General features: G+C 43.6%; 1 protein-coding gene and 1 long non-coding RNA gene across 5 annotated transcripts; one reads left to right on the top strand and one right to left on the bottom strand.

The window, feature by feature from the left end:
• Positions 1–4327: 4327 nt before the first annotated feature.
• On the bottom strand, positions 4328–33380 carry ZNF674 (zinc finger protein 674). Of its 4 annotated transcripts, none has more exons than XM_032842913.1 (6): positions 33151–33380; positions 32539–32642; positions 30462–30506; positions 26571–26697; positions 26177–26269; positions 4328–5972 (listed from the first exon to the last, which is right to left on the bottom strand). In XM_032842913.1, the coding sequence occupies exons 3-6, from the start codon at positions 30474–30476 to the stop codon at positions 4480–4482; spliced, it is 1728 nt and encodes a 575-aa protein (XP_032698804.1). In that variant the 5' UTR covers positions 30477–30506; positions 32539–32642; positions 33151–33380; the 3' UTR covers positions 4328–4479. The 4 variants fall into 4 exon arrangements, with proteins under 4 accessions (XP_032698804.1, XP_032698805.1, XP_032698806.1 ...); XM_032842914.1 differs by having other exon boundaries at positions 33225–33380; XM_032842915.1 differs by lacking the exons at positions 32539–32642; positions 33151–33380 and adding an exon at positions 31655–31688.
• A 5332-nt stretch (positions 33381–38712) lies between these two features.
• On the top strand, positions 38713–40378 carry LOC116858238. Its single transcript, XR_004380882.1, has 2 exons — positions 38713–39903; positions 40221–40378. It is a non-coding gene; the product is annotated as an uncharacterized LOC116858238 (long non-coding RNA).
• The last annotated feature ends 21778 nt before the right edge of the window (positions 40379–62156 follow it).

Raw genomic sequence — 62156 nt, 5'->3', positions numbered from 1 at the left:
ATTTAAGACCTGGAACAAATTGGAGAGTTGTCCGTGTCCCTCGAAGGAAGGACCCTACAGCGCTGTTGCAGGTGTCTATTGCTCACCCATCTCCCCACACCCAAACCTATCGCCATTTATTTGGGTGACTATACACTGAGAAAAGGGGAGTTCCCAGATATTTTTAGGACTGCTGAACATAGCTTTCTGAGTTCATGTTAATACCCAGACACAAAGCATCGTCATGGCCCTCCTGTTGGAATGGGGGCTGAGTGCTAACCGAAGTCTGACTCAGTGCCCACTGCAACTGCAGACACACCCAGTGGTCGTTTCCCAGTCTTAGCCATTGGATTAACGTCCATGCTGGGTCTTTGGCCTGTGTACCAAGATCCTTCATAGTGGGGAGAACAAAATGGTTCTTTCATTTCACCCTCCCCCACCAACCAAGATGGTAAACTGAAACCAATATTGTACTCTAGGGGATGATGGAGATCAGTGCCACTAGTAAAGGCTTAAAGGGATTAGTGATCCTTAATCATATTTCTGTTTAATTCTTCATTCTGACCCTTGGAGAAAGCAGTTAGAAGAATGGGACAATGAAATAATGTGTTTAAACTACCACAAGTTCAAACACACAAACTTCACAATAGGGAAATACAGGCCTCTTTGGGATCTGTAGGGAACGTATTCCACACCTAGAAGTACGTCTCTGGCCCATGTACCAAGTACAGAAGGCTGCCAGCTTTGAGGGGGGCCCAAAGCAGGAAAGACTGTAGCCAGCCCAGGTTGTAGCACAAGCAGACTTGTTGCTTGGACCCTGTGATCTGGCCGACTCTGTGGCATCAAGGGTGTCAGTGGTGGGGAAAGTTGCAGTGTGAGTCTCAGGTCCTTAACAATTGGGAGGGAGGCCATGGAATCCGCAACAGAGAATACTACTTTTGAGGAACCACTGCTGGACTGTTAGACACTTCTGTCATGCTGTGCTAGATCATTTACTGCATAACACAAAACTGCCAATTTTTAGTGTGGCCCAAAGCAAGAATGTACTTAAAAAAAAAAAAGATTTTATTTATTTATTTGATACAGAAAGAGAGATCACAGCAGGCAGACAGGCAGAGGGGGGGTGGGAAGCAGGCTTCCTGCTGAGCAGAGAGCCCAATGCAGGGCTCGATCCCAGGACCCTGAGATCATGACCTGAGCGGAAGGCAGAGGCTTAACCCACTGAGCCACCCAGGTGCCCCAAGAATGTACTTTGAAATAGGTCTGGCCTACCACATGCAGTGTCTCCTCGGCTACATGACCTAGCGTTATCAAGGTGTTGGAAGTGGCTGTGGCAGATGGAAATGATGGATAGAGCCTTTGGAAGGTCCCTGTATGAGAGTCACAGTACTGTCCATGAGGATCTAGGAGTATAGCAACACTATAACAACACTTCTGCAGATAACTATTCTTTGGAGAAGTTTCTAGCTTGCTTTGAGGCTCCTCCCTCTGCCCTTTCTCAGCCATCCCCCTCAGTCAATAACTACCTTAAATTCTAATACCAGAGGGAGGGAGAGCCTCCATAGATTGGATGGTAAGTTTGTGACCCTGGGAAAATGAAAAAAAAAAGGGGGGGGAGGACCATTTAGAAACGCCAAGAAAATAAAGCACTAGGCAAAAAAGTAAATAATTATTAGAAATAATTTGCATTTTCCCAAGAATTTCATCTTGTATTTTCTTGTTTGTATTATTCAGTTATTTTAAAGACCATGACTTGGGGCACCTGCGTGGCTCAGTCAGTGGGTGTCTGCCTTTGGCTTGGGTCATGATCCCAGAGTCCTGGGATCAAGCCCCAAATCAGGCTCCCTGCTCAGCCGAGAGCCTGCCTCTCCCTCTCCCTGCCACTCTGCCTGCTTGTGCTCTCTCTCTGTCAAATAATTAGATAAGATCTTAAAAAAACAAACAAACCATGACTTGTGTTTCCTGTCTGAATTACTTGGGGGGGGGTCTGTTTCTACTGTCTACTTTTTTCTTGACTCTGGATGTACCTGGCAATTTTCCGCCAAATACCACGGTGTGTGAGAAATCATATAAACTCTAGATGAGCTCTAGTTCCTGATGGGCGGTTATATAAATTACCTTGATTCAGTTAGCTAGTGAGCTAATTCAGGTTGGATTATCAATCTTTTAAAGCTCTGGTTGATATTTACCTCTTCCTAATTCCTCAAGTCCTTCAGAGATTCCGGCTGGGGGTCTTGTGGTATTTACCAGGGCCCTTCACCACTGGTGGGATCTGAAGTCCACGTTAGATCGTCTTGGTACATGGTTCTGCTGAAAGCTCTCCTCGGTACCTCAGGCACGTGGCTGTTGTGCATCTCTCTCATAATTTATCTTATGCCATTTACTGGTCTGCTCCTTGTGGGAAACAAAGCTCTACTGGGCTTACTTTTCTTCACTTCTCTTGTCTCCAAAGTTTTGCCATTCAGGTCCTACTGTCTTAGCTCAGAGTTCCCTCAGGTCCTAGAAGCTAGCTGCCGTTCTTTGGCCTATGGGTTTCCTCAACATGGCTGCTTACCTCATCAGACCAGCAAAGAAAGTTTCTTTCCAGTCTGCTAAGATGGAGTCTTATATGACACACTCACAGGAGCGACATCACATCACTTTTGCCATAATCTATTGTCTAGAAGCAAGTCTCAGTTCTGCCCACACAAGGGGAGAGGATTCCATACAGCACAATTCACTGGAGTCACCTGGAAAGTGCCTGATAACAGGACAAGAAGGAAATAATGTGAGCAAGTAACATTCACAGATATCACAGTGAAATAAGCTTTATATTTGTTTGGTGTCAGTGGTCCGTTTTGTCTCATTACTTGTGCTATCTTTGACCATTCACTACATCTCATCTGTAAAAATCTGTTAGCTGATAACTTACGTCACAGGATTTGATGAACTATGGAGGTATTTTTTTTATTTAAAAATCACATATAGATATTAAAATCACAGGATACCCATTCTCAACATGCAAATATCTTCTCAAAACCAAAGGCAAAGCTGAAAGGGAAAATGGATGGGAAGAATCAAGTATGCACAGGATTACTTACTGTAAACAATTTATTGGTAGTTTCTGGAGACTGTGCTCAAAACATTTAAAAACCGATTTCCCAACACCCAAATGATAATTTGCTTAATAATTTGGTATATTTCCTTCCTAGCTTTTTGTTCTATGTGTCTACTACCTACATACACACATCTAAATAGATATAAATACAAATAATATATTTGCATATAATTTTACTCATCATAAAGTTGCCATATTTCTACCACTCAGAATCACTGATACAATAGTGCATATCCTTCCTCTATGTATTTTTTTTATACATTAACCATATATTGTTTTATAATCCATTTTTTTCATTTAACAGATTACCACAACCATTTCCCCAAATCCTCAAACATAATAAAGAAAAGATGATTCTTAATTGGTCCATATTATCAATTGGCCATTATAGGATATTCATTTGTTTTTCAACTTAAATAATATTGCTGTTACAGGAGATACTCTGAAAATTAAAAATCTCTTATTGTGTCACCATAAAGTGATTACTCTTTCTTAAAAGACAAAGAATATTAAATTCTAAGCACTGTTTCTAAGCAAGGTGAGCCTTCTCTGTAAGGGATGTGCATTTTTGCACTTAAGATGACGAGTAACATGTATAAGATCTCTTCAAGCCCCTTTGTTTCAGGGATCCTGATGACTCATCCTCTCTCATGCTATTTAAGGGAGCAATTTTTCTATTTAAGAAGTAACATGGGGAAGTTTGCCCCAGCTGGGATTAATGGTTTATGCTCTGTACTGTTCTTTCAAAAATGTCATACTCTATTCCACGGTGAACCTCACTTTTTATATTTAAGTGCTTGTTTGCAACCTCTGCACCTTTCCCACAAAATGTTTGGTGTAGAATATGGAACATGGGGGTGCCTGGGTGGCTCAGTTGGTTGGGTGACTGGCTTGGTTTTGGCTCGGAGCATGATCTCTGGGTCCAGGCTCGGCAGGGAGTCTGCTTGTTCCTCTGCCCCTCCCCCCACTCATGCTCATGCTATCTCAAGTAAATAAATAAAATCTTTTTAAAAATTATGGAACATGTTTCTTTCAAAATTGCTAACACGGTTTTCTAAACTCATTCAATTCTTAGTTCTTCCTCAGCATAAATACCCTGACAGGCAATGACATTTAAATTCTTTCTCAAGGTAATCTCATGTCAATACACTCACAATTTTGCCACCTTGGAATTCTCTGATACATAATTTTCCACTCACGGGTAAGAATTCTGGGTAAAAATCTGATCACATTTACTGCATGCTCCTGGAATTATGCTTTTGTACCATTTATTATATTAAAGGAACATTAAATAATATCTTAAGAGTTTCTGACATTCTTGACATTTATAAGGTTACTGACCGGGATGAACGGATACATAATGAGATATAACAAATAGTGACATTATCTCATGCTCAAGTGTCTTAATAGATTTTATCTCCTGTGTGGCTTCTCTGATGTTTAATGAGAGTTGACTTCCCACTGAAGGCTTTTCCACAGTCCCTGCATTCATAGGGTTTTTCTCCCGTATGAGTTCTGTGATGTACAATGAGAGTTGATTTCACACTAAAGGCTTTCCCACATTCACTGCATTCGTAGGGTTTTTCCCCTGTGTGGATTCTCTGATGTTTAATGAGAGTTGACTTCCTACTGAAAGACTTCCCACAGTTACTGCATTCATAGGGCCTTTCTCCTGTATGAATTCTCTGATGTTTTATCAGCGGTGACTTCTCGCTGAAGGCTTTCCCACATTCATTGCATTTATAGGGTTTCTCTCCTGTGTGAGTTCTGTGATGTACGATGAGGGTTGACTTTTCACCAAACGCTTTCCCACATCTTCTGCATTCATAAGGCTTCTCTCCTGTATGAGTTCTATGATGGACAGAGAGGTGTGATTTCCCACTGAAAGTCTTCCCGCATATGCTGCATTTGTAAGGCTTCTCTCCTGTATGAATCCTCTGATGAACGGAGAGGTGTGACTTTCCCCTGAAGCTTTTTCCGCATTTACTGCATTCATAAGGTTTCTCTTTTGTGTGAGACCTCTGGTGTTTAATGGGGTTGGCTTTCTCGTCAAAGATTTTCCTGTGTTTATTGCACTCAGGTTTCTCACCCTTGTGAGTCCTTGGGTGCGTAAGGCTGGACTTGCCACAGTGAATTCCTTCATAAAATGCTTGTCTGATGTGTGTTTTCTCATGTCTAACGAGGTGATATGAACTCTTAAAGGCTTTTGCACATTCACCACATACAAATGGTTTCTCTGCTGTGTGAGTTCGCTTGTGTTTAATCAGAGTCGACTTCTGGATGAAGGTTTTCCCACATTCACTGCATTCATAGGGCTTCTCCCCTGTGTGAGTTCTCTGGTGAGCAATGAGGGTTGACTTCTGGCTGAAGGCTTTTGCACATTCAAAGCATTCATAAGGCTTCTCTCCTGTGTGAGTTCTCTGATGTACTACAAGGTTTGCTTTCTGGATAAACACTTTACTGCATTCAGAACACTCATAGAGTTTCTCCCTAGTTTGAAATCTTTGAGCTTTATTAAGTGCTTGCTTCTGGTGGAGGGTTCTTCTATGTTGATGAGGCTCAAAAAATTTCTCTGCAGGTTGAGCATTATTGAGATTAGAATGGAAGCATAATTTCCAATGCGCCTGATGTTCACCATCTTTCTTTCTTACATAGCTTCTATTTTGACAAAGAAAGTTTAAATTGTGTTTTGAACACCTTCCCCAGGAACAATATTTAGGGAGTCTTTGTCTTATAAAAATAAAGTCTGTGTTTGGATAAACGATTTTCCTCAAGGTTGTGAATTCGTGGCCACTTTGATCCTTCTGTGCTTCCTTGTCTGCTAATGCAGCTTGCCACTGAGGTTGGTCTCGGCTTTCCTTGTGGTCGTCTATCTGGTCATCAACTTGCCAGAATTCTAGAAAAAAATGCAAGGAACTCTTCAAACTTGTAAACATTTCTACTACAATGTTATGGGATAAAATTAGTTCATAAATGTCTTGCTGTGACTTCCTATCAACAGGCTATGAGCTGATGTGGGTGGGCTCCCTCAGTGCCTCACTAGCGCCACCTCCTCTGACTGTAAACACAAGGAAATGCTGGCCCACGTTTAACAAAAGTAATTTAATACACAGTCAAGCTCAAAACCAAGAAAAGCATTAGGTGTCAAAAGTGAAGCAGAAATTCAAAGCGATGAGGTGAAGAGAAACTGAAGCTTGAGGATGTGTAGTAAAATCCAGACCAAAATGCTCAGGAAACTGGTATGTAATTCCCACTTACAGCTGGAATTACAAGGGGCTTCCATGTTTGCTAATGGGGAGTTAGAAAGACTCTCCACTGGTCAAGGAAACTGGAAAGAAAGGTATTATATATACGAAAGCAAAAGCCTAGTAATGTAACTCAATCTGAAAACATCATAGTTATAGTACAGAGGCCCACAAGCTGAAAAACCAACATAAAAATTGGTCCTATTATTTACTGATTCCTAGCAGTAGCAAACTTGAAAGATATATTCTTATGTTTTTATAGCTAAGGACTCACAGAACTTCTATGGAAAACCAATTCTCACTGAAGAGTTCACAGTAAAATAATTTAGATGAACCATCTTGAGAGATACTCAGCAGATACATTTAAAGATGCCCCATTCCTAGAACTGTAGCTGACAGAACAATCTAGAGTTTATAATTTCAAATACTCAAAGAAATAGCGTAAGATCTACATTATGGGGTTAAAAAAAAGGAATATTTGAGAAAAGAAACATGTAAATGGAAAATAAAGGCATTATTGAAACTCTAAATAGAGAGGTTGAACGGTAGAATAGGTCACAGATTAAGACAGACTTAATGAATCAAATGACAGATCTTAGGAAATCACCCAGAATGTAACATACAGAGCTAAAAAAATGGAAATATGGCAAGACAAATAGAAAAACGTAAGTTCCAACACAGATTTTAATATAAAATCCAAATGGAAAGAAGAGAGAGAAAGGGCCAGGGGCAATATGCCAAGGAAAGGATTAATAGAGCAGCCCTGAGACTACCATACTTAGGCTAGCCTGGGGTGCTTGGGTGGCTCAGTTGGTTAAGCAACTGCCTTCAGCACGGGTCATAATCCTGGAGTCCCAGGATCGTATCCCACATTGGGCTCCCTGCTCAGCAGGTCCCTCTGACCTTCTCCCCTCTCATGCTCTCTCTCTCACATAAATAAATAAAATGTTTAAAAAAAATAAGAGAAAGAAAGGCTAGCCTGCAAGGTTGGGCCTGGCTGACATCTGGGAATTTGGGAGTTTGGGAATGTCTCCACCATTCCCTAACGGATAACGCTGCTTGTACAAACAATACGATTTATGCTGAACATTTCCTTTCCTTCTGTGAGTCTGGAGTTTTGGTATGTGCCACGCAGAGTAACTGAGGTGCTGAGTTTCTAATGGGCTTCCGTGCACACACACGTTATTGCATTTTCTCTGCTGGGAGAAGTGTGCCCTGTGTGACCCTAGATGGGAGGGAGGGAGCACAAGGAATCCTGTACATGGATTCATTCAGACTCTGCTGGTGTCTTTTCCCCTTGTGATCTAGTAGACTATCTTTACTACATTGCTGTAATGAAGCATAGCTGTAGACACAATGATATGTGGAGTCCTAAGAGTCCTTCTCAAAAATTTCTAAATTTGGTAGTGGTCACGGGGATGCCTGAATTGGGCAATATTTGAAGAGACAATGACTGATAGTTTTCTAGATGGAAGAAAGGTACATCCTACCACTGAATGTCCAGAGTCCTGAGTGTGGTAAATAAAAGGAAAACTGAACCTGGGCATAGTTTAGTGGAACCACAAGAGTTTTAAGTCATAAAATAAGTATGGAAAGCTACCATGGAGACATTTCTTAAATCACCTATAGAGAAACAATGAGATCAACATTAGATTTCATCAGCAAGACACCAAAAGATTAAACAATGTATTCAAAGTCCTGAGAGAAGCTTGATGTCATCTTAGAACTCTATCCCCAGATAAGGTATCTCAAAGAAAGATGATAAAACAAAAGTGTTTTTGGACAAGAAAAGGTAGGGAACTTACCACACCACAAAGCCTGGCTAACAATAATGTTTGATACTTAAATTTTTCAAGAGGAATATAACCAAAGGGAAAAAGTTAGGTAGGGGGTTAAAAATGCAATAGGGCAGGAAAAAAGAGGTAAAGAGAGGGCACCTAGGTGGCTCAGTAGGTTGGGTATCCGACTCTTGATTTTGGCTTGGGTCACGGGGAGCCCCGTATTGGGCTCCGTACTCAGCATGGAGTCTGCTTGGGATTCACTCCCTCTCCCTCTGCCCCTACCCTTGCTTGCTCTCTCGCTCTGTCTAAAAAAGTCTTCTAAAAAAAGAGGTAAAGAAAAAGTAGGATATGTAGAAAATACAAGAAGAAATACTAACACAGTAATGGCACAATATATATTAACCCCATTCATTAAAGGGCAACTGTATCAAATTAAACTTTTCTTTTTTTAAAAGATTTTATCTATTTATTTAACAGAGAGAGACACAGCAAGAGAGGGAACACAAGCAGGGGGAGTGGGAGAAAGAGAGCAGGCTTCACGCTGAGCAGGGAGCCCAACATAGGGCTCGAGCGCAGAACCCTGAGATCATGACCTGAGCTGAAGGCAGACGCATAATGACTAGAGCCACCCAGGCACCCCAAATTGTATTTTTCAAAATCAGCTTTATGTTTTCCAAAGACAATTAGAGCAAAATGAGAGAGAAATGTTGAAAATAAAATTATGGAAAGAGATGTACTGGTACTTAATAACCAAAACACAGGTGGTAAAACAATGCTTATGTTACATAAAACAGATTGACCTTGATGCCAAAAGCAAATAAGGACAGAATAGGAGAATATTTTAAAGCAATTTCGCTTAAATAGATGCAAAACTTTTTTAGAAGATTTTATTTGCAACACGGGGCTCAAACCTACAACCCTGAGATCAAGAGTCACACGCTCCACTGACTGGGCCGGGCAGGTCCCCAAACAGATGAAGAACTCTTAAATATACAAGGCAAATTGATTCTATGGAATAACATCCAGTAATGTTGAAAAGGTACATACCCTACTATGTATTCCACTTGCAGTTCTACCACAGAGGAAATTCTGCAGGTGTGAGCCAGGGTACATGTACAAGAATGGCAATAATTCTAAGGAACAGTGAAGTTCTCAGTAATGGAGGTATGGACTGATGGACTCCAACAGTCAGATGGTGGAATGTTATACCAGAGTTAAAATGAATGAACTACATGTAATGTATCAGTATAGGTAAGACTCAAAGGGCAATGCTGAATACAGAAAGAAAGTTTTAGAAAGAACCTTATAGTTCAAGTCCGCTAATCTGACTACAGATACAAATATATGTTCTGCAAGTATAAAAACATGGATGAGAAGGATACTCACCAAATTCATAATACTGTTTGCCTGGGGAGTGAATAAGGGCAACAGGCCTCAGGAGAGGAAAAGAGCCTTCACCTTTATTTGTAAACCTCTATTTCTACAATTAAAAAAAAAATACCACCACCAAGTATCAAAATATTGACATTTGCTAATTCTGGGAGGTAAGTACAAGGGTGTTAGTTACAATGATGATTTTCTGTACTTTCCTGTAGTTTTAAGAGAAATGCCCTAAGGCAGGACTCCTGGAAAGGCAGTGAGGATCTCAGGAAATCTCCCCCATGAAAGCAATGGAAATACTGGCAAAATAATCAATATCCATCCTTTCAAGACTTCGGAAATTGACCAAAAGCATACAACAAATTAAGAAGCATTTACTCAAGAAGAACCAGTGAACCTGCGTGAGAACAGCCAAATCTGTGGTGTTTCACTTGGCGCCACTCATCTCTTCTCACCCAAGCCACTAGCTCCCCAGGTCTGGCCCATAAGCAGTGAAAACTGGTGGCCTCACAGCAGCCTGAGGGGCTGACCTGTTCTGGATCTCCACCAAGGCCCCATCCGCACATCTGCTGTGCCATTTGACTTAACTTGGAGCTCAGCTCTAAGAAGGAAAGGACATGATATGGAAACGCAAAGCCACATGAAGAAACGAAGAGCACCAGTAAAGGTAGCAGGCAAGCGAGTGCTCACACAGCAGTCCTGGCTCCTGGCTCAAGTCCAGGAATTCAGCTTTTGGAATGTTCCCTATATTGATGACTATTTTGCCTGCTTGAGGGCACCAGACACCTGTTGCTCTTCTGGGAGCCTAGATGCCTGACCATTAGAGGCTGATTTGAAGATGATTATTTTCTGACCTGAGGTGCCTGTTTTTACTGGGTCACCTTGGAATCTTCCACAAAGTGAAAAGGGCTTTAAAAACAAAAAACAAAAAACCAGGCTAGCCACTTAGACCTGAAATGTAGCCATCTAGCTCTTCAGCATCTTGGCTCTGCACTAGAAAGGAGCCTGTGCCTGTGGGGATTTATCTCCTACCCCAATGCCCAGCAATACTGGTGAAAAGGATCCCATATCAGGGCACATGGAGAAATGTCAGAGGGCATGAGATAAAGGGTGAAGGGAGAAGTGTACAGACAGAAAAAAAAATTGATACCAGGTATCAATAATCAGAATATATTCAGAGCCCTCAAAAGGAACACTGAAAATCAGAAGACAATGGTGCAATGCCTTTAAAAGTCTACGGGAAAGAAATGTCCATCCTAGAACTCTACCCCAAGCTCAGCTCTCCATCTAGGACAAGGATAACAAACATGTCTAGATATTAAAAAAAAAATCTCAAAAAATTTACCTCCCCTGGACCTACATTCTTTCTTAGCTAGGTACTGGAAGAATGCTCCAGTGGCATGTGGAAGAAGGCATGGCATAAAGCAAATGGGGAAATCCAACAATGCAGAAAGTAGAGGAAATCCCCAGAAAAATGGTGAGGGATGTGAGGATGGCAGCTGCCTGAGCAGGAGTAAGGAGAAGTCACCCAGAAGGGAGAGGGTCAAATGGCTCCGGACAAACTTGGGGGAGTGACACTGATGGAACACCTGCTAGCTGGGGAGCCACTCAGAGTCACTCTAGACAGCTGGATAAGGGAGTATTAGAGTTGAACTGGCGGTAAGGACATAGAGAAAGAAGCAAATGGAAGAAACAAAACAATTATTAACCAAAAGAAACAAAAAGTTATGCAGTAAAGCTAAATGAATCCTACATTACTGCATGGCTCAACTGTGTCCAGTGTTTACATAGTCATAATGCCATAAACAACAGTACTGTTGGAAACTGTATTTGTGGTATAATCATACTGGGAATATTGGGGGAACCAAAAGTCTCTGTGTGTGAGTATATGTGTGAGAGGCAGGAGCAATGAGGTGAGTTAAGTCTCAATCTTCTGCAGCAGAAAATTCTGTATAATTATTTGAAGATACAGTAAATTATAGTGATACAAAAAAAAAAAAACCCAACACCTGCATATCCTCCACTCGTTAAAAAACAAATTATCACGGGGTGCCTGGTTGACTGTCATTAGAACGTGTGACTCTTGAGCTCAGGGTCGTGAGTTCAAGCCCCATGAGTTGGGTGTGGAGCCTACTTAAACAACAAAAAAAACAAATTATTGTTACCTTTGAAGTTGATGTGTCCATTGCATTTTCTTTCTTCTCAGGTAATCACTATCCTGAATTTTATGTTTATATTCCTTTGACTTTCCTTATAGTTTTATCACACTTATTTTATTCTTTAAACCTTGGCCATGATTTACTTTGATAAAATCAAATCTATTTTTCTTTTCATCAAGGAAATCCTGCCTTAAGTCAGTAAATTAGAAATCTCAAACAAAACATAATTGGCTAAAAAAAATGACTAGAACTGGCAGAAGAGGTACAAAACATGAATAAATCAGCAATTATTTTTAAAATGATAAAATACACTCTGTGATCAAAAGTCTTGCCCTAAAAAAGGGCATCCTATCTAGGTATTTCTGTAGATGATATCACCTCACAAGTATAGGTATATATCAGTCAATACAGTTTCATGAAGTAGAAAAAGAAGGAAAAGTACCCAGTATGTTTTATGCAGCCCATATAACCGTGTATAGCAGAGTAAGAGGACAGCACAAGGAAAGGAACTCTAAGCTCCTTTTCCTTTCTAAACATTAATGCAAAACTTTTAAATATGAGACCAACTTCAATGAATTAAAAAAAAATCCTTCACAACTAATTAGAGTTTAGCATAGGAATGCAAGAACAGTTCAGTATCAGAAACTCTAGTAATATAATCCACCACATTAACAGATCAAAGGAGAAAAAATTATCTTCTCAATAGATGCGGAAAAGAAGCATTTGAGAAAATACAACATCCATTCATGATTTCTTTAAAGATTTTATTTATTTATTTGAGAGAGAGGGAGAGCAAGCGATCACATGAGCAGGAGAGGAGCAGAAGGAGAGGGACAAGCAGACTCTGCACTGAGCACAGACCCCGATTTGGAGCTTGATCTCACGACCTCGAGATCATGACCTGAGCCGAAATCAAGAGTCAGATGCTTAACCAACTGAGCCACCCAGGCGCCCCTCACAATTTTTGAGAAAGTCTTAGCAAACTAGGAATATAAAAGAAGCTTTTGGTGAAAGGGAGCTTTCAAAATACCAAAGCAAATATACTTAATGGGGAGTTGGAGAAGCTCTCTCATCTCTCTGTGCCTCAGTTTTCTCATCTATAAAATGAGAATAACAACTAGCCTAGTTAATAGAGTTGATCAGAGGATTAAGTATGTACAATGTATCCAGAACACAGGAAGCATTCAGATACTGCCTATCATTATATTACTGTCACCGTCCCATTATTTTCATTAAAATCAGAAACAAATAAGGAATTCACTGTCACTGCATCTATTAAACACTACACTACAGGCCCTGACTAACATAAGAAAAAGAAAGAAAATGTGTAATTGTTTTTCTTAAGTTTTTATTTAAATCATAGTTAACATGTAGTGTAATATTAGTTTCAGGAGAATTCAGTGGTTCATCACTTACATACAACACCCAGTGCTCATCCCAACAAATGCCCTCCTTAAACCCCAGCAACCATCTAGCCCATCGCCCCTCTCACATCCCCTCCAGTAACTCTCAGTTAGTTCTCTATAGTTAAGAGTCTCATATGGTTCGCCTTCCCCTCTTTTTCTTTCCCTTCCCCTGTGTTCATCTGTTTTGTTTCTTAAGTTCCATATATAAGTGAAATCATATGGTATCTCTCTTTCTCCGACTGACTTGTTTCACTCAGCATAATATACTCTAGCTCCATCCATGTCATTGCAAATGGCAAGAGTTCATTCTTTTTGATGGCTGAGTAGGATTCCATTGTACATATATATACCACCTTTTCTTTATCCACTCATCAGTTGATGGGAAAATATATAATTGGAAAGGAAAGGACAAGATTGTTTTTATGAAGACAAGTGTTTACACAGAAGACTCAAGAGAATCTAAAACTACAACTATTAAGAAAAACATCTAGAAAGGTTTCTGTTCACAAGCTGAATATATAAACATCACTAGCATTCTCATGTACCAGTATTTACCAGTTAGAAACTGTTACAGGGAAAAAAAGATCCCAGTCACAACTGCTATAATAACTAAGAGATATCTAACAAAAGATGTGCAAGCACTTCCTGAAGACAAATTCAAAACACTACTGAATGGCAGAAAAGAGAAGCTGAGTTAAGAGTTCGCTGATGGGAAAATTCAATAGTGTCAAGATGTCAATCCCCAGCCCACTCCCAGCTCATCTCTAAACACAGTGCAATTGCATTAGGGATCCCGAACAGGGTTTTCCATAAACTTGAGAAACTAATCCTAAAATTCCTATATGGATGACCAATGAGTCAAGGAGATAAGGGGGAGTCATCCGACCAGCTACTACCAACATCACTAATGGTAAGAATGACGGAGCAGCTGACATTTATATCACATTCACTAAGTGCCAAGCAGTTTTCAGGGCTTCCCATTTTTTTTTAACTCATTAGAATAATGATAGTGGTAGAGGGACAAACAGACCAATGGAACAAAATAGAGAGCCCGGGCACAGACCCACGCCTCTGAGGAATTTGACCTCTGATGAGGCATCACATACCATGGTGGAAAGAGTTCCATATGTGGCATGATACGAGTGGGTGTCCATGTGGTGGAAAAAGTTGAACTAAGGGCTCCTTCCTCATGAGTTACATAGAAACAAATTCCAGGCAGATTGTAAGAAAGTAAAAAAGCAAAATTTTCCAGTGTTAGAAGAGTACTATGTGACAATATCTTTATGACCACAACCAAAAAAAACAAAAATTATTTCAATTTACACAAAAAGCACCAACTAATGAAAAACTGATAAATCTGATTACATTATAATGAAAACTTCTCAAAAAACACCATCAATAACCCAAACTAAGATACTGACTATACACAAAATTGGAATCTAGAATATATAAAGTCACTTAAATCAATAAAAAAAGACAAACACCCCAACAAAAACACCAAGGATATGAAGAGCGAAGCCACAGAGAAGGAAATCCAAACAGCCAATGCCATTTAAATGATAAATATCTTTACTAGAATGGAAAATGGAAATTACAATAAGATACCAAATCACACTTAACAGATTACTAAAATGGAAAGAGTGTGCCTGCACTACAATTTTATATATAGAATGGAAACACTGCCATCAGTGCAAAAAGCTCTACTGGGCGGCACTTGTCTCAATCAGGCCCTGTCTGTACTTACAGTTCAGCCACATAAAGTTACAGAGCTTTGTATTTTAACATCGATGCTTCCTGTTCGAAACCTCAAGTTGCAGACATTTCAGGAAGCTCTGTCTGCCCACTCAGCTGCAACCCATGCTCTTAGGGAATTGGTTTAACATGGTATTAAAACCCATGTAAAGCAACGTGACTATAATTAATAATACTGTATCATGTCTTTGAAAGCTGCTAAGAGAGTAAATCTTAAAAATTCTCATCACAAGAAAAAAAAAGCTCACTCTTTTTATTTCAAAGGCTGGTAATACAATTCTACCAAGCGCTTCTCCAGTCCAGAGCCCCTTGTAGGACCTAACAGGAGCAGGTCAAAACCACTTCATGTCCCTCAGCACTAACACATACCTCGAGAGGTTAAGGTCAAAGAAGCTGAGGAAGAAGACTGCTTCCGGGAGAGCTGTGGCAAAACCATAGCATTTTCTCTCTCCAACATTATGGGTGGGAGGAGTATGTTCATCTGACCCTGAGTCTAGTAAGGATTTCAAGTAGACAATGTGCTTGACACATGTCGGCTAGAGTTTGGGGGACACAGAGGACTTGGCACCTAGTTTGCTCCTAGAAAACCTATAAGTGTTGGTGGGCTCAGGCAGTCCGTGGCAGCAAAGAGGTTGCATTGGGACTAAAGAGATCAAGGTGCTGGACACATATGGATGGACAGACACACAGACACACACTACAGGGCTGATGTGGCCCCTTAGGATGTGAACAGGGCCGGGTTACCCTGGAAAGAGGGCTTCCTGCTAGCATCAAGGTGACCTCAGCAAAGAGAGACCGGAGGTGTGCCATGGGGCTGGAGGTTTGCTAAACGGGGAGGAGATATGCTAAATACCCTGCTGGAGTAGAGACACTGCCTATAAGGAGAAAATTGCAATCAGGGCCCTAGCCAAGGCATCTCCAAGGAAACCACAAAAGTGCCAAGGACGGGAAGAAGAACTGCTCTTTGGAATGTGCCGTGTGCAGAGGGCACCAATACTGGATCACATCTTTATCAGTCAGGTCAAACTATTTTTGTCCTTTGTACCTCCTTCCTTCCTCACTTGCTTCAGCCAGGGAGCCAGGGAGCCAGAGATGGCCTAGTTGTGGAGTGGGGGATGAGGAGAAGGGAGAAGAGCTAGTGAGGAGAGTAAAGAAAGAAAAAGCTGAGCATGCTTCTTTTGCCACGAAAACTGCTCACCCAAAGCAGTGAAGCAGGCATGGGCTGGGGGAGAGATTTCCCTTTCAGTGAAGTTTACAGTTTTCACTATTACATGTCATTGGACCTTTAAAATGAGAAAGAGGCTACCAGGGACCCTCAGACATTAAAAGGAGAGTAAAAGAATATTATGAACACCTTTATGCTAAGAAATTTGACAACTTAGGTGAAACAGACAAACCCCTTGAAAGACACAAATGACCAAAGCTCATTCAGGAAGAAATAGTATGAATAAACCAATATCCATTAAATAAATTGAAACTATAGTTTAAAGCCTTTCCACAGAGAAAACTCCAGGCCCAGATGACTTCACTGGGGAATTCTATTGAGCATTTAAGGAAAAAATAATACCAACTTCTATTCAAATTCTTCTGAAGAACTGAAGAGGGAAGAAATCCTTCCCAGCTCATCCTATGACTTCATCATCTTTTTTAAAAAAGATTTTATTTATTTATTTGAGAGACAGAGAGCAAGCAAGCATGAGAGGGGTAAGGTCAGAGGGAGAAGCAAAATCTTCCCCTGATGTGGGACTCGATCCTAGGACTCCAGGATCATGACCTGAGCTGAAGGTGATTGCTCAACCAACTGAGCCACCCAGGCACCCATGACTTTATTATCTTGATTGTGGTAATGGATTCATGTGTGCACACGTCAAAACTGACCAGGTTGTACAACATAAAGATGTGCAATTTCTTGTATGTCAGTTATACCACAGTAAAGGGGTGAAAACAGCTAAAGCAGTACTCAGAGACAGTCAAAGGTTTCCCAATGCTTACATTAGAAAAGGAAGCTGTCAAAGCAATGACCTAAGCTTCTACCATATGAAACCAGGAAAGGAAAAATTTCAATCCAAACTAGCAGAAGGACAAAAATAACAAAGATAAAAGCAAGAAGGAATAAAACCCAGGTTTCCATTACTGGCCACAATGGAGGAGATCTACCACAGCCTGCCTCTCCTATTGATTCTTGCAATGAATAACTCTGGACAAAATATATAAAGCAACTTCTTGAGGATTCTGAAAAAATAAACAACGCCGGCACTCTGAGGGGGAGTCAAAAGGTAGAGAAGCAGCTCATACAGTGGGTTTTCTTTTTGTCCCCCCTCATATTTTTGCAAGATTCTGTCCCCATGGCATATGAGCTCATCCAAGGGTTATATGTGCAGGGGTAAGGAAAGCCTTACACCAAAGCTTTAAGAACTGAACTAAACTAAGATTTAAACAGCTCCAGGGGGGTGCCTGGGTGGCTCAGTGGGTTGAGCCTCTGCCTTTGGCTCAGGTCATGCTCTCAGAGTCCTGGGATCAAGTCCCGCATCGGGCTCTCTGCTCGGCAGGGAGCCTGCTTCCTCCCTCTCTCTGCCTGCCTCTCTACTTACTTGTGATCTCTGTCAAATAAATAAATAAAATCTTAAAAAAAAAAATAAACAGCTCCAGGGACGCCTGGGTGGCTCAGTCGGTTAAGCATCTGCCTTCGGCTCAGGTCATGATCCCAGGGTGTTGGGATCAAGTCCCACATTGGACTCCTTGCTTGGCGGGGAGCCTGCTTCTCCCTCTGCCTGCCGCCCCCCTGCTCATGCTCTCTCTCTGATAAATAAATGAGTAAAGTCTCTAAAAATAATAATAATAATTATTACTTTATTATAATAAAACCCACAGCTCAAGTCTGAGAGTAACACCAGAGTAACAAATGCATAAGACAGACCCAACGCAGGACAGCAAAGTCTTTGATAATTGCACAAAGACTTAAATCACCACTCAAGTCTCAAACTAACCCCTGAATGGTGCAAACACAGGAAAGATCCAAACAAGCATGGCAAAGTCTTTGAAAACTGAACTGAATGGAATTAACACCCACAGAAGGTGAGACAAAATTGGTGGTCTGAATCTAACCAGGTGTATTATGTAGTAAGCAAAGGTTAAAAACAACAAAACCATCTCCATTATTCAAGACAGAATCCAAAATTATTCAATGTAACAACCAACCAGCAAAGTCTGACCAATTCTTAAGGGAAAACACAATCCACTGACACCAATCCTGAGATCACTCAGGTGCTAGAATTATCAAAGACATTTAAGCAACAATTACAACTAAGTTCTATAAGATAAAGGTAAATACACTTGAAATAAATGGATAAATAGAAATTCTCAAGATTACAGAAACTGTAAAGAAGAAATTGAAAATTTAGAACTAAAAGACACAAGTATCTGAAATTAGAAAACCAACTCATGGGATGGACTTAGGAGAATGACAATGACAGAGGCAAGAATCAATGAACTTGGAGTTAAGCTGACAAAGATGATCCAACCTGCCAACCAGCAGAACAGTGAGGAAAAAGACTGGGAAAAACAAAAGAAAGGAAAAACAGTATCAGATACCTACAGAACAATATCAAAAGGTCCAATATTCATGTCATTAGAGTTCTCAAACAAAAAGAAACTAGTGTAGAAAAAAAAAAAAAGATTGGAAGAAGTAATGGCCAAAAAATTTCCAAATTTGGGGGTACCTCGGTGGCTCAGTTGGTTAGGCATCTGCCTTCAGCTCAGGCCATGATCCTAGGGTCCTGGGATCAAGCCCCACATCAGGCTCCCTGCTCAGCAGGAAGTCTGCTTGTCCCTCTCCCTCTCCAGCCCCCCCATCCCCACTTGTGCTCTCTTTTTAGCTTTCTTACTCTCTCTCAAATAAATAAAATCTTTTAAAAAAATACTTAAAAATTAAAAAAAATGTTAAAGTCTCCAAATTTGAAGAAAGACATTTGAAGACATTTGAAGAAATTTACAGATTCAAGAAGCTCAGCACAGGGGCGCGTGGGTGGCTCAGTCGGTTGGGTGTCTGACTCTTGGTTTTGGCTCAGGTGATGATCTCTGGGTCATGGGATCCAGCTCCACACTGGGCCCTCTGCTCAGCCAGAGTCTGCTTGTCCCTCTCCCTCTGCTCCCCCTGCTCTCTCTCTCTAATGAATAAATAAAATCTTACAAAAAAAAAAAAAAAGAAGCTCAGCACCCCAGAAAAAAATATAATCAAATTGCTGGAAAGGAAAGTTGAAAAAAAAAAAAAAACAACAACAAAACCTTGAACTGCATATGAGGAAACAATGATCCAAATGACTGTGAAGTTATCATCAGAAACAATGGAGGCCAGAAGATAATGGAACATCTTTTTTTGTTGTTTTCAGAACTTTTTTAAGAGAGGGAGGGTGGGAAAGGGCAGAGGGAGAGGGAGAATCTAAAGCAGGCTCCATGCCCAGCATGGAGTGCCATGTGGGGCTTGATCTCACAACCCCAAGATCATGACCTCAGCCGAAATCAAAAGTCAGATGCTTAACTGAGCCATTGAGGCACACTGATAAAGGAACATCTTAAAAATACTATAGGTGAAGAAATGTCAACAGAATTCTATATCCAGCAAAAATATCCTTCAAGAATGAAGATAAAATTTAAAAATTCACACAAGGAAAGTGAAGAGATATTGTCACCAGTAGATCTGTTTTAAGAGGAATGATGGCTTCAGAGTGAAGGGAAATAGTATCAGAGGGAAGCACAGAACTTCGGGAATAAATAAAGAGCAGCAGAAAGCATAAAATATCTGCATAAGCATAACAGATTATTTTTCTCCTTTTGAAGTCTTTAAGATACGTACGGTAGTTGGAAGCAAAAATTTTAACATTGTCTGGGGGGCTTAAAATGTATGTAGATATAATGCATTTGAAAACTATAACAAAGAGGAGATAAGGTAAAGGGACCTACATTAAAACTTCCACATATTGTTTGAAATGTTAAAACATAAGCCTGAGTAGCCAGGAGGAACTGCACTGTGTGTGATCCCGAAGCCTCCATTAATTCTAACCCTGGGGCAAGGACCATCTCCAAGCCTGGTGGGGGCTGCTTTCCTGCCCCCTCGAAAACCTCCCCCAGGCTGCTTCCCAGGAGGAGGAGGCATGGCCCAGGCTTCTCTGAGGTGCTGGCTGCTGCTAAGCCTGCCAGAATCTGTTGCCATGGCAACCTGCTAGGTTATCAAGGCTCCCCAGTGGGACACCCTTGGAGCAGCTGGTGACATTTGAATACAGACAGTGTGTTAGATACCAGTACTGTATCAATGTGAAAGTTCCCAATTGTGGGAATCCTGGTTTTTAGAAAATATACAGTGATGTGTTATGGATGAAGGGACATTGGACCTCCAGTCTTCAATGGTTCAGAAAAGTGTATTTAAATATATGCCTATAGATAACAGACAGACATGGACACAGGACACAGCAAAGCAAATGGGGCAAAATGCAACCCGCTGGTGAATCTGGGCAGAATCAACAGGAGTCTTTGGTATTGATTTTGAACTTTTCTGTAAATTTTAAACTATATCAAAACTGAAAGTTATGAAAATAACAAAGCAAACTAAAAGACATGTCTAAGTAGACTATAAAAGGTTAACTATGTATCTTAATCCCTAGAGCAACTATTGAACTAAAACAATGAGATATTGACAAAAAGTAAATATATTAAAAAGAGAATAAATTACAAGTGTACTTCCCATACAAAACTACAATATCACTGAGATAGATTTTAAAAGACCTAAATAAATAGATACATCATGTTCATAAATTGGAAGGCTCAATATTGTTAGCATTTCAATGATCCAGATTTAGTGCAATCCCAAACAAAATCCCCGGAGGTTATTATGCAGGAACTGACAAGCTGATTCTAGAATTTATATGAAACTCTCAAGGATCTAAAATAGCCAAAATGTTAATGAAAAGGAAGAACAAAGCTGGAGGAGTCACACCACTTGATCTGAACACTTAATGTAAGGCTACAGTAATTAAGAAGTGTAAAAAAAAAAAAGAAGTGTGGTATAGGCACACAGACCAACACATATGTGTTCAACTGTTTTCAACAAGTGGACCAAGGTAAACCGATAAAGGAAATACAGTATTTTCAAAAATGCTGCTGGAGTAATTGAATACGTTTAGGCAAAAAGAAAGAACATTGATCTTTACCTCACACCAGGTAAAACATACTTCCCTCATTATGTCCACTGGCCTAAATATAAGAGCTAAAATTGTAAATCTTCTGAATTAAATCACATGAGAAACTCTGTTACCATGGATTAGAATGAGAATTGTTTAATAGGGCACAAAAGGCATGGATCATAAAAGCAAAGCTTGACAAACTGGGCATTATCAAAATAAAGCGTGTCTTTTTTTGAAAGATCATATTAAGATAAAAACAAGCCACAGCCTGGGAGTAAATGCACAGAAAACACACAGGTGCTACAGGACCTGCATGCAGAATATATAAAGAACTCTGAACCATTTGATAGTAACAAAAATGGCAAAATGTTACCACAGACAGTTAGCCCAAGACATAGAGATGGCAAATAAGCACTTGAAAAGATGATGAGAACATTAAAGAGAGCATTAGTTAGAAAGACTAACAGTACTCATAACACCAAGTGCTAGCAATGATGCAAAACACCTAGAACTCTTGCACTGTTGATGGTCGACACGAACGGTACAGCCATGCTGGGAAATGGTATGGTGAGGTCCTGTGAAGTGAGACATATGTTCACCATATGACTGAGTAATCCCAGTCTGGGTATTTACCCAACAAGATAAATACATGTCCATACAAACATCTGGACATGAAATTTCATACCAGTTTCTTTCATGATAACGAAAAATTCAAAAAATTCAAATATGCATGAACTGCTTAGTGAATAAACAAATACAACATAATTTACCTTCGAAAAGGAACAAAATGCTAATATATCTCAAACATGGATGAACCTAAAAAAGCATCAAGTGAAAGAAGCAAGACACATGAAGTTTTTTACTATAAAATGCATTTATATGGTAGTGTAGAAAGAATAAAACTAGAAGAATAGAAACGAGAAGAATCCAAACCCAAATCCCAGATATGGGAGTGAGAAAGAATTTTTAATTACAAAGGGGCACAAGGTGATGCTTTAGGGGAATGAAGAGGTCCAATATGTTGATGGTGTTGGTGGTTACATGATTAAATCTTTGTCAAATCTACAGAACTATACACCTAACGAAGGTGAAGTTCAGGATATATAAATCACACCTCAATAAACCTCACTTAAAAAAGGAACAGTCACTATCTGCATAAATATATAATGAAAATATGTGTAAGATATGTATATTATATTAAAACATTATTGTATGTAACCAAATACCATATGCTATTTATGAATTTTCTTTTATTAAAATATCTATTAAGCATTAAGACTAAACAACACTAAAAAGTTGTGACCTCTTGTTAATGATTTGCCTGTGGAAGTATTTAGGGGTGAAGCGTACCGATCCCTGAAACTTACTATGAAAGTTGTCACAAAAAGAAAGTACTGATGAAAGCACAGAGGAATTAGTACTTAGAAGACAAAGCAAATACAGCAAAATGGTCACTGTAGAATCTAGGGGGAATTCTGTGGGTGTTCAAGCTATAATTCTTTCACTTGTCCGCTGTGAAAATTTTTGTAATAGAATGTTGGGGGGAAAGGCTAGATAAAGAATAGCAAAGTAAGGGGCCCATGGGAGACTCAGTCATTAAGTGTCTGCCTTTGGCTCAGGTCATGATCCCAGGGTCCTGGGATCAAGCCCCACATCCGGCTCCCTGCTCAGCGGGAAGCCTGCTTCTCCCTCTCCCACTCCCCTGCTTGTATTCCCTCTCTCACTATGTCTTTCTCTGTCAAGTAAATAAATAAGTAAAATCTTAAAAAAAAAAAAAAGAATAGCAAAGTAAACCCAAAATATGTAGAAAAAAAGAAATAAAGGTAAAAGGAGAAGTGAGCAAAACAGAAAACAGAAGACAGGGAAAATTCAGAAAGGCAAAGACTTTTCTGTGAAAAGCTCAACATTTTGATGGACTTCAGACTTCGCAGTACATGTGAAGTACTGTGAATCTCACTACATGGGATTAGACAAATCGGATTACTACAGTGAGGCCACTCTTGGGACAAATTGTTCCTAGAAGATTTATCTTATTTCAGAAGAACCAGAGAATTTTTTAAAAGATCTATTGAGAGAAAGAGAGAGGGAGAGACAGAGAGACAGAGAGACGGAGAGGGAGCAGAGGGTAGTGCAGAGTGAGACGAGCAGACTCCCCGCTGAGTGGAGAGCCCAATGCAGGGCTCGAGCCCTGGACACCCAGATCACCACCTGAGCCAAAATCAAGAGTCACACACCCAACCAGATGAGCCACTCATAAGTCCCATCAGAACAACCAGAGAATTCCTGGGACCTGCCAGAAATTTCTTCCAGGGCCCAGGGGAATAGGCAGTCTGAGGTAGCTTAAAGTCTGGAGGAATGAAAGAAGAGAAAAAGCTTTCCAGTAGTGAGTCCACCTGCTCCCATCGTCTCATCCCACCTGACCCCATGCTCCTGGGTGAGGCCTGGCTGTGTCTCCTGAGCCTTTGAACCCTTCCCAGGGGATATTTAAACCAGTGGATCCTACGTGGCCATGGGCGTCAGACTATCTGCAGTGTGACTCACAGTGCACAGAACCAGAACCACCCTGGGCTTTCTGGAACAATTACCACAGGATGGGGCCTAACCGTGAGGATCCTGAGAGGTCCACAGGTCACTACATGAATGCCTTGGGTTAACAAAGATGGTGGTAAGACCTATTTTATCATCAACAATAGAAACAGTGGTAACATCTCCGGAAAGCTCCTGGGGGCCAGGCACCCTTTTTTTGGTGCTTTACTTCATCCCCTCATTAAATTCTGGCAGTCCCGTAAATTCTAGCATGAGCCCCATTCTACAAACAGGCAAAGGGGCTCTGAGGTGAGTGTGCAGAGGGACAGCTAGCGAGTGAAGATGCCAGAAATACAATCTGGGCTGTGGCTCCAAAGCCAGAGCTAGTGACCGCCAGCTGTGGATGAACGCTGAGCCTCCTCGCTCGGCCCTCCTCCAGAAGGGAAGATTATCTATCGAATGTCCCACCAGAGCCACGTAGGTAAGAAGATGCAGGCGTTCTCTCTAGGGTTTTGTGTTCTAGGCAGAGAATAAGCCACAGTCACTTAGGTACGTTTAAAAATAGTTACCAGGGGCACCTGGGTGGCTTGGTCATTAAGTGTCTGCCTTCAGCTCAGGTCATGATCCTGGGGTCCTGGGATGGAGCCCCGTGTCGGGGTCTCTGCCGAGCAGGAAGCCTGCTTCTCCCTCTCCCACTCCCCCTACTTGTGTTTCTTCTCTCGCTGTGTCTCTCTCTGTCAAATAAATGGCTCAGTCGTTGGGCATCTGCCTTAGGTTCAGGTCAAGACCCTGGCGACCTAGGACTGGGCCCTGCGTCAGGTCCGATGAGAAGCCTGCTTCTCTGTCTCCCACTTCCCCTGCTTGTGTGCCCTCCCTCGCTGTCTCTCTCTTTTTTAAAAGATTTAATTTATTCATTCATTTGTCAGAGAGAAAGAGAGAGAGAGAGAGAGCACACAAGCAGGCAGAGGGGCAGGCAGAGGCAGAGAGAAAAGCAGGCTCCCTGCCGAGCAAGGAGCCTGAAGCGGAACTCAATCCCAGGACCCTGGGATCATGACCTGAGCCGAAGGCAGTGGCTTAACCGACTGAGCCACTCAGGCGTCCCAAATAAAATCTTTTAAAAATAATAAAAAACAATTAAAAAATTTAAAGTTACCAAATGGAATGCAGAAATAGAAGCTTAGCTCTGTTACTTCCACATTAAAGTAACCAACAGAGAAACTACAAATAACTTAACAAGCATTGTGAAGAGCTGAGGAGAAGGCCAAGGTGTACTTGAGATAAATCCTGACTTTTCATAGAGGGAGATAAACTAGCAATCTCCAGAAATGTAGGTGTGAAGGAATTCCCGGGACCCAGGAGGTGGCCATCTGCAGAATGACAAAGAGAAACCCCGAGAAGAGGCAGAACTTGGAGGTGGGGCTGGGAATGTGCTGACAGGACACCAAACGAGGGGACAGCTCCTTCCGACACGTGCGGTTACTGGACTCGAGGACTGTGCCTCTGACTTGGTGCTTCCTCCTTCCAGGCCACCATTGAACCGAGAAGGAGACTCAGCCACTTCGATTCCTGAAAACCCTGGAGGTAGGAAAAGGCAGGCCACGAGCAGAGCAGCAATGCTGACAAATCTGAACAAGGCAGCGGATATGGGGTTGATGGAGCATGAAGAGGACACTGTTCCCCCAAACAATCATGGGAGAGGCCGGTGCAGGCAAGCCCAGGTAAGCCCCAAGAGAAATAGGGTACATGGTCCAGCGAAGGCAGGCTCTAGGGAAGCCCTCCAGGGTGGGCGCCCAGAGTGGCCGCCGTAACGATGCCAGAAGACGAGGAGGACAGATGTGTGAGGGTGTGTGGATCCCCACAAGGGGCCCAGAGCCAAACCAACCAAACCCACGAATAAGGAACGAGTTGCAGTGCCCAGGACAGAGGCGGCACTCGCTGGAGCAGGCCGCCTGGGAGGAATGTCCTCTCTGGATCCCTTGTGTTCTGAGTAAGGACAGAGATGACATGGAAGACAGAACAGGTGAGTGGGAGGGAGGCGGTGTGGTAAGAGCAGGAAGCTGACGACAGGTGGAGTGGAGCTACAGTTACAAGAGACGGAGGGACTGAGACGCGGGGACTCGATCCCATGAAGGCTGATGCTGTGGAGCACGACAGGAGCGCAGAGAGAGCATGGGGGCTGCCCGGCCCCACCAAGCTGGAGGCCGCCAGCAAAGCTTTTGGTCCCCACCAGCTCCAGCAAGCCAGGCAAGATGACTTCCCGAGCCTGAAGAGGAACCCCAGCGTCAGCTGTAAAGGGCCCACAGGATGGCACATAAAGAGGACTGTCACACTGACACCGCATCTCTTCCGAGGAAAAGGCAAATGCCCAAGGAAGGGAAACACCCTCAAGGCTTCCAGAAAGAAGGGGGAGCAGGAAAGTAACACTGGGATTTGGAAATGGGATCTGAACAGCAGCGGTGGCCGTGCAGTTGGAACCCCAAGAAGGACAAGGGGGCTGCAGAAGGCACTGGGCGGGGGCATCATGTGGATACCATGGTGGCTGGTTTCTGTGAACCCAAGTCATGTCCCCGAGCCTAGGGGCTTTGAGAAGCACTCCCAGGCCTGCCCCTGACACCCAGCTCTCGCTGACCTTCTAGGTCCCCGGCCCTGGCCCAATGGGCCCCGTTCGTGCTCACCTGGATTCCGGGCCGGCGGCTCTCCCTCTGCCCCCATGGCCTCTTCTACTTGTCCCGGTCTCAAGACCTCATCTGGTTTGGCAATAAGGTATCCTGAAGAAGGAAAAGGACACAGGATGTCATTAGTAATGCTGGAGGTGTTCCGGGACCGAGACCCAGCCTTGCCAACCAAGACAGTCTGGCCTCGGTGCGGCTCCAAGAGGACAGCTCTGTGCCCCTCAGTGCAGAACATTTGCCAAGAGGACGAGAGCAAGACACCCTGGGTGGGACTGTAACTTCCTAGTGGCGAACCCGAGGCCCCGGCTCATTCTGGGCTTCAGAGGCCCCAGAGCGAGTAGCAGCTGAGGTGAGCCGAATGCGTGTGTCCCAGTCACCGTGCGCAGCCATCCCTCACCCACGGACACCAGGTGGCTGTAGTTCTCCAGCGTGACATCTCTGTAGAGGTTCCTCTGAGCCGAGTCCAGTTGCTGCCACTCCTCCAGGGTAAAGTCCACGAATACGTCCCTGAAGGTCAAGGATTCCTGCAACGGCACATTCTGTATGAGTCCAGAGTGCTGGGCTCGGGGAGCGGGACACTGTGTCCCATCCACAGTCTTCCACACATGGCAGAGATTCAATCTGGCGCCCGCCCCAGGAGACCCCAGACAGTGGAGGACAGACTGGCTTACCGCGGAGCAGAAGGTCACTTGCCCAGGGTCACAAAGCAAGGAAAGAGGGATGAAAATGCATGTGTTCTGCATTCTACACCCACGTTTCTCAACACGACACTGCACTGCCTTTCTCGACACAACTGCTCCCTGCTCTTCCCTGCCCAATTTGAGACCATGTAGTGTATGGAATGCTTCTGTCATCTACATTATTTTAAACTTTATAAAGAAACAGAAGAGGTGGTAAAGATATCTTCCTCCAGAAATGCAATCTCAGCTCACTGACTGAACACCGACCAAGCCGCTAAGTCCAGAGAATATCAAGATTGACAAAAACAGACACCCTTTCTGAAGGCGTGTCCGTCTGGTAGAGAAACACCATGTTTAGAAATGCACACAGGAAAGGGACAGAGGGCAGGAGGGCCGGCTGCCTGTCCTCCAAGGGCAACAGGAGGGGCAGTATAGGGAAAAGAGAATAGAAAGAAGTCAGTTTTGCTCGGGGCGGGCAGAGAAGGCCTTGCAGAAGACAGAGAGCTAGGACAACAGTTATAAACACAGCTCCTCAGTCAGGACTGTGAGGTGACAGAAAATATATCCTAGTCTTGGCTCTAGGTCCCCATTGCAGAGCCCCCAAAACCCTTACAAGTCCCCACGTGAGAAGAATACAAGGAGCATCTCATGTTCTTATGAGGAAAGAGGTGCACGGCGGGGACTGGGGACCAGAAAGGCCAAGCCATGACTAGAAGCTCTGGATTTTCAGCCCCACCACCTTCTCCAGAGATGGAAGAGGGGCTGGAAATGGAGTTGACAACCGATCATCGTTGCGTTATGAAGCCGCCATAAAATCCCCATAGCATGGGTTTCGGGGAGCCTCCAGGTGCGGGAACGCATCCACATCTGGGAGGACGATGCTTGCCGAGTCCACACAGACAGAAGCTCTTGTGCTCAGGGTCCTCCCAGGCCCTACCCCATGTGTATGTTCTTCTGGCTGTTCATGTGTATCCTTCCTCATATCCTTTAATAAACCGGAAATGTAAGTCAGCATGTCCCCGAGTCCTACAAGATGCTCTAGCAAACAGTCGAATCTAAGGAGGGTGCCATGGGACCTCTGACCTATGGCCAGTGGGTCAAAAGCCTGCAACTGGGGGCTGGCATCTGCCGGGAGGTGTGGGGGGCGGCAGTCTGGTAAGGATGGAACCCTTAACCGGCGGGATCTGATTCTATCTCTGAGGACACAGTATTCCAACTGAGTTATGTGTAGGACACCCAGCAGGTGCGGCAGTGTCTGGTGTGGGGGAACCTTCCACACATCAGTGACCAGAAGTGTCAGAGATAAAGTGTTCTCCGTGAGACCAGAGGAGACACGCTGGAGAAAGACACAGAAGAGAAGGGCTGGGCTGTTTCCATATAGAAGCAGGCCACACAGTCACCCGACCGCTAATTGTGGCTAATCAGCCTGAGAGGTAACCGGAAGCAGGAGGGTGGGAGTCTGCATGGGCAGCAGATGGAGGTGAAAAAGGGAAGTTCTGTGTTTGGTCTTGGCAGCATCAAATAAATGCTCACTTTTCGGAGGGCCCATCATCCTGTCAGAGAGAGAGCAAGACCCCCCCGCTGACACCCTGCCTGTTCCCCCTGCACTGACTGGTTTTTAGTCGGGGTGGCCCGGGTGGCACCCATGAGGCCCCAACCGGCCACATGGGGCAGCCGGTTTCCCAGCGCTGCAGATGGAGACAAGCCAGGACACACTTTGTGTGGCAGGACAGTGACAGGCAGGTGTCGCCAGCAGGAGGAGTGCTCAGAGCAGCCCACCCCTCCTGTCACCTTCCCAGGGGACAGCGCAGGTGTCAGGGACCATGACCACACTGGTGAGCAGAGGGGAACCATGGGCTCAGAGGCCCTCAACTGTCAAAATTCATGATACACAGAGCCTCTGACCTAGAAGCCTCACCCCCAGAAAGCTATCCTGCAGAGGAGACCCGCTCACAAGGAAGCAACAGAACCATACACGGCTAAGTACCACTGCATCCTCAATGTACGCCCCTGGCAGAAAGCAAATATATAATATGGTAGTTCCGGCCAGTGGAATGTCACAGAGCCGTTTGTGCCAATGGCATACCACCTGGGGATGATATAGCCCTTCAGGGTAGTTGGCAAGGTCTGTAGAAATTCTTTGTTGTCACCACAAGGGGCAAGGGGCGGGGACACTGGCATCAGGGGAGTCCCTGGCAGGGTCAGTTAGATATCCTCCAACGCACACAACCGCCCTCCACAACACGGCACTGCCTGGCCCCAAATGTCAAGCGCGCCCAGGTGGGAAAACGGGTTGTTCAGACACACAGTGAAATACAATGATTGTAGAAAAGTCCAGAATGTGTTGTACTATACGAAGAAGGAAGAGATCCAAAGTAAACGGCACTCTTACGTGGAAAGAGATGTACATATATGATCTCTCCAAGGTCGTATGAAACAAGGAAGGAGACGGGGCATGGGGTGACAGGGAGAATTCATTTTCACCTTTTGTTAAGCAAGCTTTTAATGTTTTACCATATACACCAATCATTTTTCACAGTGCTCAATTCAACATATTAACCCTGTGTTCAGAGTATGTGTTTAGGATCTTGACATCCAGGGTCTCAAGTCAATCAGGTGTATCATTTATTTTCTGTAGCATCTTTATCAAATCCAAGGTTAAAGGGCTCCATAAAACCAACTAGTTTCCTTTTCAACTTTCAACAGCCCGGAAAAGCTGAACGCAGAAATGATCTGGTCTTTAACATTTTGTGACAGTCATAATTAGTCTAGGATCTGGGACAGCCAATTCAAGTATGAATACCTTTGACCCCCAAATCCAACTTCCCAATGTAGCCTCCATAAAGACCTGCACTACTGAACACACGCATAACAAGTCATCCAGGAGCCACCATGTAGAACAGAAAAAGAAAATTCAAAAGCTGAGTATGTACAAACAGAGCAACAGGTGAATGACACTCCCAGAGCACTGCACAAAATGGAAATCTTTCTGCGCTGGGGAGGACCACCACCCAGAAGAGAACCAGGCAGGAAAAGGAAGATGGCAGTGGGACTCGGATGGCACTTGTGCAAACACTCATCCAACAAAGCCTACAGACCTGTTTTCAGCTCACGAAACTGACGGAAACACAGCCACCCCACCCCATCCGCATACTGTACCAGCGGGCACTCTGAGGAGAAGCATGGCACTGGGCACAGAAGAAACGGAGACGCTGGGACTCTTCCTAGTGCACAGAATGTCAACCACGGATTTACTTTCATTATTTGAATAGAATAAAAAAGTAAACAGTGAGGTGGAAGCGAAGACACAGAAAAAGTGGGTCTCTGGGCTTCAGTGAGCTTCCCTGAGAAGCAGAAGAACAAAGAGGAGGTGCATTTCCCAGAGGAAGAAGCAGATGGGACCCATCACTTTCCTTCCGTCTTTTCTCGTTTTAGATTGTTGTTTTTTGTGGCGAGGGGAAGGACTGGAGAAACTGGAGCTGGATTACAGCTGGAATGGAAAACAGCCGCAGCAGAGAGGAGGGACAGGTCTGTCGAGCTTACAATCCAGATGTCCCAAAGCTGCCTCAAGTTCCCTGAAAACTAGAGGGAGGAGATAAGGAACTTACCTGGGCTGTGGCCATCCTGTTCTGCCCTGGACAAAGGGCGGAGATCTAGGAAGACAGAATGAGGGGGTCGAGATCAGTGCGCTCAGCCATGAGACCATCCCCCCCAGCCTGAGGGCAATCACCCGTGCACCTGGGGAGAATAATGTGCAGTGAGCCTGGAAGCTCCAGCCTGGTCCCTGGGATGTGGATAAGCTCGTGTGGGCTTTGCACAGGACCTGTGTCTATGGGCTTCCAAAATGCCCAATGTGAATCTAGTTTCTCTTCCTAACATATATAAAAGCAGATTACAAAAACGCAGGTGCAGCACAAGCTCATTTGTTCCCCAATTATGTACACACTGAGGAACGGCAGTGGTTACTAAAATATTGACACTAGTTTTCTCTGACTGGCGATTTCAGTTCTCTTTTGTTTACTTGCATTTTGGAATGTGGATATTATCACTCATGAAACGGGTAAACTGAGCCCCAGAGGTGACAGAGCCTGGGCAGAGTCTGGAGGACAGGGACCCCTGCCTGTGGTTTGCAGGAGGGAGACAAACCAGGGCTGGAGAAGGGGCAGGGAATGGGGGGGGGGGCAGGAGGCAGAGAGGGAGGTGAAGAGCCCAGCACCGGTCATTCCCCGAGGAGCTGGAAGCCACTGACCCTGGCCGCCTGTGAACACTGCCCTTCACTGCCCTCCTCCACCCTGTTCCCGGCTGGTGACGTCCTCCTTTCCTGCTCTCCCCTGCTCGGCAGTTTTCTTTCTTTCTCCCCCCTGGCCCCCCCCCTTTTTTTTTTTTTTTTACAGATTTCACTTATCTATTTGGCATACAGAGAGTAAGAGAGAGAGAGAGAGTGCAGGCGCACAAGCAGGAGATGTTGCTAGCAGAAGAAGGAAAAGCGGGGCACCTGGGTGGCTCAGTGGGTTAAGCCTCTGCCTTTGGCCCGGGTCATAATCCCAGGGTCCTGGGATCGAGCCCCGCATCGGGTTCTCTGCTTAGCAGGGAGCCGCTTCCCCCTCTCTCTCTGCCTCTCTGCCTACTTGTGGTCTCTGTCTGTCAAATAAATAAATAAAATCTTTAAAAAAAGAAGAAGAAGAAGGAAAAGCAGGCTCCCCACCCAGCAGAAAGCTCCAATGGGGCTCAATGCCAGAACCCTGGGATCATGACCTGAGCCAAAGGCAGATGCTTACCCACCTCAGCCACCCAGGCACGCCTGCTTGGCAGTTCTCAAAACAAAGTCTCCGCAAGGAGTTTCTGCACAGAGTAGCTGCTGTCATTGCAGAACCCCTGGGGCAGCCTCAGGACACAGGATATCAGCTGCAGGCAGCTTAACGTCTCATGCTCTGAGACCCAGTCACAGCAGCACCAAAACGAGGCAGCAGAACTAGAAGACGGCGGATCTCTGACTACTTGCAAATTTTACCAAGGAGAAAAGAAAACCATACAAAAGTGTTCTGCACTGTACTCAGATCAGGAGGAGTGTCAAGATTTGTGTAGAGGTGGGTGTCAGAAACAGCGAATTGGAAAAAAGGAGGCTGTTATTGCTGTGCACACAGGCATGTCAGCAGAGGAGACAGTCCTGCGAGGCTGGCAGTGTCACTCGTCACCCTGATCCTGCCCTTGCAGGACGGGGGCAGGCCCCCGGCCTCATGGCACCGTCCCTCCATCCACCTGAACATTTCATCTCTCTCCTCCGATGGGGTCCAACTGCCCACCGTCACAAGGCGGGCATGCTCTCCCTCAGCTGGAGGAGGGACAGAGGCCACTGCAGGTCCAGCTCTTCTGGACCTGCTCATCCTCTAAGCCTCCACCCCCTGCCCTAGGTCCCCGGTCTGTCCCGGAAGCCTACACCCCCTGCACTGGGTTCTGGCTCTGTCTTGAGTCCCCGCCATTCGGCCCTGAGCTCTGGGATTGTGCTCTGAGGCTCCTCCCTCTGCCCTGGGCTCTGGGTCTGGGCTGAGGCTCCTCCTCTCAGGCCCCTCAGAAGAGCTCTCTTGTTCCTAAGGATGCAGGACCTAAGGATTCAGAGACAAACGCGTTTCAGCTGGGACCATCCCTGCCGCACCACATCTGTGCCTCTGACCCAGGGGGACTCACCTTCTGAGGCCTCAGACTGGCTCTTCTGTAGACTCGGAAGCCCAGGTGCAGGTGAGCTGGGACCCGCAGTCCGTGAGCCGTGGTCCCAGTGACGCACCCCGCTCCTGGAAAGAAGGACCACAGAGGAGATGCAATCGGCAACCCCTGGGATGGACTGAAGCTGAGGAAAACTCCGGTGTTTTACTTTATGCGAGGAAGCCCAAGGCCTCATCTGAGTTTGAAGAGCGATGTTTAGTAGGACCCTATTAACACCAGACAAGGAGCTGAGCACTGCCTCTGCAATCAACTCACTGCCTGCTCTGTCGCTTTTATTCGTCCAGTGAAAATGGGGAGGGCCCGCTATGTGCCTAAACTACGCGCTGCAGATCCACCAGGGAACAAACTCGTCAGAGGTCCCCGACCTTGTGGAGCTCTCTTCGAGCAGGGGAGGCAGACAGCAACCACAAACTTGGTCAATTTCGGAAACGTTAGTCAGAAAGGCCAAGCGCTAGGCGGGGGGGGGGGGGGGGGCAGAAGGATTCCCCCGGGGTTGCGTAGCTGTGTGACTTGGGACAGGTGTCTGAGCCTTTCTGTTCTTGCTTCCTCGCACTAAAACGAAGATAATCGTAGCACCTGCTCACAGGCCGTCAGGAAGATGAGTGGGGACCGCAAAGGTGCCTCGCACTTTAGGCACTCAGCAAACTCACTGACTGTATCACTCGCCTCCGCCCGCAACCCGATGCCCGCACTCGGCCCGTCGCCCAGTGCCGCGAGCCCGCAGAGGCGCGAACCCACCAACCCCCGCCCTCCCCTGCAGCCCGTGTCCGCTCCGCCTTCCCGTACTTGACTTCCACAACCCGACGGTCGCGGCGGAGAACAACAACCGGCGCGACGGCGCGCCGCCCTCGCGTCACCCGAGCACTTCCGCTCTTGTCGCCCCGCAGCCCGGGGTCGAAACGCGCGCGGCGCACGCGCACGGAGACGGGGCGAGGGGGCCGGGTCCGCAGTGTCGATGGGCAAGATGGGCCGTGTCGCGGACAGTGATTCTGTCGGGGTTCCTCTGCGGCGCGAAGCGGCGACCAGAGCGTGCGAACATTTTCCGCGACGAGTCGCACATTCAGGCGCGAGACGGGCGGGGACGGGGAGGGAATGGCGCCTCTGGGCGGCGAGGCGCCTGCGGAGGGGTTCAGGGGCTCCACTCCCGCTGCCTCGGAGGCCGAGGCGCTGTGTCCCGCGCCGTTCTGCTGCGCACCGGCCACCCCGCAAAGCCACGCTCTCCGCTTCCTTCAGCTCGTCGGAATAAGAAACGGTAGCGGCTCCCGCGGCCGTCGTCAGCGGCACAGGGGCGCGGCCATCTTGGGGGCGGGGCCGTTCCCCGGGAGCAGTGCGGGTCCCGGGTCCGAAGGAGTTAGAGGGCCGGGGGCAGGCGCTGTCGGGGGAAGAGTCCCGGAGGAGAGCCTGGGCGCGGGGCTGGAGGGCAGCCACACCCACAGACGCGGACGCCTCTGCCCGATTCTCCTGAAAGAAATCGTGCTGCTCCAGTTTCAGGGACCTGTTTCAGGGACCTCCAGTTTCGGGCGTCTTGGGAGAGTGTGGTTTTGCTGACAGCACCGCCTAAAGAAGCAGAGAGTTTTGGTCTCTGGCAGTGGCAGCCACTGGTAGCGTGGCCGCTAATAAGGCCTGTCAGTGCCGTTGAGGAAAGTTTGCTGTTTCCGTCAGGGTGTGGGGAAAAGAGGCCAAGTGTGGGGCGCCCTTGTAGCTGCCTGGGCCCCGAGCAGAACCCTGGGCCGTGCGTGGTCGGGTCTCAGGTCAGATGTGCCCGATTCCTTGTGAGCTCGAGCCACAGGTGCCACGCACTGTGAGGGAAGGCTGTGGCAAAAACCGTCACGCAGTCCCGCGTGCACGTAGGTAAGCTTCCACGGGAACATACTGCTTTCTCCCGGTCTTTCCTTTTGCCTTCGAGGAGCGAACTAAGGTTCCCCGGTGGTTTGGGGGATTCCTAGCCCGGATCTACAGCGCAGAGTTCTGGGAAGTGACGGCCCAAGCCTTTAGGATCCCAGGGGAAGAGCCCGCTGTCCCTGAGGCGCGTGAGTGGGTACTGCTGCCCGCTGTGAGTGCATTCCGTGTGCGTTTGTAAGTGACGGCCGGGCTTGGAGACGCCGCCTGTTTATTTCTAGAGAAGAGACCTGCTGTCCTTCTTTTGGGCCGTCACCGTGGGGAGGCAGGAAAGGTTTAGCAGAGTTGGTATGCTAGTGCCCCGAGCACAGCTGAGAAAGCCCCAGCTGCAGAAGTCCCTGGTGCTGGGCCCTGGTCAGACTCTCCCGGATCCTCGTAAGACACGGGCAGGTGCTCGCACAGAAAGACTAGACCGAGCGGTTGGCGGGGGGCCTGGGGAAGGACACGTGTGTGTTACTCAGGCAACGGTAGCATTTCTAGTGTGGCTTCGCCATTTCAGACCCGGGAAGCATGCAAGGTGTTCCTCCGGTGGGGCCTCTGCCCGGGATATTCGGATAGATCAGTCCATAGGGGAATAGGCTCGTCTCCAGCACTTTCTGGCCCCTTGGGTCACAGCTGAGGACCACCTGCCTCAAGGGCTGTTGTGACTGACGTAGGGCGCATCTTAGAGCCCCAAGCCCAGGATTGAGCCCACGTCAGGCTCCTGGTTTGTGCTGGCGGTTTACGTCCTCTCGCACACACTCGGTAGCCTGTTGGTGCCGTTGCTGTACCTTCCCATAGCGTGGGCTTCCCCTTTGCTGCCTTCTTGCACAGTCGTGCCCGTGCCCGGTTCCATCCTTACCCAGGGTCACCACTCATACTCACCTGAAAACATTTTTTCCTGTCGGCCACTAGACTTCTAATGAAGTGAAAATTAATTGTAAGGGGTAAACCCAGGAGGCCCGGATTGCTCGAGGCCCGTACATTCCACAGAAAATCCTGTTGCAGGAGCACTGGTCGTTGTCTGGCTCCTGGGAGACCACCGCTAAGCCCCTGTCACATTCTGCCTAGTGAGACTGTAGTGTGAGCATCGCCGTTCCATGGTGGCCCGAGAGCGTTTGCAGACAGTGTGACTCAGGCTGAGGGTCTGGGTTTGCCTGCGTGAGGCCCTGGGCCGTGCTGTATTAGTTTGGCCTCTGGAGGGCGGTAGCCTGAGTAGCTACCCTCAGTCACAGGAATGCCGCCTGCCAGCACAACCTCCTGGCAAGGCTCCGGCCCCCAAGGCTGGAGCGAGCTTCCCTGGCTGGCCGTGCGTGGCAGGTTTTGTCACACACATCGTTCCTGGGAGAATGAATCGGTGACCTTGGGACTCCTTTGGGGGGCAATCACTGCCATGTCATGCCTGGCTGCTAATGGGCCTCACCCCTACCCCTTTTCCCTTTGCTCTTCTACTCCGCACGCTTCCCCTGCAGTAAGTTCTAACCACGCATCAAACAGCTCAGGAGGCCTTGCAGGCTTCTGAGAAGCAGAACAGCGTTTCTGAGTCCCGAGTTCTAGGGCATCATGGGGCCTGAGGGGGGCCTTGGAGACCCGTGTCACACCGTTGCTGCAAATGTTCGGATGGGTACTCTTTAGTGTGTTTTTGCCATCCCAGGACGTGGACCTTCTGAACCCAGTTTGAGTCTGCCCTCAGCAACACGCGGGTCACAGCAGCGGCATCTGGAAGGCCTGGAAGGCGCAGCAGTGCTTTTCCATGGCTGAGGAGCAGAGGGCCTGGTGCATGCCCTGCGTGGGAGCTGAGCAAGTCTGCTTTCCTGCAGTTTTAATTCTACTTGTATAGTTACCCTGGAGCTTATGACAGACATCACTGATTTATTAATCTCTTGTAGATGAATGCCATTACTTCCTCCCGAATTCAGTGAAGTAAAAAATTGTTGCTCAGTTCCATCCTTTTGTTCTGTTGTCAACCTGGATTTTACCTCTACGTATATTTTATTCCTCTCGATGTGATACTATAATTGTTTAAGACCGTCAGTGTCTATATAGATTTACCTACTTATTTTCTCTTTACAGTCCTCTCCATTCCTTTTTGCCCTTTTATTTTTTTAAGGATCACTATTTTCTAACTTTAAGGCATATCTTGAGTATTTTAGCGTAGGTTGCTGAAAATTAATTTGATCAGTTTTGGTTTTTCTGAAACCAACTTTATTCCATCCTTACTTTAAAAGGGTGTTTTCTCAGGGTGCCTGGGTGGCAAAGTTAGTTAAGTGTCAGACTCTTGGTTTTGGCCCTGGCCGTAATCTTCTGGTTATGAGATCAAGCCCTGCCTGGGGCTCCATGATTGGCTCAGAGTCTGAGTTTCTCCCTCCCTCTCCCACTGTCTTTCCCCACCGTGTGCTGGGTCTCACTCTGTCTCTCTCTCACTCTCTCAAATAAATAAATCAATCTTATAAAATCTGGGAATAGAATTCCAAGTTAGCAGTACTTGCATTTCAGCCCTTTAAAGATACCATTTCATTCAGTCAGTTGAGTGTCCAACTCTTGATTTCTGCTCTGGTCATGATTTCAGGTTTGTGGGATAGAGGAGCTCCTCACTGGGCTCCGCACTGAGTGTGGACCCTGCTTGAGATTCTCTCTATGGGGCGCCTGGGTGGCTCTGTTTGCTAAGCCTCTGCCTTCGGCTCAGGTCATGATCTCAGGGTCCTGGGTTCAAGCCAGTACATGGCGTTCAGTGCTCAGTGGGCAGTCTGCTTCTCTTTCTCCCTCTGATTCCCTCCACCACCACCCCCTGCTCATGTTCTCTCCCTTTCTCTCAAATAAATAAATAAAATCTTTTAAGAAAAAGAGATTCTCTCCTTTTGCCTCTCCCCCCTGCTCACACACACAGGCTCTCTCAGAAAAAAAAAAAAGGGAAAATAAAGATAGCATTTCATTGTATTCTGGTTTTCACTGAATTTGTTGAAAAGGCAGCTGCCATTTTTATTGTTTCTCCTGAGAAGGTGACGCGCCTTTTTTCTCTGGCAGCAATTCGATTTTTCCTTTTTCTCTTTTGTTTTCAGCAGTTTCACTATGATTTGCCTAGCTCTGATTTCCTTTGTATTCATTCTGCTTTGCATGAGTAGAGAGCTTTTTGAATCGATGGCTCATTATCTTTTGTGAATTTTGATCTCTCTTCAAATTGGTATCCCTTCCAGTTAAACATATATTGGATCTTTCTACTGTGTTCCATGTCTCTTATATTCTTTCCATTGTTTTTCTTTTTTTTTTTCCCCCACAGTGCTTCAGCCTGGACATTCTCTACTAACTCTCTTCCAATTCACCAAGTTGCTATTATGCTACATCTAACATCTATTTAGTGCTTAATTTAAGCTATGTTTTCAGTTCTAGAATTTCCATTCCATTCTTTGTAATAGATATCAATCATTTTGTCACCTAATTTCTTGACATAGTAATCATAGTGTCTTTTTTTTTAAGTTTGTGTCTGATAATGCAAATATTTGGATTGCTGTTGGGTTTATTTGTATCATCTGTTTTATTTTGGTTTCCTTCATCTAACTCATGGCAGCCTGTGATTTTTTTTTTTCCGAACACCAGAAATTGTATATGCAAAGTTTTAAAAGATTCTCTGGGGCGCCTGGGTGGCTCATTGGGTTGGAGCCTCTGTGTTCAGCTCAGGTCATGATCCCAGGGTCCTGGGGTCGAGCCCTGCATTGGGCTCTGCTTGGCGGGGAGTCTGCTTCCCCCCCGTCTCTCTGCCTGCCTCTGCCTACTTGTGATCTCTGTCAAATAAATAAATAAATAAATAAATAAAATCTTTCTAAAAAAATTAAAAAAAAGATTTCTCTGGATGATACTATCTTCCAGAAACAGTTTCCTTTTTTTCTGGGAGCCCAATAGAGTAGAAACCAATAACCTTGATCCTATCAAGGAATAAGATAATTTGAGGCCCTATTTCATGTTTATGAGACCTCATCTTTATCTGCTTTGCCCCTCCTAGGTCAAAGCCATTCGGGATTTTTACCTGAAACCCTGACAGACCTTGACAGATCTCTGATTTTTGTCTCTCTGTCACTATGAGATTTCTAAAAGCTCTCCTTAAGTTTTTGGCCACTTACTTGCTGCTTTCTTTTTCTTTTTTTTTTTTTTAAACCTTATTTATTTATTTATTTGACAGAGAGATCACAAGTAGGCAGAGAGGCAGGCTGGGGGGGGGGAGTAGGCCCCCCGCCAAGCAGAGAACCCGATATGGGGCTCGATCCCAGGACCCTGAGATCATGACCCAAGCCAAAGGCAGAGGCTTTAACCCACTGAGTCACCCAGGCGCCCCTACTTCTGCTTTCTGCTTGATTTCATGACATCTTGTCTTGTGTAGTTTAGAAATTGAACTGTGCCCACTATTTGGAGTTCCATTTTCTGTGGTGCCTTTTTTTTTTTTTTTTTTTTTTTTTTGGTCTTGACCTTCAAGTTCTGGTTACCTTAGCAGGAAGCAGTAAAACAGTTTTTATGCCCTACTTCATGAGACTTCTCAAAGCTCTGAATTACCATTTCTGCTCTTAAGCTTGGCTTCATACAGCTTCAGGATTAACAGATGCATCAAGGGAAAAAGAAGCAGCTCACTTCAGTGTGTTTCTCTTAATTTAATCATCTAGACCACTCTAAAGACGTTTCCTGGGTTTATATCTGACACCTTTAAAAAAGCTAAGCTTTGGGGGGTATTTTATCTAGTTTTTATGGTTTCTATCAGCCAAAGAATTAGTATGAGACGAGATAACCTGTCCTATTTGGAAGAAGAATCCTTTCTATATAATTTCTGTAGCTACCAGTTACCGGTTTAAGAAAGTTCCCTTCTATCCTTGGTTCACAGAGAGGATTTAAAATGAATGGATGTTGCATTTTTAAAATGTCTTTTCTGTATCTGGTGAGATGTGAATTTTCTCCTTTATTCTATCGGTGTAACATATTCATTGATTTACAAATATTGCATTTCCAGAATAAACCCAGTTTTTTAATGATGCATTATTTGTTAATGTATTTATGGAGTCAGTGTACTAACATTTCATTTAGAATATATTGAAAAAGATTGAACTGAATTTTCCATTCTTGTAACGTTCTTGTCAGCTCTTGGATCAAAGTAATGCTGATCTCAAAGAACAAGATGGGAAAGGTTCCTTCTTTGGAAGAGTTCTTTTTCTTTGGAAGAGTTTGTGAAACATCAGTGTTCTTCCTTAGCCACCTGATAAAATTCATCAGGCAAGCCATGTGAACCTTGAGTTTTCCTTGTGGAAAAGTTTTTAATTACAGATTAAATGTATATAATAGATACAGGACAATTTAGATTTTCTAATCGTGTGTCCTCTCCCTGACAGGATCATTGAACCATTGCATCAGTCACAGACTAGCTATCACCAGACTCCTTATTAGATGAACAAACTAAACATCTTGCTTTTCCAGGTGATTATGAGCCACCTTCCTGTCATTTATAGCTGGAAATATTTCTAACTGATAGAGAATAATGTTCAGTAGAACTTGATTGTAATCTGATGTGACCATAGTGAAATATCTGTATAAAAATAAATTATATTTCTGTATACCAGCAAAAGACATTTAGAAAGTGAAATTAAAAGAACAGTTTACTCCTAGTACCCAGATCTTGATTTTTAGTACCATTCCCTCTAAAAGGAAACAGAGTTTTAGAGGAATGTCTGATTCTGGGGCTAGGAGACTACATGGTGAGCATGGGTAACTTACACGCTGATCTTACGCTCTAGAAAGCAAAGATGGACTGAAAGCCCAATGGGACATGTCTAAAGGACACAAGAAGCATCATGAAGGACCTTCGCTGGCCACATCTGAGATCATTTGAACACCAAAAAGTAATGGCTACAATTTATTATAATACATTAAATAAATAGATAAAAATCCATGAGTTCATCGTGATACTCAAAAAAGGAACAAAAAAGATAAAAGAAGAAAAGGACAAAGCTCTTTGTCTTATTCTTAGAATGAGTTCCAACTTAATAGCGAGGGAACTGCATACAGATTTATTGGGGAAAAACATCTGCAAGAGGGTGAAAAAGATAGGATTGGACAGAGGGAGGATTTGCCCAGAATGTAATTGCAACCAAGGCCTCATACAACCCTACGGGGAGTTCCAGAGCTGAGATGGCCCTTCAGAGTTGTCCCAAGTTGAGGAGATTGGGCTGGATTTTTGTATTCCTACATCAGACACTCATTGACTACTGCCTGCTCCCTGGGTAGTGGTGGGGGGTGAAGGTATAACTTCAAGTGAGGCAGTTCTCTGTGGCTGAGAGCAGTTTCCAGTAAGAGATAGCTGTGAGGTCAGAAGCTGATTCTCCCAGGAGCTGGGAGCACGATGTATTGGCCCTCAACAGGAGCTCTGAGTGAGTACTACAGTATTCACTACAGCAAATCTTTCTCTGTTTCTATTAAGAAGCAAGACACCAAAGAGGGCGTATTGTCTGACCCTTTTTTAAAAAGATAAAGGAAGATGTGGTCCGTATATACAATGGAATATTACTCAGCCACCAGAAAGGATGAATACCCAACATGGGTTTTCATCAACATGGATGGTACTGGAGGAGATTATGCTGAGTGAAATAAGTCAAGCAGAAAGTCAATTATCATATGGTTTCACTTAATTGTGGAACATAAGGAATAACATGGAGGACATTAGAAGGAAGGGAAGATGAAGGTGGGGGGATTGGAGTGGGAGATGACCCATGAGAGACTATGGACTCCGGGAAACAAACTGAGGGTTTTAGAAGGGAAGGGGGTGGGGGGATGGGTGACCCAGATGATGGGTATCTATTACATGGAGCACTGGGTGTTATATGCAAGCAATGAATCTTGGAACACTACATCAAAAACTAATGATGTACTGTGTGGTGACTAATATAATAAATGAAAAAAAAAGATTTATTTATTTGAGTGCGAGAGAAAGCACAAGAAGGGGAGGGTCAGAGGGAGAAGCAGACTCCCCACTGAGCAGGGACCCTGATGTGGGGCTCAATCCTGGGACTCTGAGATCATGGCCTGAGCTGAAAGCAGATGCTTAAGCGACGGAGCCACCCAGGCACCCCTTTCACTACAGCAGCTATTCTATAAGAATGCCACCTAATAAATATTAAAAATTGATGTAAATATAAAATCACTTTTTTACATACCTCCATGTAATCATAATTGATTCAAGCAAGGAAACTTAAGGGATATTTTCTTAGTTTGAACTGTTAAAACAAAATACCATAAACTGAGTAGCTTATCAACAGCCAGAAATTTCATAGTTCTGGAGGCTGGAAGTCAAAAATCATGGTGCCAATATGGCTGGCTTCTTGGCGAGAGCCCACTTTCAAGTTGCAAATGACTGTGTTCTTGTATCCTCACATGGTGGGAAAGGGGTGAGCTAGCTCTCTGCCCTTTTCTTATAAGGGCACTAATTCCATTCATGAATCCACACTCGTGACTTAGTCACCTCCCAAAGGCCCCCACCTCCTAACACTATCATATCGGGGGTTAGGATTTCAACAAATGAATTTGAAGGGGGGGGCACAAACATTAAGTCCACAGCAGATGTTGAAAGCATTTGATAAAAGGTGGTTTTAGAACAGGTCCTTAAATGTAGAATCAAAACATCACTCTAAGATTATTTGCTCCTTGCATAGAAAACAGCATCACAAACAGCGGGTTGCACTGTAGCACCTATGACATATTCTTGGCAAAAATGCTTAACCTGGAGGTGCTTGGGTGGCTCAGTGGGTTGGGCCTCTGCCTTCAGCTCAGGTCATGATCTCAGGGTCCTGGGATGGAGCCCCGCTTTGGGCTCTCTGCTCAGCAGGGAGTCTGCTTCCCTCTCTCTCTCTCTGCCTACTTGTGATCTCTCTCTCTGTCAAATGAATAAATAAAATTTTAAAAAAATGCTTAACCTGAAACTGATCAAGCCTGGAGACCTAACTTCAATTCTATAGTAAGTACAAGAGATAAAGGAAAAGTTTAGGTGACATCATGAGGAAACAGAGGATACAGAGTGTGAGACATTCTACAAGCCAACTGGACTAGCTTTTCTTCGAAAAGTCAGTGTTAACCAGGTTGGGGGAAGGTGCTGATGGCAGTGTAGTTCTTGATTTCCCTAAACACGGTCTCAAAACAGAACCATTACAGTGAAAGAAAAAAAAATCACTGGCTACCTTTTGAACAAAACAAGGTGACAAGCATCCCCAGGAGCCCCAGAAAGCAAATGGGTGAAACCAAACCATTGACAATAGCAAGAGCTTCGTAAGTTCTGCACAGGCTTAGCAGTGATGCAGAAGAGTAGCAGAGGGACCGTAGGGTCATTCTGGTGGTCCCATGCCAAAAGACATTAAATTCATACAAACACCCCTCAGCTCAGTTACTTACTACCTCAGTTTCTACCACAGGGGTTACTCCTAGCCCCCAGTCTCCTCCACTGACAGACTCTCAACTTAGGGCAAGAACCCTCAAGATTCTTCCAGGTGGCTGCCTTCTGTGGCATCTGCCTGACCCCTGGGAAAACTCACACCCTCACTCCACCAGACTCTAGAACTGCACACTGTCTACACTGCCGCTCTCTTTCTTCACCCGGCCATTCCAGGCTGCCACACCAGCCTGCTCTTTACAGGTTCATCCAGGTGGGAGCAGTCATCAGTATAGCCTCCCACCCCCAAATCTTAAGGGGAAGCTCTTAAAAACTCTCAAGCTGTGCCACAGAGACAAAATCAGATGGGTGGGTGAGTGTCTGCAGATCAGATGTTAGTCTCCCCATCTAGAAGGCAACCTCCATGATTCTGAATCACCTTGGGGCCCCCTCTCTTAGCCTGAGGTGGCAGTGCAGAAGTCCAGAAGAAAGGGGCAAAGTGCTCCCTGCTGCGAAATTTCCTTTCAAAAAATAATTTTTTTTAAAGAATTTAGTTATCTAATTGACAGAGACAGTGAGAGAGGGAGCACAAGCAGGGGAATGGGAGAGGGAGAAACAGGGAGCCCGATGTGGGGCTTGATCCCATGGCCCTGAGATCATGACCTGAGCCAAAGGCAGACACTTAACGACTAAGCCACCCAGGTGCCCCAAAAAATAATCGTTAAAAAGGAATCTCCAACCTGCTCTCACATCAGCTGGAGGAGGAGGATGGGCTGGTAATCCAAGAATTTGCTGGCACCTCACAGTTAAATTGTCTAGACTATGTGTAGACACCTCATGAATATGAGTATGCCTGGAATTAATGGATACCAATAAAATATTTGTGCTCTTCTTATTTTATCCTTGTACCTGCCTCTAGCTTGGTTTACCTGGTATTTTGTAAAGCCAAAATAATCTTACTTTTTTCATGGATGGATGTGTTTTTCTAGAAATAGTAGTCCTTCAGGTTGCCAGAAAATGACACTAGATAATTCTAATTCACTTGAAGAAATTAAAATCTCCAGAAAAGGCAAATATGTAGGTAAATTTAAAATACTGTATGTTTTAAAATCTTCTCTTAACAGATTTAAAAGATATAATATTGCATAAAATAATTATAAAACTCTTGCTGAGCTTATAACATATAAAGATATTATATATATGACAACAATGACACAAAGAGGGGAAAGGAAGAAATGGAGCTATATTAGTGCAAGTTTTCTATATTTTACCTAAAGTAAGTTAGTACTAACATGAAGTAGATAGTGACAAGATAGATTTTATAATCCTTAAAGCAACAATTAATAACATGATTTTTAAAAACACAGTAAAATAATTCAACAAAGGAATTTAAATGGTATAATGGAAAAAAATCTAACACAAAAGAAGAAAGAGAAGGAAGAGTGAAACAAAAAAGACACCAAACATATAGAAAAGAAATAACAGAATGGGAAATATAAATTCATCATGAAATAATCAGATTAAACGTGAATAGATTACATATTCTGGTAAAAAAGCATGGACTGTTAGGTCAGAAAACGAGATTCAGGGGTGCCTGGGTAGCTTAGTCAGTTGAGTGTCTCTGCCTTCAGCTCAAGTCATGATCTCGGGGTCCTGGGATCGAGTCCCACATTGGGCTCCCTGCTCAGCGGGGAGTCTGCTTGTCCCTCTCCCTCAGCCCCTCACCCCCACTTGTGTGCTCTCTGTCATACTGTCTCTCTCACTCCCAAATAAATAAAATCTAAAAAAAAAAAAAAGAAAAAAGAAAAGAAAAAAGATTCGACTATATGCTGTCTACAAGAGACACACTTTATTCTGGCGGACATAGCTACATTGAAAAAGGATGAGGAATGATACACCATTCAAAGAACAACTGTAAAAGTCCTTGGGTAGCCATACGAATACCTGACAAAATAGACATTAAGACAAAAAATATCAAAGTCAAAGGGGGTATTTTATAATGATAAAAGTGTAAATTTACCAGGCACATAGAACAATTTGAACCTATATGCATGTAATAACAAAGCCCCAACACACATGAAGCAAGAATAGACAGAATTGAAAGGAGAAATGGACAATTTAACAGTAACAGTTGGAGCTGTCAACACCCCATCTCTCAGTTATGAAGAGAAAGGCCAAGCAGAATATCAGCAGGGATATAGAACACTTGAACAACACCATCAACACACTTGAACTGACTGACATCTATAAAACAGTCCATCCAGCAGGAGTAGAACACACATTCTTTTCATGTGCCAATGGAACATTCTCCAGGATAGACCATGTGCTCAGCCATGAAAAGCCTCAGTAAATTAAAAAGATCTGAAATCATATAAAACATATTCTCCGAACACAGCAGACCTGAATTAGAAACGACAAAGAATGAAATTTGGGAAATTTCCAAATATTTGGATATTAAATAACACTTTTTAAAAAAAAGTAGGCCCTATGCCCAATGTGGGGCTTGAACTCATGACCCCAAGATCAAGAGTCTCATGCTCCACCGACTGAGCCAGCTGGCTGCCCCTACATCACATACTTCCAAATAGCTCATGAGTGAAAGAAAAAATTGCAAAAGGAATTTAAAAATATGTTGAAGTGAAAGAAGATGAAAATACAACATATCAAAATTTATGGGATGCAGCTAAGGCAGTGCTTAGAGGAGTGTTTTCTAGCTTAAATACCTATATGAGAAAAGTAAAAAAAAAAAATCCAAATCAATAACTTAAGTTTCTACCTTAAGAAATTAGAAAAAGAAGAGCAAACTAAATCCAAAGCAAACAGAAGAAAGAATATAATAGAAATACAAGCACAAATAAATGAAATAAAAAGAATGACAACAAGAAAAAATTAAGAAAATCAATGAAACAAAAAGCTGGTTCTTGGGGGAAAGTCCCATGCATTTTAACAACCTTTGGTTAGAGGGACCAAGAAAAAAAGAGAGGAGGCACGAGTTCCCAGTCTGGAATGAAAAAGGAATCATTAGTATTGGTCTAACAGAAAGTAAGAGAACTGTTAGGAAACATCATCATCAACTTTATGCCAACAAATTAGAAAATGTAGGTAAAATAGATAAGTTGCTAGAAATACACAAATGACCAAAATGGACTTAAGTACAAATAAAGAATTTAAATAGACTTATAATAAGTAAGGGCATTGAATTAGTAATTAAAATTCTGCTCGTGGGATGCCTGGGTGGCTTAGTCATTTAAGCATCTGCCTCTGGCTCAGGTCATGATCCGAGTCCTGGCATCAAGTCCCGCATCAGGCTCCTTGCTCAGTCGGGAGCCTGCTTCTCCCTCTGCCTGCCACTCCCTCTGCTTGTGCTTGCGCTCTCGCTCTGACAAATAAATAACTAAAATCTCTAAAAAATAAAAAATAAAATAAAATTCTGCTTGTGAAGAAAAGTCCAGGTTCAGATGGCTTCACTGGTGAGTTCTATGTAATATATAACAAGAATTAACTTTGACTGTCACAAATTTTTCCAGAAAATGGAGAAGAGAACACTTTCCAACTCATTCTATGAGAATGGTATTGCCCTGATACCAAAGCCAGGTAAAAGCAGCACAAGAAAAAAAAAACTGACAGATGTTCTTCATGAATATTGGCGTAATAATCTTCAACAAGATATTAGCAAACCAAATCCAGCAACATATAGGAAATATCACACCCTGTGTCCCAGTGGAATTTATTTCACAAATGCAAGATTGATTTATCATTTGAAAATCAATTTATATAATAAGTCATATCAACGGCATAATGGATTAAAAAACACACTTTCATCTCAAGTAGATACAGAAAAAAACATTTGGTAAAATCTTACACCCATTCATGATTTTAAAAACCAAAAAATAAAATCTCTCTGGAAACTAGTAATAGGCAGGAACTTCCTCAATTAGATAAATAGCATCTATGAAAAAGCCACAACTGAAATCATACTTAATGATGAAAATTAAATGCTTTCCCTGAATTGGGAACAAAGCATGAATCTTCACTCTTGCCATGTCATCTTTATTCAGTATTGAGCTGGATGTTCTAGCCCACGGGGGTAAGAAAAAAAGGCATCCAGATTGGAACGGAAGAAGCAAAAATTATCTTAATTTGCAGATGATGTGATTTAAAATTTTTTTAAATTCCTAGGGTATCCACCTGTATTTCAAAATTTTTTAAAATTTTATTTTATTTTAAATTTTTAAAACTTTAGAATTTTATTTTAAAATTCCTAGGGTATACACAAAATATTACTAGAGCTAATAAGCAAGTTGAACAAGGCTACAGGACATAAGATCAACATACAAAAATCAATTATGTTTTTATATACTAGTAATAAACAATCTGCAAATGAAATTTAAGGAAAAGAGTCCATACACAATAGCATCAAAGATATGAAACATTTAGAAGTCAATGTAACAAAAGAAATGTAAGATTTGTACAAAACATTGAAAAATTAAGGAAGATCTAAGTAAATGAAGAGACATTCCATGTTGATGGATTAGAAATCCAAATACTGTTAGGTAGATCTATAGATTGGTATAGATAGCAAATAGATCTATAGATTTAACTCAATCCTTATAAAAATCCCAACTGGCTCCCCCACCCCCAGAAATGTACAAGCTGATTCCAAAAGGACCCAGAATAGCAAAAATATTTTGAAAAAGAAGAACAAAGTTGAAGGAATTTCACTTCCAGGTTTCAAAAATAAATAAATAAATAAATAAATAAATAAAAACAACAAAGTTTCAGTAAGCAAGACAGTGTGGTATTGTCATGAGGACAGAATGGTATAGAATTGAGAGTCCAGAAATAAACCCTTACCTTTATGGTTAATTAATTTTTGGCAAAGATGCCAAGACAACCCAGTGGAGAAAGGAAAGTCTTTTCAACAGATGGTGCTGAGACGATTGGATATCCACACGCAAAAGTGTGGATTTGTACCCTTACCTTGCAACATACCCAAAAATTCCCTCATGGTGGGTCATGGATAAATATGTAAGTGTTAATAGCACTGGGTGTGGTGCATAAATAATGAATCTCGGAACACTGAAAAAATAAAACTAAATTAAAAACAAAACAAAAAAACAAAACAAAACAAATAAATGTAAGTGCTAAAGCTATAAAACTTTCAGAGAAAAAACATGGGAACATATTGTGGTTTATGGTGGATTAGGCAAAAATTTCTTAGGTGTAACACCAAACACAGTACATGAAAGAACACATTGATAAGTTGATATTCATCACATTTATAAAACCTTTGTGCTTCAAAATACACTGTGAAGAAAATGGAAAGACAATCCACAGACCAGAAAAAATATTTGCAAATCATATTTCTGGCACAAGATTTGTGTCCAGAGTGTACAAAAAACTCTTACAACTCAATAATGTGACAAAAAGCTTAAAGATGGGCAAAAATTTTGAATGCACATTTCACCAAGGAAAATCTACAAATGACCAGTAAGTGCAGGAAAAGATGCCCTACGCCATTCATCTTCAGGGAAATGAAAATAAAAACCACAACGTGACACCTTTCCTACCCAGAATGTTAGTGAAGATGTGGGAAAATCAGAAGCCTCATGTATTGCTGGCGGGACGGTTAAAACAGGACAACCACTCTGGAAAAACAGTTTGGCAGTTTCTTAAATAAACAAAGTTACGATAAGACCGAGCAATTCTTGAGGTATCTACTCAAGAGAAATGAAAACATAATTGGCAAAGACTTGTATGCCCACGTTCATAACCATGCTATTTGTAATAGCCAAAAAGTGAAAAGAATTAAAATGTCCATCGATTGACAGATGGATAAATAAAATGTGTTATATCCGTTCAATGGACAATAAAAAGGGATGAAGTACTGATACATGTTAGAACATGGATGCATCTCAAAAACATGCTGAGAGAAAGAAGCCAGAGGCAAAGACCATAGACTGTGTGATTCCATTTCTATGAAAAGTCCAGAGGAGGCAAATCTATAGGGACAGAACGCAGCTTAATGGTTGGCTGGGGCTAGGTGGTGAGAGTGGGGATGGCAAACATCATGTAGGATATTTTTGTAGTGATGGAAATGTTCTTTTTTTTAAAAGATTTTATCTACTTATTCATTGAGAGTGAGAAAAGAGCATGAGCAGGGAGGAGGGGCAGAGGGAGAGGGAGAAGCAGACTCCCCGCTGAGCAGGGAGCCCGATGCAGGGCTCTGTCCCAGGACCCTGGGATCATGACCTGAGCCCAAGGTAGGTTATGATGCTTAACCCACTGAGCCACCCAGGTGTCCCAGAGATGTTCTTAAACTGGATTGTGTTGATGGTTTCTCAACTCTATAAATTAAAAAAAAAAAAATTCAAGGAGTCGTACATTCAAAATGGGCCAGTTTTGCTGTGTACAAATTATTCATCAATAAAGCTGTTTTAAAAAAAAAAAAGTCAAAGTGGGCCCAGTTCTTATCCACAAGGTGCAGGGTGCCTGACATTTAACAGAAGATACACACACATCTGCAAATGTTATATTTTGAGCTAATTTCATTTATTGAAGTGTATTTAATGTGTTATGGTTTTCTAATTATGTTTCACACTTGATCTCAAAGTCCAACCTTCTCCTTGGAAAAGGTGGATTTAAATAAGAGCATCCTGAAAACTCTCATATTAAGCCTCTCTCTTTCTCTCTCTCTCTCCTCTGTCTGTTAATCCATCCATTATCTATCTACCATTGAAATAGTGTAGAAGACTACATGGAAAGACTAGATGGAATGCTTGCTTTTGAGTAGTTTATATGTAAGTACACTAAGAGTGGCGGTTTCCCCGCCATTCTCCCTCTGTCTCTATCTCAGTCTCTGTTTGGTTTTTTTCCCCTCCAAGTAGAAGATGCTGAAATGATTGATTTGACTAAGTTTTCTGAGTGGAGTCTGGAAACATTTTGCAGAAAAGATGAATTTACAGGTAGAAATTTCCTGGAGTGGAAGGAATTGGTATGGTGAAAAGCATAAAGTAAATGCTCCAGGAAAGGGAAATAAATAGGGGAGAATAATTTGATTCAGTTGTTGTTGGACTGTGTATGGAGAAAAACAAATGCATTTGCTTGGCTAACCTTATTCTGTAGCAGATTTTTAAGGAGTGGGTGGAAGATGGAGAGGTTAGTTGAAGAAGACTTAACTAGTTTGAAATTCGGTTGAAATTCCTCACAATTCTCACAGCTCATAGCTAAGACATTGATCAAAACTGGTTTCCAAAATTTGTTTACCGAATTCCAGGATGAACCCTTTTTTTTTAAGCCAGTTTGGACACTGCAGAAACAGAAATCAGAATGCCAGAACAAGGGTCTTCAATTTAAAAAAGGATAAACCAGAATTTAATACTGGGATCTCTTAAGCTGTCCTGGAGAGATTTAATGTTTTTTTTTTCCCAGTTTATATCATAGGGACATGGTAAAGGAGAAACCCCCCCAACCTTACCCAACATTGTAGCCTTATTCCCCAAACTAGTTAATTTCACATGTCTGATGTTGGTTTAGGAAATCTACATTCATGTGGTTGCTGATAGCAAAGGCTGTACTGTGGCCACACTGGGGCAGCAGACACTTTGTTTTTCTAGCTTTCTCTCCTAGACCGGTAATAAATGGAGCGATCATACACATTACTTTCTTCGATTTAGATGTCTTTTCCAGACTGCTAAAGCGAGAGAAAGGACTGTCTTTAAAATACTAACAACAGAGACCTCACGTGTTAATTAAGAGGTTGGGTAAGAGCTTGATTTTTTTTTTCCTAAGTGGCTAGTTTTTCAGAGGTCACCAAAAGCAAGGGACTATTTCTTAGTCATTGGATAGCCTCAGGGCAATCATAGCGCCTGGCATCTCCTGAGAGCTTAATACATTTTGGTTGTCATTAGTGTTTTTAGAAGGCAACTGCTCCAACTCAACAAAGCATAATCTCTAAGCTTTCAGACCACCGCATCCAGAGGGACCTGCATCTTTTCAGCTGAGGGTACTCACACTGTCTAGCAGATCTGCAGCTTTTCTATAGTTCTAAGGTCGTGAATTTGACGGGATTCAGTTCCCAGCTTCTCAAGGAACCTAACAAACAAAAATCGGGGATTCTGAGAAAGCATATGTGGCATGGTTACTTTTTATTTACTTATGAAAATTAATAAAAGGAAACCTCGTTAAAGCGGACTCAGGATGCTAGAAGGGGGGACCGGTAGAGGAAGACTACCAGGAATGTCAGGTACAGGAAATTGTCATTTACAGACCCCTAACAGAAGAATCTGTGGGAAGAAAGAATGATCAATTACAGGCTCTAGAAGGGTAAAGATGTACGTTGCATCTCTTACAAGAAACAGACTGCCCCTGCAACTCAGCCACTGAGAAACCCATCATCCCCTGAACTCTTGCTTCTCTCAAATGGATTTTTGTTCAGAACAACCCCTCCCAACTCCTTCCTTCTTCTCCATAAAATAATGTTCCTCTCTTTTCTTCGTTGGACCTGCATATGGTTTTGCCGAACCTTGTTTGTTTGGGGTTGCAATTCTCTGCTCTTCCCAAATAAACTTATTTTTGCTGGTAAAATAACTGGCTGGTTTATTTTTAAGGTTAACAACCTATATGGTGCCAGCACTAAAACTACAGTTGGAGGTCTGGGGGTGGGAATTGAAGGTGGAAGGGCAAGGTTGCAATCCTGTGCCCACTACTCCATCTGTCTTGCTTGTTCCCCTACCAGCTACAAACACTGGTCTCCTGGATGAGGTGTGGCACTCATGAGGGCACCAGCTGCCTTCACTCTTGTGAAGATTAAAAGGGGAAACCTCCCTAAAGTGAAACAGCAAAGCTAGAAGGGGGAGCATACCACTCAATGTCAATTACAGACCCTAATGGAAGAGTCCTCAATAGGAAAGAAGGATCAATTATAGACCCCAAGAGGAAAAGATGTGCTTTCGCCTTCTGTTAGAAAGTGACTATCCCTGCCACTCGACCAAGAAGAAACCATCATCTCGCTGCACCGCTGCTTTTCTCAGCGGACTTTCATTCCAAACAATCTCTCCCAATTTCCTCCTTCTCCAAAAAATAGGATTCTCTCCTCCATTTGTTGGACTTACCTGTGGTTTTGCCATCGCTTACATGTCCCAAATTATAATTTTCATCTACTCTGGAATAAACCCATTTTTTTTTTTTTGCTATTAAGATAGCTGGCTATTTTCTTTTTAAGGTTAACACTTTTTTTTTACCTTTCACTGGCCTAACACTATTTGTTTAACCCATTTGTTGAATGCCTACTTTTTCTTAGCTGCTCCTTACAGATCTCAGGTCTTATGTCTTTACACTGTAGGAAAGCTGGCTCACACCCTCGTTTCGCAGGTGTTGTTCCTTCTGCTTGGAATACCCTTTTCTTCTTCTCGAGCTAATTCCTCTATGTCTTCACAGTCCAGCCCAAGGCATGCTGCAACTGTCCATCCCTACTGCAGTTGAGACGCGGCTGCAATGTGTTCGTAGCCCTCAGCCTTACCCTCAACATAGGACGAGATTACAGACTCTTCATTTTCCTCTGTTATGAGACCATAAGCTCCTTGAGGCCAGAGCCCTGCCTTATTCGGCTTTGCATTCACAGAGTCTAGCCCCATTTCTGACACATTGGAGCGGCTCCATCCATGTTGGCGGAATGAGTAAATGAATCAATCCACTTACCACACTGAATGAGATGTTTCATTTCCTTCCCTTCTTCTCCCCAGTTAAAATGCCTTAGTATTAAAAAAAAAATCCCTCTTAGGAAGGAAATTATTTTAGAAAGAGGCAGTCAGTTCCTACCTCCCACACAAGGAACATCAGAGAACACAAATGAGCCATAATTTACAAGTGGGACTTCCTGAAGGAGGAAATTTGTAGCATGAACCTCTCAACGTCTCAGCCACTGTGGAGTCCTATGGTGATAGAGGCCAAGCTCCAGGCCTTCAGCGCTGGGAGATGCCCCACATGGGGCTTCCAGAAGCCCCTCAGTGTTCTAAGGATGCTATTTATCGATTCTCACAGCATCCCTGAATGCTAAGCCTGAGAAACGGAGAATTTCTTTCCTTCCTGCCCTTCTCTCTTTTTCCATGAACCTTCTTAACAGTTTGTAAGTTAGAAAACAGAAAAAGGCCTAAGCGAATTGCCTGGCATCATGTAAAGGAGAACAGCCCAGCCTGGACGCGCTCTGGCGCTCATTCCAGAAATCCATGTTTCCTGTAACTTAAACAGGTCTGTGTTTTAATGAATTCGTGGCATATGGGCCATAATATTCAAAGTGCCTGGCATTTCCTGCAATTTATGATGAGGTGGGGAATAGGTTGTTTTCTCCTTTTGAGTGAATTTTCACATGCCTAGCTTTGGAGTTAATAAAGTTGCCATAAGTGAAAATAGTTTCTAGAAGAGGTAATGCTTTTTTGTTCCTTCTGTGATCTGGACCCACATCTTCTCTTTCTCACCCCAGACCTCATCCCTACCCATGAACTGCCCTCACTGTTTCTTCTCTGGCCTTCTGAGAATGAACAGCAAGATATTGTTCTCGAAGTCTGCACCACGGGTGAAGGACGATAATTTTGTTTGGTGCCTTCTCTACGAACAGAGAAGTTTACAGTTCCTCTCCAGTGACCTACAGTTGTTGGACACTTGTGTGTCGATAAAGAGCTCTCCTCCGGACTTGACTTTTGTTCTTCTGGTTTCCAAAAAGCCTTGTTGATTCAGGCAGCAGTGAAAGTCTGTGAATTCAGAAATGGTCTGACCCATGTGCTCCGTGTTTGGCTCTCTTTTCGGAGTTGTCTTGAGCGTGAGAACAGTAGTTAAGTACTTTTTGGTTCCAACTCGCTGAGAAAGTTGCCATTGCGTATTAGTTGTGGGCATTTAATGCTCAGTGTGTGTTATACCAATGATGTCAGTGAGCTTAAGCAAACACCTGTGCTACTAGTATTGATGTTTGTCTTGTGTTCTGGAAGTGAATTGAAGTTCCCTGTGAGCCTGACCCTCTCTTCTCCACCAGATCTCTGGTTGGCAAATGGTAGCAGTGATTTTTTTTTTTTTTTAAGAACCTCAAATTGCCTTTCTCAGCAGTGCCTTCTAAAGGAGATTTTCCCATGCTTTGTTTTCTCTCTAATATCTTATGTGCGTGATTCTTCCCAGCTTGCAAGAACTCTTTAAAATGGAATCCCCAAATATGTCTGTGAAATGCATTCTTTTTCTGAGACAGACTGTCACGGGAGCTATTTAGAGCCTACATCATTCTGTTTGAGGGCTGAAGGCTGCACTTTTCTGAGCATATTCTTAACTCCAACAGCAAAAGGCTGCAAGTCTGCTGAGTATTTCCAGACCCAGGCAATTTGTCAGAGAACTGTAGAACTTCGGGATTTTCTCTTGCACTAGGAGCCCTCCAGAAGCACCACTGGAATTTCCAGAATGAGCCCTAAGCATGTTGAAGCCACTGGCATGACCCTGGGTTCCCTGGCATACAGGAGAGTCCTTTTCTTAATGTTCAAACGACTCCTGCCCTACACCTGGGTTAAAATATTTGGAATTCCCGAGTTAATATAATAATGAGGAAACTTCTAGGTTTCAAAGATCCCAGTTCAAATATAAACATCAGAAAAGCGAGGGAGTCAGTCTCCTGGGTTTGCAATTTGTTACAGATGTGCAATTCTCAGGGTCCGTGGGAGCATAAGAAGTCCTTCTCTCACTGCGGGGAGACGGAGGCTGGGGGAGAAAAGAGGAGTGCTTCCCAGGGAACTTAGTTCAGCCAGGTACACGGTATCTACACTGGATCTTGTTAGTGCTTGATGGGGCACGAGTGTTCCCATGGTAATTCCCTGAGGTTAACCAGCTGTGACAGGGGAAAGTGATAGCCATGATTCATGAATGTGTATAAGCAAACTGTTCCAGGCAAGGTTCACAGGGTCACGTAGAGACCGGTGTCTGAGGTCAGATTTTAGGAGGCGTGCGTGTGCTATCCTGTAAGCAGACTGAGAAAGAAATGGTAGCTGTTGGCTTGAAGAATGGCTCCCCCATCCATGATTCAACACCAGTTAGGAAGGAATTCGTTAGAGGCACAAGATGAAGAAGTGGTGGTGTTTTTGTTTTTTCCCCCTCCTTTCCTTTCCTGTCACATGAGAATGGACTAGAAGAAAAATAGCTCATAATTTTACTTGGATCTTATTGAGTATAGGCTGGTATCATGTAATTTATTTGGATCTTATGGGACGTCTCAGATTCACAATTGATTTACCTGGCTTGTGGATTGATTATTTTAATACTTGAAGGATGGATGGTGACATTCCATGGTTCATGGCGGAATGAATTTAGAAGGGGGAAACAATGACCCATGGTGTAAGCCAGAGGCACGTCAAAATCAGAATCTGTGCTAATTAAAATAACTTCCTCTTGAATCTCAGATTACCTTGGGAAAGTGTGTGATTTTCTGTACCAGCATTTCGAAACATCTGAGCTTCCGTGATGCCTGCTTGACTTAATTCCAAATGTATTTACCTCCTACAGATAGAAATGAGAGCAAGAGTTGACTTTGTAAATAGTATAGATCAAATGAGGCCTGGTGACTTGCTTGCCCAGGCTAATAATTGGTAAAACCAAGACCAGAATATCAGAAAGGAGGGCTTTGTCATCTGAACAAGTTTCCTTAGTGTTCCCTCCCTTCGGCCACCTCAGTTGTTCAAGTTGGTGATGATAACATTGATCAAATGGAGTCTACTGTAGAGTCATTCAGTCTTACGTTTTATGCCTTTGCTTACAAATAGTAGTACAGCAAAGAAATGTTGACATTGCATTGTCTGTACTCAAATTTACCTGTTACATCACATGAAACACATACAAAGTTGAAGAAGTCATTTTTTTATAGTGTTAGGTCTAGAAATCTTAGAAGATACGTTTATCAACGTTCCTGGCTTTTTTTAAAGTCTACTTTTAATATAAGAAACTGCAATGCAACCCAGTAGTCAAAAAAACTTGTTTTCCTATAGGCACAGGCTTAGAATAAACTGAAACCAGATTGAGGCAGGTTTATCAGCTGAAGTTTGAGAGGCGTTGCTCATCTAATTTTAACATGTTTTTACTCTGACGGTTAAGTTGGTGAATTTTTTGCTCTTGAACAGATTCTATTAAGAGTTATATATTACTTGAGATTGTTTAATCCAGCATAGGCTTTACCCTTTATTTTCTTAAAACTTTAAAAATTTTTAAAATAATCTCTACACCCAACACGGGGCTCAAATTCACAAGATCAAGAGTCATGTGCTTTTCTGACTGAGGCAGCCTGGAGCCCTCTCCTGTATCTTCAGTTAATCTCACAGTTGGTAGGGAAAGGTCCTGGTTTATAATGTGAGACAATCCCTCTTTCTCTTTTTATTTATTTCGGGATTTTGTTTTCAAGTCATATTCTATTTTTGCTCGTATAGGAATTACAGAATGCTTTTTATCCTTTCTCGGAGAATGGAAATCCTATTCATGTTCCCAGACTATGTTCTTTACGAGACATTGTTGATTTCTACCCCTCCACAGGTATCAGAAGAAATTCCTTCACCTTCAATATTCTTTTTTTTTTAAGATTTTATTTATTTATTTGAGAGAGAGAGAGAGACAGAGTGAGACAGCATGAGAGGGTAGGTCAGAGGGAGAAGCAGACTCCCCATGGAGCTGGAAGCCTGATGTGGGACTCGATTCCAGGACTCCAGGATCACAATCCAAGCCGAAGGCAGTTGCCTAACCAACTGAGCCACCCAGGTGCCCCATGCCTTCAATATTCTTAAACCTGTTTCTTTATACATCTCCTCCAGTGCTTAATTTAAATCTGCCTCTGGGTTTCATTTATTTGTTGAGTACCCACTACATGCTAGGCAATGGTCTAGGCCCAGGTGTAGAACACAGGACAAAACCTCCAGTCTCATGGAGATTATATTCTAGAGCGTGTAGACAGACAATAAATGAATTAGTATCGAGAGAAAGACAAAGCTAGGTAAGGGAGGGAGGGACTACTGGAGAGAGAGAGAGAGAGATGTGTTACTATTTTTTTTTTTATTGTGCGGCTGGGGAATGCTTTGGTGGGAAGGTGACAGTTGAGCAAAAATCTGAAGGAAGGGTGGGAGTGAGCCATGCAGTGATTTTTGGGGAATCACAGTTCAAGCCCAGGGAAGAACAAGTACAAAGGCCCTAAAGCAGAACTGTGCTTGGCATGTTTGAGGAGTAAACAAGGAAAAACAAGGATGTGGAGTGAGTGAGGGGGAAAGCTGGAGAAGATAAGATCAGACTAGGAGCAGGACTTGGATTTTTACTCAGGGTGGAATGCAAAGTCCCTGGAAGGTGTTGAGTTGAGGTGTGACAAAGCTATGGTGTTGAGAACAGACTGTTGGCAGGCAGAGGGAGAAAAGAAGATAATGGCGGTTCCCACTGGGAAATAGTGAGAGGAGGTCAAATTCTGGATATATTTCGAAGGTAGAGCAGAGTGGGAGAATTGATGGATTGGACGTGAAGTGTCAGAAATCAAGGTTGACTCCAAACTTTCTGCCCTGAACAGCTGGAAAAATGGAACTGTCAAATACAGGGGAAAATAGGGAGCAGGTGAGGGGCTCAGGAGGGGTTTGTTGTTCTTGTTGTTCATTATTTTTTTATTAAAAGCAAATATTTTTTAGAGGCACCTGGGTGGTGCAGTCGGTTAAGCGTCTGCCTTCGGCTCAGGTCATGATCTCGGGGTCCTGGGATCAAGCCCGCATCGGGCTCCCCACTCAGCAGTGAGTCTTTTCCCTCTCCCTCTGCCTCTGTGATCTTTCTCTCTCTCTCAAATAAATACAATAAAATCATAAAAAATATTTTTATGTTTAAAAAGGTTTTTATCTATTTATTTCACAGAGAGAAAGAGAGAGAGAGAGAGTGCACAAGTAGGGGGAGCAGCAGAGGGAGAAGGAGAAGCAGGTTCCCCACCAAACAAGGAGCCCGATCCCAGGGCCCTGGGACCATGACCCGAGCCGAAGGCAGATGTTCAACCGACTGATCCACCCAGGCGCCCTAAAAAATATTTTTAATTGAAATATCATATTCTAACAGAAAAATAGTCACTGACTTTTCACAAAGTGACTTCCCCTGAAACCTGCATCCAGATCAAGGAATAAAACACTGTCAAAGACACGGAAGTAGTGATTTCAAGTAGGTATCTGGATAGCAGCTGTGTTGTTCAGGGGAGATATAAATTCGAGATTTGTCACCATATAGATGGTATGGTAGTTAAAGCCACGAAACAAGATGAAATCACCTAGGAAATGGGTGTGGGTAGAGAAGAGGTTTGAGGACAAAGCTGTGGGACCTTCTAACATCTGGTGATTGTGGAGAGATGAAGAGAACACAGTAAAGGAGACTGAGAAGGAGCAGATAGTGAAGTAGGACACACCAAGAGAGAGTGAGAAGAAAGGAAGAATCTAAGTACATGAATTCTGCTAGATATTGCAGATAAAGCAGTGAGTAAGACTGACGGTGTCCCTCCCCTCAAGAAGCTTATGTCAAGTAAGGTACACAGACAGGTAAAAAAAAAATCATCTTATCTATCTGTCTATCTATCTATCTATCATCTATCTATCATCTCATTATAAAGTATGAAACAAGCTCTGAAGAAAAAACACAATGACAGGGCACCCGGGTGGCTCAGTACGTTAAGCCTCTGCCTTTGGCTCAGGTCATGAATTCAGGGTCCTGGGATCAAGCCTGGTGTTGGGGGAGGGGGTGCCCCTGCACAGCGGGGAGCCTGCTTCTCCCTCTCCCTCTGCTACTCCTTTGCTTGTGCATGCTCTCTCTCTCTGTCTGTCAGATAAATAAAATCTTCTTAAAAAAGAAAAGTCAAGGGGGCGCCTGGGTGGCTCAGTGGGTTAAGCCTCTGCCTTCGGCTCAGGTCATGATCTCAGGGTCCTGGGATCGAGCCCCGCATCGGGCTCTCTGCTCAGCAGGGAGCCTGCTCCCCCCTCTTTCTCTCTGCCTGCCTCTCTGCCTACTTGTGATCTCTCTCTGTCATATAAAAAAATAAAAATCTTAAAAAAAAAAAGAAAAGGCACAATGAAAATATTTATAGGGGAGATCTGCTTTAGTTAGGAATGGCTTCCTCTGAGGAAGTGATATTTAAGTTAAATCTTGAAGGATAGAAAGGGATTATCCAAGATAAAATGTGGGGGATGTATGAGTTTGCTAGGACCGCCATAATGACATACCATAAACTGGGTGGCTTAAAAACCACAGAATTTTATTCTTTTACAGTCCTGGCAGCTGGAAGTCAGAAATCAAGGTACAGCAAGGTCAGGCTCTCTCTGGAGGCTCTAGGGAATCATCCTTTCTGGCTAATTCCAGCCTTTGTAGCCCCAGGCACACGTTGACCTGTGGCAGCATCCCTCCAGTCTCTGTCCCTGCCTTTACGTGGTCTTTTCTGTGTCCTCTTTTCTCATCCAACATCAGTGACTGGATATAAGTCCTCCATGAAATCTAGCATGATTTCCTCACAAGATCCTTAACTCATTGCACCAGCAAAGACCTTATTTCCAAATAAGGTCATACTCTGAGATTCTGAGTAGACATGAATGGGGGGGGCACTATGCAATCCATTACAGAAGATGACTGGAAGATATAATATGTTCAAAGCAGTGATATGCTGGAGCTGGTTTGAACCCACTTGGAAGAGCTGATTGTCAAGTTTTTATTTTGTTATCTGGTTCACTTTGCGTCAGTAGCTTGAAACTGGCACCATGGGAATGAATATTTCCACTATGGTAACTGCCAAATGCTACAAATCGGGTTTAGTTATTTTTCTTTTGGAGAGGCTTTTTTTTCTTTTTAAGTTTTTAATTTCAGGTAGTTAACATACAGTATTGTATTAGTTTCAGGTGTGACATAGCGATTTCAACACTTCTGGACATCACCTGGTGCTCATGGAGACAAGTGCGCTCGTTAATCCCCATCACCTGTTTGACCTGTTCCCCCCCCCACACACACACACCCAGCCACCTCCCTTCTGGTAACCAGCAGTCTGTTCTCTAGAGTTCAGAGTCTGTTTCTTCGCTTGTCTGGAGAGGCGATTGTTAAACATTCAACCAGTATACCATGAGTTGGAAGACCTTGAGTCCAAAAAAGACCTTGAGTCCAGTAGGGCTGGACCATACCAAAGGGTGGAGCAGACCAAGGCATACAGGGCCTTGAATACCATAATGAGTCTTTTGGATTTTCACCCAAGTACAGCTGGGGTTTATCTGAGAATTTTAATCAGTAGAGTAGCAGGGTCAGATTTATGTTATTGTTCTAGTTGTTTATATGCCAGTCTTTCCGAGGAGAGAGCCAATTCCTAGAGAAGGATTTTATATTCATTGTTTTTTTTGCATCCCTCATGAAATTTTGCACATAAAAGACATTTGATAAATGCTGGTTCATGTAAACAGGGTTTTATAAGTACCACACCGACTGGCAAAAACAATGGTTAGTGAAGCCAGTAAACTCGATCAGTCATGAGTATGTCACAGAGGAATCGCAGGACAGTTCTATCATTATGTATGCTGTCCATTTAGCAGCCATACATTCAGAATTTACTGTCTACAAGCACGGGGGTGGGGGTGAGGGAGCGGTATGGGGATACGGCCGTGACAAATACGCAGTCTTACCTGTAACTTGGAATCTTGTAGAAAATGCAACAAAAGCCTGTCAGAGCCCCTTTGTGATTAAATGTGTGACAAGGTGAACATAAGAGGTTATGTTGAATTTGGGGGGTTTGGGGGAAGCTCCCGTACTAAGCACAATTTTTAGAGAAAGTATTGCCACCTGAACTGTGTTGTGAATTCAGTATTGCCCCCTTAAAAGGGTGGTGAGCAGCCTTAGAGGAATGAGGAAGCTGAAGGACTTCATGTCTTTGAAGTGACCTTGGAGGCTTGTTATGCCCCCTATTCGCCCACATCCACTGTTTCCACCATCTTTGTCCCTGTGGGCCCAAGTAGGCAGAATTCTAAGATGGCTCCCAATGAACCTCATCTTTGTATAATCTTCTCCCCTTGGAGGGTGGTTAAAACCTGTGAATAAAAGATAATAGGCCCCTGCTGATGTTATGTTAGATAGCTAAAGGGAGATTATCCTGGGTAGGGCTGACCTAATCAGGTGTTCTCTTTAAAAGCAGAGGAAAAAACAGGTCCTTCCCTTGAAAAGAGCAAGGCAGAGATTTGAAGCACGAGGATTAAATTCGAGGATTCAATGCACGGTTGCTGGCTTGAGGATGAAGGGGGCAGTGTGAGAAAGAATGTAGGTGAATTTCTAAGAGGGGAGCATAGCCCCCAGTTGAGAATGAGAGCAAGGAAATAGGGACCTTAGTCCTAAAGCTGCAATGAACTGAATTCTGCCAACAATTAGAATAAGCTTAGAAGTGGATTTTCTCCCCAGAGTCTCCAGACAGGAATTCAGCCAGGTCAACACCTTGATTTCAACCATGTCTCACTGTGAGCAGAGAACCAGCCACCCTATGCCGGACTTCTGACCTACAGAACTGTGAGATACTAAATTTGCATAGTTTTCAGCTGCTGCTCCATTTGTGGTTAATTTCTTACCTAACCAGAGAACTCGTACCAGAACCTCTGCTTCAGAGGGCTGGCTCAAGAACAGTGAAGACAGGGGCGCCTGGGTGGCTCAGTGGGTTAAAGCCTCTGCCTTCGGGTCAGGTCATGATCTCAGGGTCCTGGGATCAAGTCCCACATCGGCTCTTTGCTCAGTGGGGAACCTGCTACCCGCCCCGCCCCCGCCCCGCCCTCTCTGCCTGCCTCTCTGCCTACTTGTGATCGCTCTCTGTCAAATAAATAAATAAAATCTTTAAAAAAAAAAGCGTAGTGAAGACAGGGGTGCCTGGGTGGCTCGGTGGATTAAGCGACTGCCTTCAGCTCAGGTCATGATCCCAGAGGTCTGGGATCAAGCCCCAAGTCGGGCTCCCTGCTTGGCAGGGAATCTGCTTCTCTCCCTGCCTGCTGCTGTCCCTGCTTGTGCTCTGTCTCTGTCTCTCTCTCAAATAAATAAATAAAATCTTTAAAAAATAGTGAAGACAAAATTTCTTTCACTTACCCTACTGAGGTGAGGTGAAGAAAGCTCAGTGCTAGTTTGCAGAGCAGGAGCTGACCACAGAGAAATGTCTATGAGGCTCCAGAGGCTCCTACAGGGGCAGGAATGACATTATTACAAGGTGTTATATGATTCTGACTTCGCAACTGTCCTGTAAATTCGAGTCGCATTTATGGTATTCTGTGCCAATTCTTATGTGATGTGTTCTTACAAA

This window comes from Lontra canadensis, unplaced genomic scaffold (genome assembly GCF_010015895.1).
Source record: "Lontra canadensis isolate GAN:19392208 unplaced genomic scaffold, GSC_riverotter_1.0 scaffold134, whole genome shotgun sequence".
Lineage (NCBI taxonomy): Eukaryota > Metazoa > Chordata > Mammalia > Carnivora > Mustelidae > Lontra > Lontra canadensis.
The sequence above is the reverse complement of the archived record's forward strand: the minus strand, read 5'-3'. Positions and strand labels throughout refer to the sequence as shown.

What these genes read in the sequence shown, in the direction of transcription:
- ZNF674 (XM_032842913.1), bottom strand. An exon ending in CAGCCACCTGGTGTCCGTGG is followed by an intron (nt 26,270 to 26,570) that starts GTGAGGGATGGC and finishes TTCCTTCTTCAG; the next exon opens with GATACCTTATTGCCAAACCA. An exon ending in GCCGCCGGCCCGGAATCCAG is followed by an intron (nt 5,973 to 26,176) that starts GTGAGCACGAAC and finishes ATTTTTTTCTAG; the next exon opens with AATTCTGGCAAGTTGATGAC.